The 72,089-nt window shown below is 42.6% G+C and overlaps 1 protein-coding gene across 2 annotated transcripts; it reads right to left on the bottom strand.

Moving 5' to 3' along the window:
• Positions 1-33,186: 33,186 nt before the first annotated feature.
• ELOVL4 (ELOVL fatty acid elongase 4) lies at positions 33,187-68,208 on the bottom strand. 2 transcript variants are annotated; one of them, XM_035321150.1, is made up of 6 exons: positions 67,913-68,208; positions 50,962-51,149; positions 47,810-47,890; positions 40,920-41,091; positions 39,067-39,194; positions 33,187-38,098 (listed from the first exon to the last, which is right to left on the bottom strand). In XM_035321150.1, the coding sequence occupies exons 1-6, from the start codon at positions 68,010-68,012 to the stop codon at positions 37,823-37,825; spliced, it is 945 nt and encodes a 314-aa protein (XP_035177041.1). In that variant the 5' UTR covers positions 68,013-68,208; the 3' UTR covers positions 33,187-37,822. The 2 variants fall into 2 exon arrangements, with proteins under 2 accessions (XP_035177041.1, XP_035177042.1); XM_035321151.1 differs by lacking the exon at positions 67,913-68,208 and adding an exon at positions 56,480-56,501.
• Positions 68,209-72,089: the final 3,881 nt, after the last annotated feature.

The raw sequence follows: 72,089 nt of genomic DNA, 5'->3' as shown, positions 1-72,089 counted from the left end.
TATTAGTTCTCTTCCAGTCCTCAGGAAACTGTCCGATTGCCACAGCCTTCCAAAGATAATCACGAGTGGCATTGCCATGACATTGGCCAATGTCCTCAGCACTGGTGGGTACATCCCTTCAGGTCCTACGGAGCTGTGCATGCCCAGTCTGTTGAAATGTTCTCTAGCCTGATTCTCCTCCACAGAGGTCTGCTCCAGACTTTCCCTCTGGTCTCGGGGACATGGGACTGCTAGAGGTTGGTTTTACCCATAAAGACCAAGGAAAGAAGGCATTGACATCAGCTTTTTCCATGCCCTTTGTCACCATCTCTATTGTCCCACTCATCAGAAGGCCTGCATTTACCCTTGTATTGCTTTTGCTGTTGATACACTTAAAAATCCATTTATGGCTTTTTTTATGTCCCTCACCAGTATCAGATCTGAAGGGGTTCAGTTGACCACTTCTCTTTCCATCTGGATTGTAGATCCCTCCCACAGAGACCACCTGCATTTAATATTATCAAAATCTTATACTTGTTTTCAGTAATTCTGCATAATTTTCTATAATCATTTTTCTGTTACTGACATCCTCCACATTACATTTTAAGTCGGCACCGCACTGTGGGCAGATACTTGTATGTGACTGCTTGGGATGCTTCTTCACTCATTTAGAAGATCTTGCAGAAGAAGCAAGCTGTTGCAAGTTTAAAGGCTCCAAGTTCATGTTATCATCATTTATGCCTAATACATTTTTATTTTTTATTATTATTTTTTTTCACTAGGGGAAAAGAAAGGGAAGATGAGAAAAGCTGGAATTTCTTCCTTCATGTGTACCCTAATTTTTTATGAAGTTGCTCAAAATGGATTGGAAGTACTCAGCAAAATATATTTTTTTTTAAATTTAAAAAATATATTTTTTTTCTGGATTTGAAGTGCAGTTTTGTTTTGTTTTGTTGCTTTTTTGTTTGTTTGTTTTCCCTGTGAAAATGTAAATATAAATATATTCTTGCAGTTATCTTTGTTATACATTTTCTATGTGGACACACATTAATAAGGAGGCATGAGCTTCACACTTGAGGGAGATCAGTAGAATAAAACCCTCAGATATGTTTGTGTCCCTGTGTTGCCCTGACCGTGTGACGATGACCTCCACATTGCAGTGGCTCTTGAAGGGACTTTTAGAGTTTTTTGCTGTCACACAGAGTTTTGTACAAGATGCATTTCTTTTTGCTGTGATGCTAGCTTGAGAAATTCCCCCCCGAATGCCTTTGCCTGAGGCCATTTGTTCACCTTCTTGGTTTATTCATCCAGCCCCCAGGCACTACAGCCGTTGCCACTTCAGCAGTGTTGATATAAGGCTTATTTCTAGCTCTCCCTCATCTCACATTTACAGTTTGGACCTCATTGAATAATGGAAGAACTGGGGACAGAACGTGAATTGGAAAAGGGGAATATTGGCAGAGACAAGTAGTTTTAGGCTCGAGCAAGACTGACTTAATCCAGCTTTGCATAAAGACAGTCTATTATGCAGTTATGACTTTGAAGGTCAGTTCCTTCTTCAGAGGGTTATGAAGTAGCCACAAAACTCATATTTTGAAAGATTTTTGCTAAGTCTTTACCCTACCAAATCTCTCAGTTTATCTTAAGAAAAAAAAGTAATGCTCCTGTGAAATAAAATCATACTCCATTTCTCATCTCACTGAGAAATAAGAAATCAGCACACGTGGGAAGTGGAGAACAAGGAGAGAGTTCCATATGTTGGGACCCAGGAATGCCTGAATTTCTGTTTGTTTTTAAGCAGGTTTTGGTAAAGATTTGGGCAAGATTTATTCACTGTTTTTCAAGAATTTCACTCCATTCCCAATTTAAAAACATTCCTATGTCTTATCCGTTCACCTTTGGAAATAGATTGAATTATTTATGCCAGTAGCAAACTTCATCCATTCCCTCTCTGATGACTTGCCCAGACATTGACACAGAGCACAGCTCCTTGCAGGTCTCCCTGGAGAAAAACTACACATGCATCCATCAAAGAGGTTCAATACATCTCAGTACATGGGAACAGCCATCTGCTATGATTTCTGATGTTTAAACAGACCTCTGGCCATTCCAAAATTGTGTTCCTTTCATTGAGCTCTATTCTTTCAATGGCTTCTCAAGAGAAACACAGAAAGCTTTTGAGAAGCAAAGTAGAGAAGATAGTCTTGCTGCCCTTTGAGACACCCCCTTTTTAAAATCACTTCCTGGGTTTTCTCCAAATAAATCCTCATTTCTCTGAAACTACAGATTTTTATTTTTCTCCTCAAGCTTGTGGTATTCTGGCTTGATAGGACAGCTTGGCCTTGGCTTGGTTGCTCACACAGAGATATCCTGTGTGATAGGATGCTCCAGGCACCCACCTGACTATGTCCTGGGCCACTGCCAACAGCACCACCCCACAACATCTCAGAGAGCCTACAACATCTTGAGTGACACAAAGCACTGCCATGTGGGCAAACAAATCGTGCAATCACTATTCTTTGGGCACTGAGAGATGGCACATAGTTCTTTGGTACTTCTCTGGTGAGAGGCCTGTGATGGACCAAACACCACAAGTGTGTACTCCATGCAGTCCCCAGAGGGTCCTCATTAAGACTTGTCAATCTCTGATTTCACCAGCTGTATGCTGACCCGGAGTTAGTCTAAGATTCACACTTGAACAGAAGCATATGGATTAGTTCTTTTTAGTCATTTATTTTTATCTCTAGAGGTTCCAGTATTCTGATATGCTGGTTTCTAAGTCCTGATGTGGTAAGTATGCCTTAGCATGCAGACAGCCCACAGTTTTGGCTTGTTTAGTGATGTTCTTCCTAAATATCCACTGAGAAGAAAGCATTGTCTGACTATGACTCTAGTTCATTTGAATTCTGCTAAGAGCTTCATTTCAATGTTTTTTTCTGCTCCAAAAAAATGTACATGGATGTTTATTTTTGTAATAATTTCTCCAGTATTTTCACTTCTTTTCTAGACTCTGTGCGACTATCAAACTTACATTTCCAGCTTGATTTTACTAATCTTGCCCCATATAAACCTTGTGAAATTAAACAAGGCCAAGCGCAAAGTGCTTCACCTGGGTCAGGGCAATCCAAAATGCCAATACAGTCTGAGGGATGAATACACGGACAACAGCGGTGTGAAGTACTTGGGGATATTGGAGGATGAAAAATTGGACACGAGCCAGCAATGTGCTTTTGCAGCCTAGAAGGCCAACCGTACCTTGGGCTGCATCAAAAGAAGTGTGGCCAGCAGGGCGAGGGAGGTGATTGTCCCCCTTTACTCTGCTCTTGTGAGACCTCACCTGGAGTGCTGCATTCAGCCCTAGGGCCCCAGAACAAACAGTTCTGTTACAAGATGACCAGAGGGCTGGTGCATCTCTGCCATGAAGAGATGCTGAGGGAGTTGGGGTTGTTTAACCTGGAGAAGAGAAGGCTCTCGGGAGACCTTACAGCGGCCTTCCAGTGCTTAAAGGGGGCCTACAGGAAAGCTGGGGAGGGACTCTTTGTCAGGGGGTGTAGTGACAGAATAAGGGGCAACAGTATTAAACTTGAAAAGATAGGTTTAGATCAAATACTAGGAATAAATTCTCCATTATGAGGGTGGTGGAACAAGTTGCCCAGAGAAGCTGTGGCTGCCCCATCCCCGGAGGTGTTCAAGGCCAGGCTGGATGGGGCTTTGGTCAACCTGGTCTGGTGGGGGGTGTTCCTGCCCATGGCAGGGGGATTGGAACTAAGTGGGCCCTAAGGTCCCTTCCAACCCAAAACATTCTGTGGCTCTATGATTCATACACTTGTGCTTCACTTCCCTGGCACCAGGAAGAAATGACATTCAACATGGGTTTGTTTGTTTTGTTTTGTTTGTTTTTATTGTTTATTAAAGCCAAAAGTGAGTGCCGCTGATTGCGTTTCAAAACAGAGAATGCTGCAGAAAAGTAGGTCTGTCTGACACCTTTTCTCAAAACATTATATATATACATATATATTCTAAAAAACGATTGTTCACTTTAAGTTCTAAATTAAACAAACTTTACTTTAGAGTAGGATTGATTTTCTGTATCAAGATAAGAATTAACTGCTAATAGCACAGTGTGGAAGACTAATTACTTCAAAGTAGATACAGGATAATCAATCTGGAGATCTTTAAAGAATGTTGAAATTTATTTAGCCTTGGCCAATTTATTCAATTAGCTAAGAAAATACAGCAATTTAATACAAAATGTAAAATAGTGAAAATTCCATAAAATGTTTTACATCCTAAGATCTCATTTTCTGAAGAAAAATGTCACTCAAAGCTGAATGGTAGATGAAAGTTGATGGTGAAATGGTTTACCAGAGGGGATTGGCCAAGAACATGCACTGCAGTAAGAGATACATGAAGTCAGATGCCCAAATTATATATTTTAGAGAGTTGCAGCAGAAATTTAAATCAGTGGGCACACAAGAGCAGAAATACTGTCTAATGAGAGCTCATATTATTACATTTACCCTTGCATTTCTTCTAATCCTCTGTCTCCTCTCTGTCATGTGTCCTCCATAACCATTGTTATATCACCTAAAAAAATGATACTGTGCTTTATATCTTACATCTTGTAAGCAAGATATCTTTATATCTTACTTTATATCGCCTTAAAAAAAACATACTGTGGAGGGAGTTTAGGCATCTAATTCCTTCCTTCAGGTGATAATGGCTGGATGGGAAAGAGAATTGTGAGTTCTGGCCCTCAACAGCACAGGAAAGATACTTCATGCTTAACGCAGTGTGTAGCAGGAGATCCATGTTTAAGAATTATGTTTCAATATTACTCACAATTTATATTTGACCACCTTATATCCGAAAAGCACAGAGGTGAAATGACTGGCCTACACTCTGTGTGCAGGTATGATATGGCCGCGTCCCGGGCAATACTGCACAGGCTGATCTCCAGGACCTCTGCTGCTTCTACTGTGAGACTCTTGCAAGGAAAAAAAGTCTTGGTTCAGTCCCGTCTCTCACAAACAAAGATGCCTAAATGATCAGGTACCAGATCCTAGGTGGCTAAATTAAATTATATTTTGTTACTTTTTATTTCCAGTGACATATTAAGATTTATTGTAATTGAGGAAGATTATGAATATACAGCTACAAAAGTTTTGGAGGACCAATTAACCCACCCTCCAGCATTCCTAATCCACCCTTGTCTCAGTAACCTGTAGACCTGCCTGTGGCACAGACCCCTCCTACTCCCCTTGCGACCCACTTTCCTAAGGGCATTCATCTTTTATAATTGCAGCTTTGAAATCTTAAATCCAATTGTTTTTTACAGTTTCTTCAATCTTCCATTTCTTGGCAAGTAACTCAAAAAGTAACTTCTCATTTGGAACCTGTGCCATTCTTCTAATCCATTTTGCATGATTTTTAGTTGACTGCCACAGATAAAGCAGCATGAAAGTAAGCTGCGTGATTGAAAGGTATCTTTCATAGAACCGGAGGATACAACCTGTGCTCAGCGTTTCACTGAAAGCTCTGCTCTATTAGCACATGTTATCTCTGCTGGAAAACAGTTACCTTGCTTCTCCGGGTGATTTGCTCCTGTGAGGAATTCTTAGTGCAGTCACAAAGAAATGGCAACGCTGGAGCCTGCTTTTCCTTGAAAGACAACGTAAAAGTATGTTTTTTCAAGTAAAGTATCTTAGCTCTGAGGAAGGTACAAAAAAAAAAAAAAAAAAAAAAAAAAAAAAGAAGTTTATGCCATAGTGCCTTCATTCCCATCTTCATTCCCATTCCAAATGCTTTTATTTCAGCTATTTCCTATGATCAGCCCTAGAGGAAATCTGTATCCCATTTCATTGTGATTTTAGATGCACTTCTGAGTTCTCCTGTTTTCTTTTCTAGTCAGGGAAGTAAAACTAAGATCAGAGAATTGTAGAGAACACGTAGCCTTCTTTAGACATGTACCCAAACCTTGCTGCACTTACCAATGAATTTAGAATTAGAATAGCTCAGTTGGCAGGGACCTACAAAGATCACCAAGTCCAACTGCCCGACCACTTTGGGGCTAACCAAAGGTTAAAGAATATTAGTGAGGGCATTATTTGAACAGCTCTTGAACACTGACAAGCACAGGGCATCAACTACCTCTCTATGAAGGCTTTTCCAGTGTTTGACCACCCTCATGGTAAAGATTTTTTTTCCTAATGCCCAGTGTGAACCTGCCCTGGTGCATCTTTGTGCCATTTCTGCACTTCCCATCATAGGTGAATGAATTGGTGAAGATTCTTTCCACTTCAGTTATAATAATGCTACGTCCTCTGTGCATAGCATTTTTTCTCTTTCTTTTGGATACGTTCCATATCTCAGCTCTAGTTTTCAAATTACAGGGAAGCAGAATTAATCAAAATACCTATAAGAGCAGATTTGGAAAGCAGTGTAATAGCATGTGCAATTTTGTTTGCACGATAAACATTAGCTGTTTGCTTCTTCCATGAAGACTAGAAAGTCTTTTCTAGCTAAGGAGGAGAAATAAGGCATGATACCTTAGCTGAGTGGCTGAGATGCTGAGGATCCATGTTTCACATCCCACTTAAACTACTGTTGGAGATGCTGCTGGAGATAGCACTGGAAGCTGTCACCCTGTGTGCAATATTCAGCTAGGACGATAGCTTTGGGCAGTCCAGTTTGGAATAACCTCCAGGTCTGAGCATCTGCCAAGGAGTGAACTCACCGCTGTGGGTTCAAGTCCTCTTTGGACAGCAATGGGAACAGAGCTCAGGAAGGGTGGTCTCCTACAGGACAGTGGGCACTCCTGCAGCGTTATCTTTCAGGGGCTCGGAGCATTTGGTGTGCTCTGAAATGCCTCTGGGTGAAATAGTGAACAATTTCTCCATTTGCCAAGGTGGTGAACACCCGAGGTGGTGCTAGGTGTTATTAGCATAGATGATACTACAGAAATCAGTGTGTCCCAAAAGCAGGTGGTAGAGGTGTGATCATCGTCTGAAGGGCCAATATCTGTAATTAACCTGCATTTACTTGTAGTTAGGCAGTGCTTATGTGAGCCCTTGTTAGGAGCAAGTTTATGTGCCAAATCAAAAAATATTTTTTTTGTACCAAATTGATTCATGCTGAGTTGAAAATCATATCCCGTATGCCTGTGCTTGCAGGAACATGGGAATAGGGGTCTTGGGCTGTCTTCATGCCCCTTTCTCTCCCTCATTTGTAAGTTTATTCTGACAGACTATACTGATAAGAAAAGCCTATCCAGGAACATTCATACCTGAACCTTCTAATACTCAAAACCTTCTTTTTCCAGCCCCCTCAACTACAGTACTTGTTACAGGCACAGGTGCCTATCGGGTGCAGAAGAAATCCCTGGCCATGGGAGGGCAATCCTTCTAGTACTTCCACAGGTCACAACAACAAAATAGCCAATACTTTCTACCCAATAGGTTAGAGGGAACGATCTGTTTCTGGATAACAGAGAGGTTTGGAAAAGTAAGACTTTGGCTATACATCCCCATACTCCTGAAAAACACTGGCAGTCACAGTGCCGTCCTCCTGAAAGACTGAAATGTATTTTTATTGCTTTCTTTCAGCAGTTTTTTCAGACATGGTTTCAGAAATGGAGCTCTTTGCATATAGACATTTTATAAAAGCTCTTCTTTAAGTATGTTTTTAGTACAACAAACATAATGTAAAATGAATAACTGGGATTAACCCAATCCATCCTTCTGCTTATGAAAAATGAGAAGTGTTGGATGACCTGGCTGCATGAAACAGGCCTGGAACTATTTTTGTTTCCATAATGGTGAACCACATTATAAGGTAACTTTTAAAATTTTGGGGGTTGGGAATTACAGGACAGTTGTGTCCCTTCCAGGGTCCTCTGGTCTTCCTACACCAATGTGGGGGCTGATGCAGCAGAGGGAGGCCTCCATGGTCCCATCCTCTCTTCAGGGATGCGTTGGCAGAGCAAGGCACAACCTTGAGCTACCTGGAGGGCAGCCCTGTGTTTGGGGGCTCAGCACAACCCTATGGCTGTAATGTGAGGTGCTACATATTTTAGCTGCAGGTGTGGTGCCTGGTAGGTATCCTTCCTTTTCTGAAACCCAAACAGGGGAACAGGGAGTGCTGGAAATAAGAGTAGGCGATGCTTGCTGCTATTTTTACTTATATCCTTACCAGCCTGCCTTATTTGTCCTGCTGAGCCCTTTGAATTAGCAGGAGGCTTGGTGATGCAAAAGGCAGAACTGCAAGTCACAGCAGTTCTTATGAGCCAGCGCCCCTAAGCTTCACTGTCGAGTAGGTTAAGGATGGTCCCGCTTCCCACAGCCAGCTGCCAGGGCAGCACAGCGGCATTAAAGGCTGTTTATTTCTGACATAAATTTTGGAACAACAGTGTGCTGTTGCTGAATATTATTTAAATAATACCCAGTGATTTGTGTGAGCAATGTGGGCTCGTGTGATACTCCAGGTCTCTGCCACCCCCTGATCGGAATCATTAGTTAACATGGGGGAAAAAAGAGCCTCTGACTGAGCTGACTTTATTTTCCCATCTACAGCTTCAAAGTCCCACTTAGGCCCTGCCATCTGCTGCCTACTTTGCGGTAATATTTCTGTCCAGAAATGTGCATATGAAAATGTAGATGACACCTTCAGACTATCCTCCCAGCTACCCAATGGACCACCTCTGCCAGATACCTCCTCTGGACCAGGACATTGGCAGCTTCCAGGGGTAAGGGCTAAGCCCACGGGGAGGTGCACATGTCCCCTGGCACCCTGTCCTTCAGGGGCATGCTGCGCCCACTGTGTGCATGGACTCCTCGGGGGGAAACAGCCCCAAGAGCATCCCAGCACACAGCTGCTTGCAAAGCAGAATGTAAGCAGTAAGCGAGAGGGATGAGATGAGGTAAGTACCTAAGCTGCCTTACTTGCAAGGACGTACACAGTATAATTTATCTCTCATGGGATAGTCTGGATGATGGTGACGGGGGCATGGAGCTGGCTCCCCCATCAGACACCTCCTGTGCCCGTGGTCACTTGGGCATGGCAGAGCACCCCTGGACTGGGATCAGCACCCCAGCGAGTGACCCGGGGGACCGGGTATTTTTCAAGGACAAGATTTTCAGATTGACGTGGGTTTTTAAAAGATACTTGTGTACTTTGGGTGAGCACCTGGGCCTTCTGCTTGGCTCAGCAGGCAGGCTCTGAAAAAAGCTCTCGGGTCAGTAGGACCTTGCTGGCACGGCAGGGCAGGAGATGCTGGGTTTGAAAATCCTCCTGTGGATGAGTCAGGAGATAAAGCTCTGAGCAGCTTAGTGGTGCCAGGCTCCCCTGGGAGTGGGGAAGGGGGAAACAGGGGTGGGTGAGGGCTTCCCCCTCCCTTGGGGCAGGGTCTTGGGGTGCTTGGGTCTCCCCGTGGCCTGTAGTCACTGGGCCATGGACACTGACAGTGCTAACACCTGCAGTGCAGGTACTGCTTGTTCCCTCTCTTCCATTCATCAGGTGGATAAGGCAGAACTGTGTTTCTTTGCGTGCTCTTAATGGCACTAATCCCTGCAGGAATAAAAATAAATTGTTTGGTAGATTAATGCAAACACTTCATTATACAACCTTAGTATTTATGTTTGGACCTAAATAGTTGTTTCCCATCAGTGGGAAAATACATAACACCTTCCTGCCTATTATTAATCATCTTTATGTTAAGAAAGCCTTTCCTTTATGGATATCGTGCACAGATTGTGTGATTAGGCTATTTTGAAATGTGATGAATGGAAATTTTACCTCCATTCTGCCAAGGAGCTGATTTTTATACCCAGGTGTTATTTATTTTCCATCATGGATAGCAGGAGCTGGCTGCATGGACACTGATGGGATTGTGTTATTACTCTCAGCTCTCCTCGTGCACATTGATCTGTTGCATTTAAGTCCAGCTGGAGCTGATAGAGAAGCTCTCTTTGTCACAGAAATATATTCCTACACTGAAATTTCTACACTGACTTTCTACCATCGACCTGTTCAGCAAGTGATAGGAGAAGGATGAGGTCTGAAATTTCCCCCTCTCATTTCAGCAGTCTGCATCATGGCCCTAGTGTGACAGGGAATGCAGAAAATCCCAGTGCTGGACCTCGCTGTGCTCCTCCAGCACCACCTCCTCATCAAATGTGTTGCCCCAGGCTTTGTTTACTTCATGCTAGTCAAACACTCTGCCAAAATACTAATTTCCTAGTATTTTTTCTTCCGTGACAGTTATTATCCCATAACGTGGCTGCAGCACAATCACTAATTAATGTATCTCCAAGACATGCTTGTGGCAGTGTAGAGTTGCCCCTGTCCTTGTTTCTGGCCCTCCTGGGGCCCAGCAAGACCAAGGCAAACAGGCACCCACCAGCGGCCAGCCCTGGGCACGGTCACAGGGCAGGGAGGAGGAGGAGCGAGGAGGAAGCTCTGGTGGACTTTGATCAGGCAAAAGTAGGCCATGGACCACCCTGAACCTCTCTTTTGGCAAGATCCTGTGCTAACACAAGTCTGGAGAAGATGCTCTAGGTGGGTGTTCTCCATCCTTTCTGACACACCGATGCACTGGTCTGGGAGCACAGGTTTTGGTACCATGGGGCTCAGCACCATAACGAAACCCATGGGGACATCTTCATCCTCCTCGTAGCTCCTGCAGCGCTCAGCTGGAACCATCTCAAACTTCAGAGCAGTGAATTAGATTGCTGGTGGCAGGAGATGACATCTGCTTCATCCCAGACAAAATGCTTCTTGTTTTATTCACTAGCAGAGCTGACCTCCACCGCTCTGTCAGTGCAGTACACATGAGGTGCAGCTGGAAGGACACTGCAAATGGGCAGCAGCAACCCTGAAATCAGCAAAACCGCAGTGCCCCGTAAAGCTCTGCTTATCAGAATCATGCCCACATTCTCATTTTATGGATCCTTGCACATTTGGACTCCAGCCACTGCATTTCTTTAAAATACTTAGTTTTATGTGTATAGATGCTCAGTTGCAGTCAGATTCTAATTAGATGGCATTATTTAGAAATGCAATATTTCCCAAAAGATGGCATATGAAGTGTCTTGCTATGGTAATTGGTGTTTTTGCTCATCCCTAGATTACAGACATTATAATTATTTCACATCATCCTCCTGCTAGTTGGAAAAATCTGTTTACATTTTTTTGGGGGGGAGGGAAGGAGTATGGGGGGGGGGGTCAGCAGCTGCTTATTTATATATGGGTTTGTTATGCTGGAAGAAAGAGCAATAGAACAGCACAGCATCTCATTTCACTTTTTTTGTCTTCTTGTCTTCTCTCAGGATATGCATTAGCTGCCCCAACAATAATTACATCTTTGTCCCTTCCAGGTGTTTCAAATTTTCTCCCTTAATATAGTTTATATACAAACAACTTCCTTTGCATAATCAATGCCTTGACAATGTTTTATTTTTTTATTATTATTTTTTTTTCTGAACATATATTGCCACTATTTTAACACCGAGTCAAGCTGGTTGGCTTTTGAGGTGATATCACTAACCTGGCTTGTCCAGCTGCTGAAGTGAACTTGGAGAATTACAGTTGCAACTTCTCCAAGATCTTTCATGGTGTTCTGGGGGGGGGGGGGGGGGGGATCCATTAGAATAACAGTAACAAAATACCCTTTAAGATGTTACCTCTGTTCTCTAAATTGTGGTTTTCAATGGAGTTAAAGGTTCAGTAAAATGGAGTTCTTGGACCATTACTCTGTGGCATGTTAGATCGCTTTGGGGATAAGCTCTGAGCAATGAAACTTCAAATAAATAAAACACATCCTACAAAATCCTCTCATTCTCCTAACATGTCATTCTCTTCCAAATCATCAGCTTGATTTCATGGTCACAACTCCAGGATGTCTCCAAGTCCCAAGTTTACACCATTTGCAGCCACAAAACACGGCTTCTCCTTTTTTTGTCACTTCAAGCTGTCTCACATTCACCTTCAGCTCCCACATGTCCCTAGTTTTTCCTAAGGACAGGGATCTTTTGTCCAATGTGTACAGCAACTCTTACAAATCCGGTGTCCCTAAACACTCCTGTCCCCTGTGTCCTTATTAATAAAATAGCTGTGCATACAGATAGGCTCTGACAGAGATTTTTGGCAAGGCTGTTGGAGGTTGCAAGTATTTCTTTGTAGCAAAACCTTGCCATATAAGTAGAAATGCAGCACTTTGCTGAAATCCATGAATTTTAAATTAAGCATCAACCTTCTCATCTGTCATCAAAATTGTAGTTCATAGAAACGCATCTGACCAAATATTTCAGCTGTGGTTATATTCTCCTCTTTATCACTGCTAAGCAAGCATAACAAGCTTTGGAAGCTTAAAAAATGAGATTCCCCAAGAATCTTTTGGGACTAGAGATGGGTAAATCTTGAGAAAAGACCTAAGCAACTGTTTTGAAAGTGTCATTTGTTTTCCCTGGAAGAGCTCATTTCAGTGTAGCGACATGTTTTGATGGCTGCATTCTGGAGCCGAGGTGTGTGGATATTCAAAAGAAGCAAAGAGGTAAAATACAGCACCACAGCCTTAAAAGAGGCCTCCCTTACCTGCAGCACTGATGTTAGATGAGGAGGGAGCTCCTGCCCAAGGAGTAAAGAGGGCAGAGCTCTGCTCCTGGGCCCAAAGTGTCCAGGTCATAGAATCATAAAATCATAGAATCGCAGTATGGTTTGGGTTGGAAGGGATCTTAAAGACCACCCAGTTCCAACCCCTTGCCATGGGCAGGGACACCTCCCACCAGACCAGGTTGCTCAAAGCCCCATCCAGCCTGGCCTTGAACACCTCCAGGGATGGGGTCCCAGAGTGCTGCTGCAGTGCAGGCATGCTACTGGAAGAGATCAGGTGTTTCAAGGTCACTCCTTCAGTGGAAAAGAGGGAGAGTTTCCCAGATCTGTCTCATCTCCATCAGCTCCACAGGGATGTGTGGCTCTCTCCAATTAGCAGTAGCAGAGTGTGCTGACCTCAGTCAGAAGAAGCTGGCTCAAAGCTTGCTCCTTGCTACAGACACACCCCAAATATCCTTTCTAGAGTTGCTCTAAATCGGGCTTGAAGTTACAGCTGTGAAAACCTTCAGCAGGGACTCTTGTGGGCAGGACTCTCAAGGATCACTTGAACAATGTGGAAGAGGCCGAAGTGCTCAAGAGCCAACAGTGAGGACCAGCCCAAAATCGCTAATGTAAAAGGGAGGGTGTCACAGAGACCACCTCGCCAGGACCCCAGGTGACAGATCAGGCATCCTTAGAAATGGGTCTGGACTCCTTCTAGAGCTTGTGTTATTCCACCAGCAAACCATTTTGCATTTTTGCATTAATCAAGGTGATTGCAATACTCCCATCTTGTGGCTTAGACCTCAGTTATACTTTCAGTCTTCCTATCAATCCTTTAATTACTTTCTTATTTATTTCACTCAGAAATTCAATGGACATGTCTATAGTGGTAGAAAAAAAAACCAAACAACGCAGCAGGGTATTGGACCAAATGCTAGCAGGTGATCGCCCACCACATTTAAATGTGGGCACATTCCCTGGCAGGGATTCAGAAATTGCCAAATAGCAGCATCCCAGGGTGTTATAGGTAACTCTGTAATCATTGCCTGAATAAATAATAAACTGTTGAGGCAGAACTGAGGAGGTGACATGGGGCTGGGAGTGCTGAGAGACCGGACAGGATGGGAGCCATCAAAGGGAACTTTGTCAAATGGTAACTTGGCGGGTAGTATATCTTGTGTCTTCATTAAGCCAGCTGATAAATTATGGGTAATTGCTGCCCTAAAATGTGCTTTAGGCAAGCCTATGCATTTATTTACTATAGGCTCAAACAACTTAACCGTACCCCATGTCAGTATTTGACTGACACAACCAAGTCTGCCCAGGCACACACTTCACTAGGAGTTTATTCTGGGTTTGGGATGACACGTTACTGAGCTAAGAGGCAATATGTGAAAGGGAAATTAATATTTATTCAGATCCATCTTTAATTTGTTCAAAATAGCACGGGTTTTAAGTTCTTAGGGCTCCCAGGGTGTTTAATACATTTTAAATGCATGATAATGAATTAAACATCCCAAGATTTTCCCTTTCTCATATTGATGTGGGTCTGAGGGGAGAAAAAAAGTTGGTTTCATTGTTGTTGTTACGTAAGTAGACTTGTCTGGACTTTTACTGCCAATGCAATTGCTCCCTTGGACCTATCCATGTAGAGTGATTTGTAATTCAGCACAGAATAGACTTCCTTGGCTTCACATAATTGCTCAACTTTTTATTTGTCAACTGCTGTAGATCACAAGCATTTTCAGTGCTGCATAGACAGACAAATGCTGCTTAAAATAACCCGTATCCTGCAATTCTTCCCTCAGGAGCTTATCCATGAACATTTTCCGTGTACCAATTAATGAGACCAAGTTTCCCCCTCCCACTCATCTAATTAAAATATTTAAAAGAATACTAGGCAAATGTAGACTGACGAGTAAGTGACCAGATATGCTCTTCTCTGTACTAGCCAACTCTTGTTCATCTTGGTTAAAAAGAGGGAGAGGAAATCTCAATAAATCAGAAGTCTGCTGCTGTCTAAATCAGGAGTGCTGTCCTCCACTGAAGAAGATAAGCTTTGATGTTTGACACAGGTGTCAGATTGTACCAAATATTATGAAACAAGTGATGAAATAGGCAGCAAAGTTATTGTGCAGTGTAAGTTAAAGAAGCATCTGTTGCTATTGGATTTTTAAAAAATTAATAATCGTGTCTGCCAAAATGGTAATACTTGATAGTTCAGCCAGAAATGAGAAGTCCCAGAGTGAGAATTTCAGGGTCTTGGCATGAAATCTACTACCCTCACAGCTCATATGTGATAAGCATGTCTGACGTTCAGTAATGGGATGTTACGGCAGGCATCAAACGCAGCCCATTTCAGCTGCTCACATGTGAATAATGCAGACTCTTCTTGTCAAAGTCAATGGTCTCTCTTCATCTGCTCATAGGTTTTTGATACCAGCTGCACTCTTAAACACAAGACTAATCTATATATTCCTTGGAGTAGTATAAAATTTATGAGAGAGCAGAGTGAACTGCATCCAAATAGGCCACTCTGAGGCTAACACTGAACAAAGAAAAACATCTCCTCTAAAATGATAATTTAAGAACTCTAATTTTCATATATATGGTCGTGATATCAATGGGCAGATGTGTGCTACACTCGGCACATGTAAGAAGGTATGTTTGGGAAGGTATGAATATGAATACAGAGCAAGAAACAATGGCTTCTGCTGCAAGTACAGCTCCTGCAAATACAGGCACACACACTGACTTGAAACTACCTTTGAATGCACGTGTTCCTGCATCTTCTACAGCCTTCAGAAACAGGATGCAGCGTAAGTGCCTTACCTCTCTGTCAAGAGAAAGCCCGGGTGCTGACTGAGGAGGTAAGGTCAGATAAATGCAGAGTGGGAACGAGACAAGCAGGTGGGCAGGGGGTCTCACTGGAAGAGAGTGTGTGACATGACCACAACATCCAAGGACCATCGGTCATCTCCCTGCAGAGGTGGCACACCGGGTGAGGATGAGAGAAGGGAGAAAGGACGGTGGGAAAAAACAGCCAGGAGAGTCTGTGTGGGAGGAGGAGAAGGCCATGTGGTGTAGTGATGCGAACTGGATCAAGCCTGCTGTGCACTCTAGTGCCACCAGCACGAGGGACAGGGGCTGAAGAACTTTCTCCTTAATTCACAAGCAAGCCACAGATTCTGATGGAAAATGATATTAAAATTGTTGATTTTGTACAGAAAAAAAACTAAAACCCATTAATCAAGCAAATGGCACTCTCGGGAACTGGGCAGTGTGGGAGAACAAACTGATTGCAGGAGCTGTCTGTTCCCCCTATGAGTCTCAGCATTTCAAAGTGTACATAATACCCAGCTTTGTTATTTGTAGGCCTTTTAAGTTGGAATTGAAATACAATTAAAATAACACTTGAGAGAGCCATACATTTTAATTAACGGCCTGCATTGCTGAGAAGTTGGAAAACAAAGAGAGTATTGCCCACTCATAATGAGTAAATCAAGACAGATGCGTTCCCGGCTGTTCATACATCAATATGACGACATAATCTAGTAAACCGAGAAACCCATCCCTGCTGTAATATCACTTGTTTTGCTTCAGAAATTCAGCCCAAAGGGTGCGTATGATAAGTTGAGTGCCATTTGAGCAGGCTTCATTTTTTAACAATGGGACAAAATGCATCTGAGGGAATGGGATTCTCCCGCTGCTCTCCAAAACCAAAAGGTTTTGCTGTGAGATGCAGCCCTTCAGGCTTTCTCCTCGCCCTGCCGTCTCTCCTGCTGGTTTCCAAATCCAGCAGCAGCTTTGCACCAGGACATGGGTGGAGAAGGGCTGCTCTTAGACCTGCTCTGAGTGCACGGGACACTCAGGGAAGCCACCATCCTGAAGAAGACATGCTGGTAACACCCACACCTCTCAGAAGTCTTGCCTTGAGGTGCTGAATTGTTGGCTCAGACATGTCCATCATGGACTGGGGTGGTGCCTAAGAGTGATGCAAGAAAGGCTTATGACATCTTTTACCTGAATATTGAGGATGGACCTGCAGTAAATGCAAGCAAGGTGACCCAAATTCATTGTAAGATGGAAGAGAGATGTGTGAGCCCTGACAAGTGAAGGCTGGAGTTTGCTCCAGCTCAACAGGCTTGCCTGGGCCAGGTAGCGTGGACGCTGCTTGGGAAAGGACCTGACTAATCCCTGCTGCTATCAGAGGATAGCTTGGATACAGCATCCCTCTTCCAGAGGGTAGCTGGGTTATACGATACGTATCTGTATGTCAAAGCCAGGTACCAGGCAGGTTTGCAAGCACAGATGTAGCCTTTTGTTTATCCTCAAAAGAGCAACTGAACTAGGCTGTAGGCAGTTGTCCTGTGTCATGGTGGCTGCGAGTCCCAAATGGACCTGCCAACCCCATTGCAGAGGTACGTCCTCCCCCTAGAAGTCTGCACAGAGCTGCCATTGCCAGGGACAGCAAGGCTCTGCTTCCAGCTTTTGGTAGAAATCAGCTCAGAGAAGAAACTGCAGTGCCCTGGATGCAAGAAAATGGCCAAAAGCTACCAAGGACACCTACATAGTCCTTGTTTCATAGCCACCAGTTGAGATGCATAAATTCAGAGACAGAGATCTATGTGTCTAAATCAAGGAAGTCCTCAGCACATGTATTTGCAGGAAGAGATCTGCATGGTGGTGGAGGTCGGATATGGCAAAGAAAAAGAAATTTGCAGCCTGGATCCTATCACATTTGCCTTTTCATTAAATATGTCTGCAAAATATTTCTCATCTGGAAAATAATCATTTACCTATTTTATTTTATTTTATTTTCAACATTTAATAGCTCTTTTTAAATGCATCAACCAAGGTTTTCCAGTAAATGGCAGCCATAGTAACACGCGCCCACTTCAGGGTGCATGATTTATTCTGGAGAGCAGAAAAAGGTGGGTGGCCTTCAATCCACACCTGTCTATTCACTGGGGAACAAGCAAAGCTAAAGTACTTCATCTTCTGGGAAGTCCATTTTAGAGTGCAGGTCTCCTCCTGGTTTCATCTCAGCAGAAGCTGGCATGTTGTATTGTCACTCATGCAGTAAAGCCCAAGCAGACCCGTTCCCGGTTTGTTTTCTGAAGCAACTGAAAGCTGGGATGCAGGAGGTGCACATGAAAGGTTAGAAGTGGCTGGATCAAAGGCACCTAATTAGAGGCCTAGATAAGTGTGCTGAAGTGAGGGCAGGGGATTTGGTTGAAACAAAAAGACACTGTGCAGTTATTAAAATAACCAACATGCTGTTTCATAAACCATGAAGAACCATGTATTTGCAGTTATGTTGTGTTCTGAACTTTGATTTACTTACTCAGTTGTGGTTTAATTGGGACCTTTATAGCAAGGCAAAGCAAATACAGTCAATCTAGCCCCCACATCTATGTGCTATCCTTGATGCCAAGGAGAAAATCCCCTTCTCTAAAGATCAAAGACAGAAGGTGAACTTAAACTTTCCACGAACCTGAGATGGGACTTGAGTAAGAATTCTGGATGAAAATAGCTTGAGCTTTTGGATCAGGTACATAAGGTAACACACTAAACATATAAATAAATAAATAAATAAAATCTCCCCATCTTTTGTCATGTCTCCATACCACTGTGGACACTCAGACCTGACTGCTTCCCACCTCAGAGCACCATCCCAAGGGCCACCTTCAGCACATGAGCTGCATTTGTTCGCCTGTTCTATAGGTGAAAAACATGAAAAGGAGACAGTGGTGAAACTGGTGAAGGAATGGCAAATTCACCCAGCTGGCATGTTAGAGAAGTGGGAAAACTGCATCATCCCAAACTGAAAGGGGATAAATCCTTTTCACATGCGGTTACCCTTGATCAAACCTGTTCTTTAGCCTTTATTTTTGAATCCAGTCTGCAGGAGTACTTGAGGAGGGCATTTGTAATGGGACATGACTTGGAACAAGCTAAACACAGAAAAAATAAAAAGTCTTCCCAGAGAAGCTACTGGAGGATCTCCACTATCAGTGTTTTCAGATTTGAAAACTCTCCTTAAGATCCACACCACATCTTCTAGCAGCAACTACTTACAGTGCTCCCTTGTCCGAGCTCATAATCTCGGACAGTTATTTTTGCCACCATTATCTCCAGGCCTCTGACATGTTCTCCCACAGATTCCTGATGTGTCTGCAGGGCTGCTGCAGACATCCTGTCCCTCCCACACCATGGGGACTCGCTGCCAGCCCCGGTGGCCACTCACTGCAAACCCAACTGCTGCTGGAGAAGCCTCTGGCAGTGGGACCAAGTCTCTGGTCAGGCTGAGTTTGGCCATACCTGGATACCTGGTGGTCTGCAAAGGCTACCAGAGCCAACAGGATGTATTATGCCAAAAGCCTCAGTAAAGTGCCAGAGATTAAAAGGAGACGTTTGGGATCTAGTACAAGATAAAAAGTCAAAGCTAGACTCAAATGGGAGGGTAGCCACCCAAAATATCTGCTTGCCTCCCCAGTGCAGTTTGGGTCCTGAGGTCTTTAGCTGAATAAATGGTCTTGCACTTAAAAGACACTGTGGACCAGGTCCAGCCTCAGGAATTCTCCACCCTACTGACTGATTTCTGGAGGGAGAGGAAGGATACCCTGTGCATTGGGTTTATGTGGCAAAGTTTTGGTAGCAGGGGCTGCATGGGTAGCCCCTATGAGAAGAATCCAGCAGCTGCCCCATATCAGATAAGGGCCAGTTTCAGCCATCTCCAAAGTGACCTGCTGCTGCCCAGAGCCAAGACAATGAGCAAGGTTGTTTGCACCTCTGTGAGAGCAAATTTAAGAAAGGGAAAAAGACAAAACAACAAACAAACAAACACACAAACAAAAAAACGCTGCACAACAGCATCTGGGAGAGTAAGGAGTGAGAACCTGCCCTGCAGACCCCAAGGCCAGTGCAGCAGGAGGGCAGGAGGTGCTCCAGGCAGGCAGCAGCAGTTCCCCTGCGGCCTGTGGAGAGGCCCCTGGTGGAGCAGGCTGTCCCCCTGCAGCCCATGGGTCCCACACGGAGCAGATCTCCACGCTGCAGCCCATGGAGGAGCCCCCGGTGGAGCAGGTGGATGTGGCCTGGAGGAGGCTGCAGCCCATGGAGAGTCCCCGCAGGAGCAGGCCCTGGGCCAGAGCTGCAGCCCGTGGAGAGGAGCCCACATGGAGCAGGGACAGAGAGTGACGTGAAGGAGCAGCAGAGGTGAAGCATCAGGGACTGACTGCAGCCCCCATTCCCTGTTCCCCTGCACCGCTCCGGGGGAAGAAGTGGAAGAGGGTGGATGGGGGGAAGTTGTTCTCTTTATTTATTTATTTATTTATTATTTTATTTTATTTTATTTTATTTTATTTTATTTATCACTGCTCTAGCTTGTTAGTAATAGGTAATACATTTCTCAAATCTCCCTATGCTGTCTGTTTTGCAAGTGATGACAGTTGTTGAGTGATCTCCCTGCCCTTATGTCAACCCTTGAGCCCTTTCCATTGTATTTTCTTCCCCTTTTCCATTAAGGAGGGGGATTGAGAAAGCAGTTATGGTAGAGCTCGGCTGCTCATCTGGGTAAAAGCACCACACCTCAGCATGCCCTCTTTTGATACACCTTCCCTACAGAGGAACTGTCTCCAGGGCTCTCAGCTAGCTGGGCCTTCCTCTGGTCTTTCCTGGAGTACCCTGTGGTGTGGCGGTTCCTGTGTTGCTGCAATAACCCTTACAGTTTCTTCTTGCTGTCTCCAGATATGACACCTCTTTTCCTAGAAGTTGCATGTCAGTCTGTGTTTATCTCACTTTTGTCATCTTCTTTAGTTCTTGTTAAAAAGGATTTTGGGGTGCCAGTAGGCTTCCTGCCATCCACCAGGAGCTTTGGTCATAGTGCCCACTGTTCTGTCTTGGGCAGATGTGATCACACACCTCTGCACGCTGTGGATTAATGGCTAGGACAACAAGGCTCAGGCTGCTCCAGGGAAATGGGGACCTCCAGGAAAAGGAACTCCAGGATGGCTACAGTGCAAGCCTGGCCCACTGGTCCTTTTGCGGGACCATGAACAGCACTGATAACACCCGAGGTTTCCTCGTTGTGGGGCAGCTCAGGGAGGGTCTGTCAGCCCAGGTGGCAAATCACTGCCCCCAAAGGCTGTTCGGGACCCCACAACAGACCCTAACGTGAGACCTGACTTCAAGGCATTGGACAGAACAGGTTAAGTGAGAAAAATGCCATTAGATCTTTAAAAACAGCATTGGTGATCAGCCCTGAGCTGTGCAACAGAAAGAAAACCCAGCACACGGCTCCGATAACCCTGTGATATTTTGAAGAAATCGTGCCCCCTGCTGATTTAATTAGGTTTTTTGTAGCTTCGGCTCTAAACCTGGTGAGAACGTTCAAACATACTGATTAGCGTTCAAGGTCAATAACTCAGATGTCCTGCTGGATAGTAAAAATCTTCTCTTTCAACCCTGAAATAAGATGCTTATTATTGATTTTTTGAAAGTAAAAGGCAAAAGATGAATGGCATATCCTTTCAGGGACAGCGTTTTCGAGACCATTCCTAGCATTTTACATGCCCTTTGTAGCATTTAATGGGGAAATAAAAGCCTGGAATAATAATAAGAACAGAAATTCTTAACTAGGGAATTCTTCAGGTTTATAAAGCCTCCGTGGATGTGTGTGACTTAGCTGCATGTTAAAATCACCTCACTTTCTAGCCTGCCTACAAAGGACATTCATCAGCCACCCATTTAAAATAATCACAAGTGATTAGCACAATAAAAATAGATTGCCCATGGAACAGCGATCACTGTTGTTTTACGAGAGGGTTGCTTATACTCCAACATCAACTGTCTCAGTGGCCAGCAGTATGAAAAATGCATGTTTTTAGAAAACCTTAGCTGTGTCAAACCAGCTGCCACCAAGGTCACCCCCAAAGCTTCTCTTCTTGAAGGTCAGACAGTGGAAGTGGGAAACAAAGGGAAAAGAAAACAGTGGTGTACTGTCTGTCATGAGTGACTTGGGGCCCCCAGCCCGGCCAGCCCTGGCATGCAGTGGGACTGGACGCCAGCTCCTGCTCTGGGGAAGGGGACACCAAAACCCACCGGGAATATAAATGGTCCCGTTTCCATCTGGCGGCTTGGAGAGGTGGTGCAGAGATGTTCGTGCTAGATTTGAGACAGTCCAACACTTCTGTCACCTCCAATCCTGCCTGCGGGTACCGTGCTGTTCCCTGCTATTGTTAATGCAACTGTCAGTGACATTTTCTTTCGGCTCTCCTCCTGCAGACGCTGGAATACAAACCTCCCTTCACTGGAAGGTCATTGAGTACCCTCTAGTGGATATTTTTGGAAAATATATCTCAGCCCTTTATTGATCTCTCGAGTGTTAGCAGCAGCTCTCTGGAAAACCGTGTATTTATAGTTAAGATACGCAGGGGATGGATTACAGTAAGTACAGCACATACTGAAAGTTGCAAAGACAAGAGCTCCTTCTCTTTACTGAAATCAAATATGGAGGGCAAACAAGATTAAAAATCAATACTTCAGAGGGAAACTGCTTGGTTTTTGAACTGGTAGATATGGTAACACACAAGGGGGAAATATCTGTAAGGCAAGATCAATCTGTCAGTACCATCCATCTTCAGGTTTTGGTAGCTTGGGCTGGCACTGGGCCCCTGACTTACAGTCACCAAGGACAGGATGGAAATCATGGCTCCTGGGAGGAGCAGGGACACATCCTCCTCACTCTTTATAAATTAGTGTTATTAATCACCCCTTTTTCTAATTAGCTAATGCATTCAGGCTCTTTGCCTCCCACAAACTGTACGTGGGAGCCTTCACAAACAGCCCAGCTCCCTCCCAGCCGCTCCCTCGCTTCCCCTCCTCAGCAAGGCAGGGGGTGAAAATGGGATGAAAAAACACTTGTGTCAAGAGGAAGACAGGGCGATAAGGCAACTTACTAGTTACCATCACAGGCAAAACTGACTTGACCCGGAGAAAAATAATTTCTTACCACCTACAATAGTTTTAGAAAGTGAGAAACCGATGTTAAAATGTCAATTTTCCATTCCCCCATTTTCCAGGCTCAGTTTCACTCCCTTCCCAAGTGCTCACGGGGAATGGGGGCTGTGGTCAGTCCCTTTGTCTCCAATGCCCCTTCATGGTCACTCTCTGCCCCTTCTCCACGTGGGTTCCCTCCCACGGGATGCTGTCCTTTGGGATAACCCTGGGCACATGGTATCTGCAGCACCCAGTGTGCCTCTTCCTTCTGGTGTCCTCCTCCTCCTCTGTGCCATGGGTCAGCAGCAATTCCAGATTTCCTCCCAGGCCACAGAAGGAAACAGTGACCGGCAGGGACTAGCAGCCACCCAAGGAGGAGCCTTGCACCAGTGACACCTCTCCAGCCACAGCCACTTCTTCAGCTCGACCAGCTGCTGGCCCGTTAAGGCGTCCGTCTCTGATACGCCTCACTGATAATGTTTTTGCTGAAGTGTTGCACGGTGCTCAGCCAGCAGACTTGTGGAAGAACAAATATCTGTCTACACCGAGTGCAGACCTGCAGTCAAGAATCCCATGCCTTGCTCCTCTCCATCCCATCGAGCAGCATTCATTCCTGTTCCTGCCATTTATCAGCTGAATCCCCCTATCAGCAGTCTCATCGTTTTGCCTCGGGTTGATGTCAGACTACGTGTCTCACAATTACCAGGCTCATCTTTATGGCCTTTTAACATGGACCTGATATTAATACTCTGTAAGGCTTCAGGAATTTTCCTTGTACACCTGGATGTATTCTCAATGAAGATAAGTGGGCCAATTATCTCCTAGGCAGACCTTCCAGATCGCCTGAGTATGTAGCAAGAATTAAACATGTTTATGTGATAAATATTTTTAATATCTTCACTTACAATTTCTCTCATGTCACTTACATGATTTTTCTTTCATTTTGCTTGAATTGAATATACCATCCTGCTTCCTTCTAAATATATTACAGAAACATTTAAACATTTACCTTTTTTTACATCTTCTCCTCCATCTCCTTCATAGGGAGTTGATGTGGCTGCTGCCCACTGATTTTTGGGGAAGTCCATCAGATTTTGACCTTTTACGAATCCTCATTTCTCTCCTGGAGCACAGGATCCTCGGTGTCCCGCTGGATATTTTGTAATGGTACAGTGCCTCTGACGGTTTAAGGGGTTTCTGGATCCCTCCTGGTCATATGCCACCAGTTCACCTCCCTTTTTAATGATGTCTTTGTCGGGGAGGTTTTGGCCGTGGTTTCTGAGGCTGGACCTCTGACGTTATTCTTATGCCAATCGCTGGTCACCTCTGAAGCTTCAGTTTCTGAATCACACGGTGGTTTTGCTTTCACTGGGAATCACCAATGTTTCCTGCCAGCAGCTGACTGTCCATTCGTCATGATTTAACGCTGGATGTATAATATAGGTACAAGGGCCAGTTTAGCCCCAGATCCTCTGCATAACCTCCTACCTCTGCTCCTCTGCAGCCTGCCCTGTCTAACAGGAGCTGGCACACCTCCCACCTCTCCGGCCCTGCTTTGCCCAGGCTCCACAGCAGCGAGCATTAGGTGAGGACACATCTTCAGAAATGGGCAGAGGTTATCTGAGGAGATTTGCTTTCATATGGAGTTGGCCCCCATCTGAGCAGAAGGCTCCAGAAGGACCTCCTGAGCCAAATCGTCCCTGACCCTGTGCAAAAATTGGGTATATTAAGTGGGGAGATAGGTGAAAGTACAAAAAAGAGGCTATAGAATGGGCTACAGGATTAGATACAAGACATAATTATATTATTGCAAAAAATAATGTTTTGTTTTGTTTTGTTTTTTTCCTTTGTTGCAAGAGCCCAGGCGGGTGGTGTCGTGGCTTGCTCTCCCCAGTCCCGACTCAGGGTGATGCACTTGCTCCCAGGGCAGGGCACACAGGCAAGTGTCACTTTAGAAAACACAGGGACTTAAAAAGAAAATGCTGGAAGATGAGTGCAAGAGAGGATATGTGATAAAAGTTATTCTTGCAAGGAACAGATTTAATTTCCCAAAGTAAAATTCTCCAGAAAGTGTGTGACCAGATTTAGTTTTATATTCCCTAATCCGTGGATTTTCTAACTGCTTTGAAGCTTCTCCATTAATGTCACGCTGCAGTACTACTGCCCAAGGAGTAGCCCGATGACTTTCCTTCTTAGCCCCTTTGATACAAAGGATCTTGAGCTCCCCAGTGAAGTAAGCAGCGATAATACTGCTATTTTAAAAGCAATGAGCCACCTCAGTTTAATAATAATGCGTTCAAAATGTGGATCATTTCTGGCTGGTTTTTGGCCAGGGCTCGGCGACACCTACAAGGCAGCGTGGGACTGCAGGAAGCCTTTTCCTAACCATCAGCAAATGCTGAAAGTGGTTTCCTAGTGAGCCAATTCACACATAGCCGTGGCTCTTCAGACACCCTCTAGGAGTATTTATCTACACTATAGGATTCTTGCATGGCCTCTCCAGAGAGCAAGCAGGCCCCTGGTTTTGGTGGATAAGGGGAAAAAAACCTTTTCTTACTCAAGTCTTCAGCAAGGTTCCCATGGCATCAGCTAACAGGGATGCGCCAGCTGCAGTGACGGACGGGCCGTCTGCTTTACAGAACAAGCAGAAATGTTCATTTCTGCATGATCTCAAGCAGAAGCAACTATAGCAAAAATAAAATAAAATAAAATAAAATAAAAATTGGCTTAGCCAGCACTTCAAAGAGAGCAAGCTGCCACCCAAGGTCGTTTTCATGAGATACCTACCGCCTTCTTTTGCAAAAGGCTGCTCGAGTGACTCACGTTCTCGTCTACTGACATGCCGGACTCGTTAATAGCATGTCGCTTGCTCTTTGCCCTTGGATCCACAGCTTTAAAAGGGCTTTTAAAAGGGCTTTTTTTTTTTCTTTTTTTTTTCTTTTTTCTTTTTTTTCTTTTTTTTTGGTGAGGATGGTGGGGAGTCTGTGGAGCCTTCTTTCGAAAGAGAGGCGTTGCCGCCCCATGTCCCGAGCAGCCGGGCTGGCAGCGGGACGTCGCCCTCCTCCCCGGCGTTACTCATCGCGCTCGGGCTGGCTTTTCCTGGTGCCTGCTCCCTGCGGAGGGCTGGAGTCACGTCCTCCCTCCCCACGGGCGAGAGGTGAGACGCCCAGCCCTCGGCAAGCTGTCGGCTTTCCCGGGCGTTTTTGCTGTTTTCTGGTTAGGATGCAAAGATTTCGTGCTGCTCTAAGGTAGGCTGCAGATTTACCACCCTGGCCATGGAGGACCTCCAGGCGTGGGCACCCATTTCGTGGCCATGCAGGGAGCTGCAGAAGCACCCATCTTCCATGCCCTCTGCCTTCCTGCTCTGCTTCCTTGCTGCCAAATCAGTCGCTCACTCTTCGAAGAGCCTTCAGGCTCTTCTCCAAAGAGCATTACCTTTTTTTTTTTTTTTTAAGGTTAGTGCAGATGCCTCGAGCCACCAATGCACTCAGCAAAGCCGCTCTGCTGGTTAAGTTCACGTCACGGCTTTCATTCCTTTTCCTCTCTTTCCAGAAGTGACAACTTTTCTGTTCGTACTTCCATTGCGACACCCCCCCTCTCCACATCTGCCCTGCATTTTTTTGCCTAACAGCATGTAATTAGTCACCTCAGGTTTGTAATAAAATATGACGCCCATTTAATAGACTGAGTCACCAGCGGAGCAACGCAAAATTAGAACATGGGAAGGATGGTGGAGGAGATAAGGCTCGTCTGTCAGCAGGCCGGGGGCCGGCCTGGGTTGCACGATGCCCTCCAGAGGGAACCTGTGCGACACCAAGACCGGATCTGTTTGTGTTTCCTCGTCGCTTGGTGATGCTTTGTCTGGTCTTCCTGCAGGAGCCAGGTTGGTCAAGCCCTTCCATAAGCAATGGGAGCAAGTGGAGGACGAAGATGGGATCTGGGAATCAAGTAAACAACCCCCCTGTAAAACCAGCTGATGGCCAGCGCTGGACTTGACGTGCCTCGAAGTTGCACAGCAGTGTAAACATTTCCCTTGCATGGCTTAGAGATGGTCAAAGCTAACCAGGAGTCATCCTTGTGTGGCCAACAAAGGCTTCACAGGCTACATGCCAATAACTGAAGTGATGTGTCTGGGAACGCTCCTTGGTAAGACCAGGAAGATTTTGGATTCCATACAATGCAGGAGTTGCAGAACAATGCAGGAACAGCTACGACAGCAGATTAGGTTCATTTGAACACCAGAAATACATAAAATAGCCTCTACGTATGCACTCCAAGGTGTGGTATCTTTCAAAACAAGAGGACTGGCAAAATGAAAAGTGCAGTGTAATAGTTTCAATAATATGAGTGTCTGGGTGTGTATATATAGATACACATAATGAAAGTAAACACTTCTCATGTAAAGGTTAACCCAACTGCAATGTAAATTAAAAGCTTTTGGGGTAAAATCATTTTAGCATTATTTTGTGCAGTTCTGGATATTTCCACGTGACTGCTCTTCAGCTGCTTGTTAGAAAAAGCTTACCAAGAAACTTTTATGATGCAACCTAATTACATCCCAAATTAAAAAAGCTTTTATTTATTTATTTATTTATTTTTCCCTGTAAGATGTTATTAATAATGAACAAGATGGCAGGCTCTGGGGGTTTCCAATCAGTTACATTCCTGTTTCATGCTGCAGCAAGTGATTAGGTCTCTTGTTGAAGAGCAGAACCTGCGAAAGCCTTAACGGTGCAAGCCATGGAGGCTCACAGGCATGCTGTGCTGGGTTTGTTCTCTGTGGCTGCAGAAGGAACAAGATCAAAAGGCAGAGTCATCGCTACCCAAGTTCTTGCAATTCTTATTCCTGGTTGCTCATTGAGTATTTCAACCACTTTGTAAATGGTTGGTGTTTTTTTTTTTTTTTTTTTTTTTTTTTTTTTTTTTTTAAATTATAATAAAATTTAACGAAGAGCTAACACAAATTACCTACCGCACTTTTTATTGTTTAATAAATCTCCTCACTTTATAGAGCTGCCAGGAGGGATAACATTATTGTTAAGACATGACACTACGCTGCAGAGAGGGTGTCTGCTCAGAACTTGTTCAGTCCGCTCATCCTTGCCTGTAGCTGCTGGAAAACACGCACAGCTCCTGCTGCTACGCAGCACGATAGCCACCCCAGATAAACTATAGGGCTTCTGTTTCAATCTTCTTTCACGTAAGGTAAAAACAAAGAAAAACAAAACAACAAACTAAACCAAACACTCGAAGGAGGTCTTCAACTGGCGTAGAGAAGCTTTTTGTGATAGGTGGGCACTAGAAAAGTCACTTTAAGGTTGCCCATCAGTTAAATTTTTAAAGCCACGGAGGTGGAGCTGCAGAAACGCCCTGCCTGTTGATGCCAGAACATTATTTAGCTCTTCCTTAGAAAACACCAGCAGCTGGGAAAGGCTCCAAATTTTCCTAAGAAAACACTGCAGTGATATTCATCATCAAGCTGGGTGTACCTCCACTAAGACGTGTCTGTCCCCACACGGTGTAATCTGTTAATAGTTCACAGACCGTACAAAACCTGCCACCTAGAAAATATTTTGCAAGTCAATTGAGTCTCCAGCTGTTGGGATTTTCTCTTTCCCTACGAAATCATCCATAATGGAAATTCAGCACCTGTTATTCTTATTTATTTACTTATTTAAAATTGTTTTTCAGTCATTCCAATAAGACTAAAAGTAAGCTAGACCTAAGGATGAGACCACTGGTGAGGATGTCACCATTTTATAAAGGGGTCAAGGTCAAAGACTTTCATGATGTTTAATTATTTTACCTTCTGCTGGACACAAAGACAACTCTGCTGGGTATTTTATCTAAACAATAAAGAGAAACAAGTGCCATCTGGGTCTTTAAAACCTGACACACTGTTTTTCTTAGAATTAAAAGTATTAGTAAGCAATAGTAAAGAGATTTCTTAATTTGGCCATTTCTGCTACTAAAATAGCAGAGGGCACAAAGGAAACAGTAAGCATCAAGCTCAGTGAGCACAATGCATGGATTTACCTTGTTCCTCAATACTAAAGAAAAGGATGACACAGTTGTGTTGAGTGTAATGATATTATGCCTTTCATGATTATTACTTTTAAATCAAGAATTTTGGCCACAGAAAGGAGCTGTGTTTTATCCTGAATTCAGATCCAGAATGCACTGTTTATCAGGGCATAATTTTTTCCAGGTAACTTTTGTGTCGAGCACCCTGCTTACAAATGGAGCTTTTCTCACCAGGGAAGGCACTGTGCAACACTGTGCGTGTTGCGCCTCCTAACAAACTAACAAACAAAATAAGAATCCCATTGCCTCAAGGTGCTGTGCTGCCAGAACTACTACACCAAAATTTAAATTGAGATCAGAGCCCTAAGTCATCGATCAGGCCAAACCAATACATTATTTTCAGCATCCTTGCTTTGTGCATCTGTTCACAGCTCAGCATAAGTTCCTGCCCTCCACGGATAGTATGCATCAAGATATGATGTGAAGCAAAGAGAAGCAATATTTTCACCAGATTAAAATACCTATGTGGGCCCCAGACAGCTGTTAAAATACCAGACAGAACACCTTACAAGCAAGTAAACAAATTCCTTTCATTTGATGCATATTGAGCAATGACATGTTGATATTTGCAATGAAAGTGGAGATCCCAGTGCTGCTCCCTGGTAGCTGATGAACAGACCACACGCTCAAAAGGCCAAGGACTCAAGGTGTTGAGAGGATGAGAAATTGTCTGAAGTAGGTGCTAAAAATGATCTAACCCTGCTGTTTCAAGGAAATGTAGGTCTAAATCTAAAAAATACAAGCTTGCATCATTTAGCATTCAAATTGTTGTCCAAGTGGTTCAGTTACTGACAGCACAAGGGTTTTCATACATCAAGACCTCTCCAACACTCAATGGGCTTTAGACGAGGCCTTCCAGATCCAGAAGAGCTGCAGGCCTGTGAGACAGGTGATTTATGCCAGCTGCTTCTCCTCGCTGAACTGCTGTTGTATGCTGTAGGTCTGGTGCAGCCGCAGCCACTGAAGAGAGTCTGAGCTACAAGTCATGCACATACAACCTCTTACGTGAGCCCTTATCAAAACCATACTTAATAAAATGGTAGAAAGTGAGAAAAAAAAATATCTTTGCAGTCATTGCAGCACAAAGCAGGTTTTTCCTCACAGTAAGTGAACTGTTAAGGACTCTGAAACACCAGGAAGTGTCCTTAGCTAGTGAAAATTCTCTCTGAACTAAGGGAAAACGTGCCTAGAAAAAAAACTGTTGCTTGTGCAATAAAACATTTATACTTGTTACCTGAATTTGAAATAAAAAGAATAAAAACAAGATTTATATAAAAAACATTTTTTTTTTTTTTTAAAAAAATGTTTATTAAACTCTGGTCATAGAAGAGAGTAGCTCAGTATAAAACCTAACAAAGTGATTTTACAATACAGTGAATTCTCCATCTCTCACAGCCACAAGCTCTGGTTAGGCGTGCACACAGTACACATTGCATAATAAAATACAGAACTGGAGTTTCTCCTTGTATTTTTATTATTAAGCTGTAGGAAAAAGTTAACGAGAGCTAATCCTTTCAGCACACTGAAAACAACTTCTACATCTTGCTGTAACCAGAACATCCAGTTTTGCAGTGATGCTTTGAGAGCATGATATGTGAAGTATTGCCACTGCTGAGCCTGCTAAGCGTTATTAGGCTGCTATTAGGCCTGTCAGACTGTAAGATAAATCAATTCAAATGCCCCAGTGACACCTCACAGCAGGAAATTATTTCCTGAATACATGCAGCATTCTTCATTCAGCGAGAGTCATGTAGCAGCAGCACAGAGGCATGCAAGGGGGGGAAAGGGAAGCCTTCAGTACAGCAACTACCTGCTGCATGAAGCCTCGCTTTCTGAAGAAATTCAACGAGAAGAGTTTTGTTTGTTTGTTTAACTGGAGTATTTCCAATGCTCTTGGTTTATCTAAATAACCAAGAAATGAAATAAATAAATAAATAAATAAATAAATAATAAACCCTTTACAAGTACTGAATCCAGATCTGCATTTCCTTCAAACTATCTTAAGTTGCCAGAGGAAAATATTCAAACGCCCCCTGTCAAAGTTGGTGTCTTGAGAGAAGGCAGAACTGCAAAATTTCCTCTTTGGCCCAAAGACCCCTGCTGTCCCTTCTGACCAGGTTTCCTGGCGGGCCGGATGGACCCAGGCGCTGTGCCCCTCGCCCAAGTGATGGAGGCAGTGCACGAAGTGAGGCTGGGGACTTGAAACCCTTGGCTGTACAACACCCTGGAACCTATGCTAACATTTTACTCACTTGCAACTATCACAAGATCTTTCTGTGAAGTACACCCCGCTTTGGAATAACTCAAGACATTTACAGAAAAGCAAGCAAGCCATAACAGGAGCTCTGCAAGACTGTTCTTCAGCAGTTACACTGAAATTTTCAACGTCAGAGAGCTTTGTGTTGTCTTAAGGTCTTCAGAAGCTCTGAAAATACTATTGATCAGAGAATTCAGAGTAATACTTATTATTTGTCATGACTTCCACTACAAGCATTTGTGGTTAAAGACTGCAGAGTCCCTTATTTTTATTTATTTATTTTTTTATTGCAATTTGAGAGAGAAAACATGTTTGAAGTACTTCAGGATGTACTTATGAATAAGTACACTACTTGCATACTGTTACAGCATCCATAAATAATAAATATGTAGCAGTAAGAGCTAGACAGTAGTCATCATACTCCTGCAGTACCTAGAGGCAAGGTCACGGATCAGAGGAGCCACCACTCCACATCCCCTGGCTTTTGTCCCAAGTTAGTTCTTGTACTTGTCAGGTTTTTTCTTACAAGTACACTTCAAAGGATACCAGCATTAAAAAAAAAAAAAAAAAAAAAAGTTTGCTGATGAAACAAATGTACGAGGACACCATCACCCATCACAGACATAGCAGTTCTCAATCTAAAGGTAAGGACGGGCAGCATTTATCTTTGACTCACTCAAAGAACCAAAGCTTTCCTCTCATTTAGCAGACTGAAACCTATCTGATAGGGATTTGGCAGGGAGCAGTGAATCCATACCAGCTTGTATTGAAAGGTAAATAGCTTTTTACCTCAAATATCCTCTCTATCTGTCAGTAATTGCTGGCAGTGTTTTAAAGCCACCAGGTCAGCACGCACAGACCAGGCTCTGCACAAGAGGTACTGCAGCAGTCAGGGCAGCCGTGATCGTGCCCATCAATAAGCAACTTGGTCATCAAGTAAAACAGGACATCACACCAGGCAAAACTGGGCACACCTGGAAAGTACCAGAGGCTGCTTGAAATCTTAAGCCTAAAAAGACATGGAAAGGCACTAGTCCACAGAGAGAAAGTCCTGCCGTGGAGTAAATACCTCACTGGCATTTAAATCTCCAGCATGTGCTCACCCAGCGTCTGTTGTGATGGCGCCGATGACTGGAGCTGAGCAAGCAAGCAATAAAGCCCTTCCCCTAAACCCACATTTCCTGGAAGAAGCAAATGACACAGTAAAGAAAGCCTAACATGAAAAACGAAAGGTCCAGTCTATCCTATTGAATCACCCGATGAATCTAACTTAATCACACAGGCTTATTTTCAATTACTGGTACGGAACAAGTATCATGGAAAAGATGCCTGGGCAGAGTGCCCACCGCCAGCGCGTTAATCATCTGATGAGCAAGCCCTGCTCTGTACGTTTTGTACATTTGCTGGGAGGATGCCACCACAGAATTGAAGCAACAGTTGCAAATGATGTAAGGAATAATTGACCACACCACATCTTGCTATGATGGCAGACTTGCTCCTCTACTACCTGACATGCAGTGTCTGTTTGCACTTGGGTGCTAGGAGCGCAACATGGGTGCAGCTCGCTACAAACCTGATTACAGAGATGATAGTTTATGGACTGGCTATGAAGGAACATCGTACACAGCAACACGTAATTGTGAATTCCACCTCCAGTCAAAAGCATTTATAGGTTCCCTGGGATGAGAAGAGGGATGGAATTCTTTGTGCCCATAAGTGTCAATACTTCAGTGGCCTTAAATACAGGGTGCAGCTTCACTTACCACCACCATCACCTTCTTAAAACAGGAGATGGAAGACTGACTGCGGTTTCACAGCCAGAACCACAATATATACAGGCACTATGTCCACCTTGCACTTTGCTGCCCCTTCCCTCCCTCTCCTGCAAATCTAGAGCAGGAGCCCCAGCGATGTGTTGTGCTAGGAGAGCAGTTGAGGTCCATTCCAGCCATAACCTCCCAGACTGGAGATGGCATATGGACCAAAGCTGAAGCAGATAGATGCACCAGAACATTTCCCAGGAAGTTCTTGGTTAGTCAGACAGATCCCATATTCAGTTAGTCCTGCAAGGCTACTTCAAAGCCACTACACTGATTTTGGGGCAATATCCAAAATCACAAAGTCCCCCAAACCTGAAACCAGGAGGACGTACCAGAAAAACGTCTCAAACTTTTGGGCTACATGACAGATTACTCCAACACAGCCTGAGCGATGTTGTAAAATGAGCAAGTAATTCAAAGACGGGACATTCCATGGGATGCACAAAACCAAACTCAAAACAGCATGAAAAAAGTAATGTTTATTTTCGTTGTTTACAAAAGCATTAACACCTTATGCAAAAGAAGCATCCTGACCCATACATTTCCCTCATCCTCACGGGATGTTGGCAGAAAGCAAGATTTTTTCTGTTCTTTAGGGTTAAACATACTCTGCTCATGTAAATTGGAACCAACCACCCCACTGACTGCCGTGGAGCTCTGACTGCTTACATTAGCAGAGGCCACCTCGTCAGAACACAACACAACAAGACGTCCCACAGAGACTTGCTCCAAGTACCAAATTGTCATAATCTGTGCTGCCACGATGAATACACCATCCAGACACTTCATAATCGCCCCACTCTCCAATTTCAGCTGAAACAGATCTGATTTTAAATACTTCACACATTATGACCAAACCCATGCTAACATGATGCAAGGCTCAATTTTATGCACCATGAACAATTTTACTCAAAATTTTATTTTATTTTTTTTTTTTAAAGACAGCAAGTGTGCTCAGAAGCTGGTTTAGGAATGAGATCTTTCAGCACAGTAGCTATTTGTTCCTTTCTTACCTGTCTCCCCAGCATCTGAATGTCAAATGCTTACTCTAAAGAAACAAGGTCAACCTGAAAAAAAACATGCAGTATTTTTATTTTGCCTTCATCTTTTTGTCCTGTTCTGGAGCTGGAAGTAGGTAATGATCATATAATGCGATAGGCCATGCTTTTGAACCTACAGAGAAACTTATTTATCTATTTTTAAAGAAATGTTCTCTTAAAGTATGTGATTGCAATGACTTCAAAGACTTACCTGGAGCAGATTAGTCACTCTGTTTCCCCAAAATGATCCCTACTTGACCACAGCATCATTCCTCAGCTCCTCTGAGTTGAGCCTCCTCCCCTCAGAATCTACACCTGACACCTCAAAATATTTATCACAGTGGTAGAAATAGCTGTGGCTTGTCCATCATCCTATGCCTAAAATGACTGACAAATACTATTACTGTGTGCAAGACCGATACTGAATCTATGGATCAATGAAAACGGCTTCGTCCTGCTGTTCGAGCTGTAGGAACTACGCTATTAGCTCCGGCCAACTTCACATCAAGGAAATATCATTTACCTCACACACTGAGAGAGCCAGCTAAGAACCCGTGTGTGTGTATATATACACACAGACACATAAACACACATACAATGTATGTGTGCATGTATGTGTATATATACAGAATTTCTATTTATTTATTTTACTCTGAGCAAAGTGCTAAAAGACTCCAACAACTGCCACTGCTAGAGAAGAGGCTAAATGAAATGGTATCATTTACGTGGCATCAAATGATTGTATGACTGGTCCAAGAGCTTCAGAACTGTTAGCAAATAACTATTTTTCAACAGCAAAATCCCAAAAGTTCCCAATGGATTGGATTTAACTTTTAAATAATTTTGAAGCATTTAGAAAAAAAAATCACTCTGAAAAAATATTTTTATATATATATATATATAATTTAAATCTCAATTCTGTGTACAGCAAAAACGTTTTTACACATACACTCTTACTTTTGTGGCAAAATTCTGAAGAGCTTTGGACTAAATGACGACTTTAATGAATCTGGCAGCATCTCACATATGCATCATTACCTCAAATTTTGAAAAAGAAAAAGCTGCATAGTCATAAACAGAAGTATTGCACTCTTGACCATGCCTATAAAAATGCACATTTAGTAAGGCCATTATATGCAAGATCAGAACGGGACTCGAGTCATGAACAATCCAATATATTATAAATAGACCTAGGAAAGCCATATAGCAGAAGATCGACTCAAAAGAGCAGCACTGCAGCAACTGAATACGTGATTTCTTTTTCCCATTAAACTGCTAATCTCAAGCTGGTTTTATCCACATGTCCAGACAACATGATGTGTATCTATGGATGCATTCTCACAATGCATTGTTTAATATTTCTTCTTAATTTTCTTTAAAAGGTACAATTTTTTAAAAAGGTATCCAGAATCTGGGGATAGGATTCTACTCAAGTTCTGCCAATAAAGTTCAAGTTTTATCAACTTTAAGCAGCCTCCATGCACGCTAAGGGGGAGAGAAGATTTGACTTCCAATTCTTTTAAATATTTGCCAACATGCAAGATATAATTCTTACTTTACAAAGTGTAGCAAAGGATATAGTTGAACAAGTACTAGAATACTTCTCGGTATGCTCTTTTGGAGCGAGATCACATTAAGAATATCGCTTTATCCAATCTGGCTTACAGAAATAAAGACAGAGCAAACAACCAATTTAAACACAAAACAAGGAATGATACAGATTTACAAGTTAGCTGCCCACATCCCATGGCAAACAGAATGAAGCTACCCTTTGGTCACAGTGGGGTAAGCTACCCTGAATTAACAAAAGGGTAAGAATATCCACACCAGACATTACCTTGGAGTAGCGGGTGTGCTGTAAATCTGCTGTCTAACTTGCTTTGTAGTTATTTGCTCCTTTAGCCTTTCCAGAGTAACACAGCCAGCCAACATTTTGGCTTGGTTAAATGCAATGGCATCTGTCCAAGAAAGAAGGATAGTCCATGTTCCCTCTTCCCCATGCCACATTAAATAAACAGAGTTATACAAATGCAAAAAAGCATCATTACAAAGGCTGCAAGAATCACAAGACACAACAGATAGGAAAATTAATGGTCACATGCATTACAGTTCGGCAGAGACATTCTCTAACAATCTTATATCCTGCCATAAAATCCACGTTCATGGATATTATCGATGAACTACTCTTGTAGTTGAATCACCTCCAACAAAAGGAATTATTTCCCAGTAGAACAGATCATAACCAACCTTTTTCCCTATGACCTGCGGTTTTAGGTTTAGATAGTTTTCATTACAGTGACAGGAGACAAACCCGAGACACAAAAGATGTTTATAATGTGCAAAAACAGGTCACAAGCGGTGAATGAATATTTGAGATGCAAAAACTTAGATGTGCCACACACTTTAATCTCTGTACCTAGAGCTCCACGTACATTTTTCCTGCAGAAATGGTATCACTTGCTAGTGATGCACTTGCATTGAGCAGGGAATGTTTCTGACCAGACCTGGGAAGAACACATTTCCACAGCAACAATGCAGCTCTTACACTGATGAGCAAGGACCCTGGGAGCTCAGGACATGGTTTCTAATTCAACCCATCTTCCTCATTGCATCCTCAGCAACTCAAAACTTCTCTTAGTAAGATCACATTTCCCTTTCATAAAACTCTTTTTATGTTTTCTTCACAGAAGGAGTTAGTCCATTAACGTACCAAGTAAGATGAAAAGCTGTCTGAAAGAGGCTTCTACTTTGTGTAGCAGTAATGACTGAAAAATGATTAGCAGAATCGCTTTGTCCATTAGGTTGAGAAGAGCCAAGAATATTTTGGAACTAGAGTTCCAGCAGCTCATCTCTGATATTCACATTAAAATGGTGGCCTATTAGCGATACTTTGCCTGCAAGTGTCTAAACAAATGGAGTATTGATGGGCATCAAGTAGTAGCAGCATTTTCAGCATTTTGTTTGCTGTATTTTGTTCTGTATTACTAAATTCTCTCTCCCCCAGTAAAGTGACTGTCCTGTTAGTATGACTACCCATACACACTGCACTTCTAAACAGAATTACACGTTGTTTTCTCCCCACCATAATGTCATCTGACAATTTTCAGCATCAGCACTACAGGTTTAATGCAGGTCACAGACAACAAGCAACAGGCCTACTTTAATTGCTTGCTTCACACAACGTATTGTTTCATATTTATAAAATCTTAGTGTCGTCTTCACTTAGCCATACTAGAAATACCACTCCAAAATTTAAGTTTATTTAAGTTTACATTAAATTAGAATATTGATGATTTGACCAAAAAATACCTGAAAAAAAGTCCCTTTTACTCCCACAGGAAATGAATTTTTCTGCTAAATTATTATTAACAGATATGTATATTAGAGGACTCCGTATTTCAGAAATCAGTTATTTAATGCTCAATATTCTTTTCAGCAGATGAAGAGGTAGGTATATTTCCACACAAAGAAAAAAAAAAAAAAAAAAAAAAAAATTGAAAAACTGTAACAGACACTAAATTAAATCAAGTAATGTCTGAAAAGTCAAACACTGTTCTGACAGCACATAAACATGATGTGTCTGAAGATACTTTCCACGGAAGACAAGAAAAGTTGCACATTCTGATTAGATAATACATCATAATTTGAAATTTAATAATTTTCTGGAAAGAAAACACAAGTATCCAAATGCTACTTCCTCTCTCCCTCCCACCCTCCCCCAAAGGAACATGGGTGCCAACAAAATTGGTTGTGTCAATGATTGTTTTGACTTTTGGACTGCTAAACATGGAATTATCTGCAATTCTTCCTTACTTTCACCAACACCAGCAGTCTACAAGTTTACACAGAGACCATGTGTGTGATAATTACATAATTACAATAGAAATTCAACTTTAGGTTTTGTTCTTAAAACAATCTTCATAAATAATGAAAATATCTGTGTTCTAGCTCTTCAGTAACCTAAGGTTAATTGGTACAGATAGTGTTTTTTTCTTCCTTTTATAAACCAAACTGTAGGTTCCTCACTGCCAACAACGGTTAAGGCCTGGATCGAGTTACTCTCCTTTTGCTTTTCCCTTTTTCTGCTTTTTTCCATTTTCCACCACTGGATTATTTTCCGCTTTGCTTACTCCATTTGCAACAGCACCATTTGCTATTTTGCCATTCTTTACAGGTTCCTTGGGCAGCTTATATGTCCGATAGTAGAAGTTACCAAACAGGAAAATGAAGGTGACAGCATAGAAAATGACACCCCAGTGCATCCATTTAGGGAAAGGACAATCAATATAAATAGACAAGGCTGTGTGGCCAATAGTCACATGGAACTGCACCTGAAAGACAGAAAATACACAATCAAAAAGGGTTGGATGCATTTTGTGGCTCTGGCTGCACTGATGTATACCAGTGTGTTAAGTTATGAAAACTGATGAATAGGGAGGTGGAGGAAAACTGTATTTGGCTGTCCTGTCATGCATCCCCAACACATGCCCAGGAGCATCAACCTTACTGTATTATCTGGCACGAGTTTTCAGAATGAGAAAAATGAGAAGCCATGAAGAGATCTGGATTTTCTCTCTTTTGAACTTTTTTTTTAAATTCAGTTGAAACAACCCATAAAGCAGTATCAGTAAACTCACAGAATTCTTATCCATGCTGTGCAGTTTCTGAGAAATCAAATAAATACTTCCATACCTCTACCTCCAGTTCTGTTTTACTAGCACTAAAGTAGATTTGAAATCTAAAAAATAAATAAATAGACAGAGACTCTTTCAATTGCAACTAGATTTTCCTATATCAGGTTACTGCTGTACAACAAAGCAGATCTCAAGCTTGTCCTTTAAAATACGGCAGCAATTTCATGGGATTTAGAATAGGATAGCCAGATGTAGTATTACTGCCTGGTAACTGACTGCTTCCATATGTGGGTGTGGAGGAATGGAGTCAATGCCAGCCTAAGGTTGAGCTGAAGTCAACTTTAGCACTTTTCCAGTGCAATAATAATTTCTATTATATCACTAAATAACAGTTATTGTTTTGTGAAAATACAAATCTTTTAAAATTTACAAATGTCACTGTGCAGTAATAAGAATTTAAGAACTTTTCCCACAACAATGGTTGTATAATTAGGCAATTATTTTAACTGCTTAATTGCATTTAAGAATATACTAATTTTAACTTGAGCTGTGAGTATCAGACAACTAAGAACTCTTGAAAAGGACAACATCTGTTCCAAAGCTCTGCAGAAAGAAATCTACATAGAGATAATAATTTCTGGGATAAATGGAGAAATTCTACTTACCAATTGCAATATGGTCAAGTATCGTTTCCACCACAGGTATTTCTGAAATTTAGGGCCACAGGCAGCTAATCCATAATACATGTACATAATGACATGAATAAATGCATTCATCTGAGCTCCAAAAAAAGCTGTCCAGAAACAGAAGGAATATTTTCATGTAATTTCAAAAAAATAAAAGAAAAAATATCTATTATAGTATTTGTGTGATAGCAAACATTATAAAGCACAGGGCATGTCTGGCTTCCATCCTTGAAATATTCAATTGTAGAGCATAGTCCTGATAGCTGACATGTACTGACACAAACAGCTGTTCGTGCAATTAGTGCGTCACTACTTTCATGGAACTTCTTATGCAAAAGCTTTTCATAAGATTTTGTTGAACAGACGTAAATCACATGGATTACACATTAGTTATTGTAGTATAAGTACGATGACTTTGCTAAGGGAGTATTTGACAGTGTAAAGTATAAAGCAGTTTCAGGTTCTGAACTTAAATCTGCTAAGCTGTAATTAGATGTGTAAGGTTCACAACTCAGCAAGAAATCAAGAAACTCACGTGGCAGTCTGATTAAAGAGGCCAAAAAAATAATACAAAGCAATACTTCACTTACGGTTGTAAGATGTTTAAGGGCATTGCAAAATTAGTTTGTCTCCGTAGCTCATCTTTAGTTTCTTTATTTATGACTTACAATATCCAGCATTCTTAAATCAATGTATAGCACTTTACCAGAATGATCGATGCTGGAAACAAAGGCATTTGTTCTCCTTCACATTAAGATTTCTTTGCTCTGTCAAGATTAGCAACCATTTAACAGGAATAAACTATATCATTTTAAGGTTTTCCTTTTACTACCAGAGAGGCTCAAAAGGGCAGTGACGCATATAATATTAGGACAAGGCAGACATTAGCTGCTGAAATCATACAACTCAAGATTCCCATGTGGTAAACTATGTGTAGAGTCTATCAGTTGATTTGTAATAGATCTGCCTATGTAACCAATATGCACCTACTAGTACAAGCTATCTATAGTAACAGAGCATAAAACCCACATACGTTAAGTATCAGCGTGGCTTGACAAAAAACGTTCGGTGTCTACTGTATGTTATTTTCAGTGCTGTAAGCCTACAAAACATGCAACGAACAGAACAGGGTACTTTCCCTTTTTTTTTTTTTGGTGATAAAACAGGGCAAAAGGTACAATGCAGGAAAGGGAGGATGTAGCAAGAACAGTGAAATTAAGTTCTTTAATGCTGGTCTTAGAAATGAAACAGGAAAAAATAGACTGATAATGAATTAGAGACTGATGTCATTAATAAGTTTTAAAAGTTAATTGACATATTTATTGGCTCACTTCAAAGGAAGATTTCAGAATTTATATATGCCTTTTTACACAAAAAAATAAAGCAAACCCCAACCTCAGATATAATGGCAAAATAGTATCTCCGTTCACTTCATTACATTTGCACACAGATCGTTGCCCATAATTAGATTTTGCAGTTCTCTGTATCTGCCAAAATTGAAGTTAGGCAAGACACATTCATCTGTTTCATACAGAACAAGGATAATTTTGAATACAGAACTTCAGGCTTGCAATTGATGCCCATGAGGAAAAAAAAAAAAAAAGTTTTGCAACTCATTAGACTATGGGCCCTGGTATCTATCTTTTCCTCCCCCACATTTCTCACAGAGGAAGATTATACATGTTAAAGCCACTGCACTGCTTCAGTGCTATTTAAACAAGCTTCTGTATAATAATGTTACATCTACCAAAACTTTTTTCCATCGATCCTAAACTATTATAATAAATGTGCCTTACGTCCACTCAAAAGGGTATGGGAGGAAGGGAACTCACCTTGTCCACCTGCAACCCACTTAATACCAATCCACCACAAAGTGAACATGGTGAAATGGTGATAGACATGAAGGAAACTAATTTGGTTAAACTTCTTCCTCAGGATGAAGAATACTGTATCCAAGTATTCAATTCCTTTGGAGACATAATACCACCATAAAGCAGCAGCTATCTGTAATTAAAGAAGAAAAAAAGGTTTTAGTGATTCCAATTTGAATTGAATAAAATTATCTCCGTTTAGCTGCTGCAAGAGAAGAACATCTCTTCCTTCCCCAAATCCTGGTAAATGTTGAGATGGAGTCAAACATTTGATGGTATCAGAGTAGCAACTAAAACAATACTTCATTCATCTGCCCTGAATGTAGTAGTAGTAGTATTCTGAGTATACTGCTCACAAATTGCTGCTATAAAAGAGAGTTAACGGAACTAAAAGCTTTATTATCTCTGAACAGTTTACTCATTAAACATGAGGAATTTGTGTCTTCATTCTGTATCTAAGCTTTGTGGCAGCAGACTACCACAGGGCTTCCCATACTAATGAAGCAATGCTTTGATGTGGTCAGAACAATGAGGCAGAAACATTACCATAAAATTAAAATGTAAAGGCTGAAACTTTACATAAAATTCTTTCACTATCACAGGCATATTGGTAGAAAGATAACAAATGAGTCTATAAGCTAGGTAAGGTAAAGGTTTCACATCCGTTAGGGCAATATTTGGCCTGGAGAAGGCTCCAGGGAGACCTCATTGTGGCTTTTTGGTACTTAAAGAACACCTGCAGGAAAGATGGGGAGGGACTTGATCAGGGAGTGTAGTAACAGAACAATGGGTAATGGATTTAAGCTAAAAGATGGTGGGTTTAGATTAGATATAACGAGGAAATTTTTTACTCTGAGGGTGGAGAGGCACAGGTTGCCCAGAGAAAGCTGTGGATGCCCCATCCCTGGAGGTGCTCAAGGCCAGCCTGGATGGGGCTTTGGGCAGCCTGGTCTGGTGAGAGGTGTTCCTGCCCATGGCAGGGGGTTGGGACTGAATGGTCTGTAACATCTCTTCCAACTCAAGCCATTTTGTGATTCATGAATATTCCATGCAGCTTCCAGTCTACCCAGTCACCCTCTCTGGAAACCAGTACTACCCCAGCGGCTATGCTCCATTCAGGGAACAGAAGAAGTGAGATCAAGGGAACCAGACAAGCTGCAGATATAACCCACCTATCCAACAAAGCAGTGCTACACACCCAAACATTTTTTCCCTAATCCACCAATTACAGTAGATCTTGCCCAAGATGCAATGTGAACAAGGCTTCCTGCTGAAACCAGAATATTGTAGCAGGTTAAGCTCAGAAGCTCTGTGCAGTAATTTGCTAATACTGTGTTGTGGGGATAGGTTGTTAGTGGGGATTCCCTTCCAGATCCCAAAGCACAGCAATGAATGTAGTTGCTGGCATTGTAAGTCAACTAGCTTGTTATGCAGGGTGGGACCAGGACATATCCCAGATGGTGACTCACATGTGGAATAAATAAAAACAAAAGGTAGGGGGAATGAAAACAGCATCACCAGCAAGGAAAGCAGGCAATGTCACAACACATTCCTATCTGTAAGTTGTTCACTTCATCTTTCAGGACTCATCTGAAGGCAAATCAGACGTTCTTACCTTAACATTATGTGAAGTAACTCTACCACCCCCATGGTCCCCAGGGAAGACAGAAGAGAAAAAATAAGAGAGCAGCAGCTTCCCTTCCCAATATACATATACTGTGAGATTTATGAGTATGGGTGAGCGAGAGAAAGGGGGACCAGACCAAGCAGTGCAGAGCAATGCTATAGCCCTGCAGGGAGTTGTTCTCCGTATCTCCAAAATAGCTAGAAAGGAAGGTGTCTCTCCTCAGAGTAAACTTGTCACAGCCATAATTGGAGTGGTGGAAGTTTTAAATAGAGATTACAGTAGAAGAAGAAGAAAAAAAAACAAAAAACAGCAGCACAGGAGCAGAAGAGTGCCGCAGCTCTGCATTGCAGACTCTGCGGTTTCCCAAAGGGACTGCACAACTTACTGATGCCAAACTGCAGACTTCTGTATACCCATTACTCAGTACCCTCCTCCCTCAATAGACATAACATAGCCTACTTCACATCTCAGGGAGAAGAGGCTAACGTTGTCAACTTTATAGAAAAAAAAGATACTGAATATCTGCCAAAGTAGGAGAGATGCTTGACGAAAGAGAAGGGACCCCCACAGACCTCGGAGCTCGGAGCTCCCAGGCACGCAGCGCAAGCTGCAGGGGCTTGTACACGAGTTACCCAATACCCAGTGCAGTTCTGCTCCTGGGAGAGGGAGCCCTGTGTGCAACACCCACACCAAGGCTTCGCCTCACACCCATGGATTAGCATAACAGTTCGGCATCTTTCACAGATCTCTGCTAAAGCTGCATCTTTTAAATAAATTAAGATAAGCATCTCTTCAGCTCATGAGTTGACAGTAGACACTTTGGACCACGTCCATAAAATGACAGGCCAGCTACAACACTCAGGTTCTCTGGAGGTCCTGCCTGCCGAGAAACGTGCAAAGAATCAACAGGTCAGTTACAAGCAAACTGCCAGAGAAGCTCTAACCAAGCTGCCGGGTATTTTGTTAGAGGAACAGTGGGACAATAAACTGTACTTGCAAATTTATGGTATGACAGAGCAAAATGTAAGTGGAGAAAAATCCAACAGAACACTTAGATATTATGCCCAGGATGCCACAGGTTCACTGTACACTTCCAGAAAGTCATTTAATGCACTTTATTCCTCCTCTTTTGAGTTCTACCTGACTTGCAGAAAAAACAATCAGAGTCCATGACACAATCAACCAAAATTTTGATCAAAATGCTTCCTGTCACTTAAGAAGAAAAATAGCCTCTTTTTTTTTTTTTTTTTTTTTTCCCCTTTCAGGATTATACCTGCCAATTTTTGTGTTTATATAGATTTTTTGCCTAAAAGCTCTTTGGCCTTCCTCCTTCCTACCTATCATGAAGTTTTACTACCATTTATTCTCACAACTGATGGATTTCAGGTACTGAACTATCTCAGAGCTCCCAATGACTTATGCAACATTTTGATCATTAGCTTACAGATGCAGAAAAAAATGAAGCAGATACTACATCCTTTGCCCCAAGCCATGCATGCAATCAGTGATAGGGGCAGAACGAAAGCAGAACAATGCACAGACTTCACTAAAGCATCAGAAGTTATGACCTAACCTGTGGTCTTTCATGGGACGCAGTGTGAAAGAGAGATGTAGCTTAAATGAAAATGTGCATTAAAACAGGTGGATTCCTGAAATGAATAACTCTAGTCATGCTCATACCATTCCTGGCAGTTTTCATGTCCACCAGCCTAAGTCTGTTAAAACACCAGATGGCACAGAAAGATTACATTACAGCCTAGGATTAAGGGGGTCAACAAGAGGTCCAATCCCATGACCTCTGCCTGCTGCAGGGTCTTTAAACAGAAGGCTGCTTTAACATGGGGCTCTGTTTCTGCACCCTCCTTCCTCATTTGAGGTTGAGGGATGGTTATCCATTAAGGAGTTTGAAGAGACAGGTGCCTTTTAGCAGTTAACAATAACATGAAAAGTTAGCGTGTTTTTTTTTTTTTGTTTTTGTTTTTGTTTTTTTTTTAAGATAACTCATTTCCCCCCCTCCCACTTCACTTACAGAATTTTGTTTATAGGACAGTATATAGGTTTATTTTATTAAGTCAAGTTCCTTTTTCATAGGGATTTGTTATTTTCATAGTAAGTTGTCATTATTTCATCTGAGGAAACTATTCAAGCTATAGACATACATACAAACAATGCGAGTAGAAGCAGAGCGTAACTACAACCATAGCTCAGCTTAGCAATTACAACTGGTACACTTAAAACTGGGAATTAGTTCACCCCAACACCTAATTCTCAGCTCTCCAGAAGTGCTAATAAAATAGATGAACTTTGTTCCGGGAAACAAGGACACATAAACATAAGCAGAGGGTGAAAGTGACTATTTATGGATGATATCATGTCTTAATTTGGACAAGGATGGGAAAGTGCTCACCCTAAATACTGGAGCTTCCAAAGGAGCACTCCAGAGCATGGATTTAAACCTCACCTCTGTACCTGTATTATTTTGGCTCTCAAATCGTAACTTTAAAACTTCCCCCAAAATGCAGCTCCAGTTCCTTCAAAATCTCTCGTTGGGGATTTTTCCCCATTTTTCTTTCTTCTCTAGTATGAACACTTATTTTATTTTTTTTTAAATAATCAATTACAGAACAAACTCCTTGATGTCCTGCCAGCAGCCAGTAAGGCTACCTACTACACCCAAAAGATAAGCCCATTTGAAAGGAGTAAGCTCTTTTTGCAATTGCAGAATCTCATTTCTGTCGCTTGCTCCAGTTGTCCATTGCCTATTGTAAGGGAAAGCTTGATGGGATTAACAGCTGTAGGTAGGTTCAGAACCTGCCAACTACCAACCTTCAAAACCTACCAGCTACCTAAGAGGACCAAGTTCTTCACACTGTGTATTTATTAACTGTCGGTGAATGCCAGAAGCTTGATGGAGTTAAAGAAAACATACAGACAAACTCATGGAAGGATGTCCCCTTTAGAACCAGCACAACAAGGAGACTGTCTCCGACTCAAGAGCTCTGTGAGCTGCAGATTGCTGGTGTTGCACTATACAAGGGAAGCGCCAACACGTGCCCAGTCTTAACACTGCTCCCTTGAAATCATTTGACTAAGGTCCAGAGACAAGATCTGGGTTGGAGAGGAAAGACTTGGTGCCGCCCAGGATAGCCAAGCCTTTGCTTTGGGACTGTTTATCAGGTCTTTGTACTGCCTTCAGGAAAAGAGGGTGGTTTCTTGCCCCTCGTTTTGAGCAGGACCTTTGGTCAAATGTTGCCACTACATGGCATTTGTAGTTGCAGTTTCTGCATAACAGGAAAAGATACAAATGGAGGTTTTGCCAGAACTTCTAAATCTCCATTCAGATCACCATATACTATTAGTTTTTGCAATTTTCAGTATTTGCTCCAGCTTTCCAACCCCTGAAATGAAGCCATATATGAAGCTGCTGATCTCCAGATCATTCTCTACAATGCTTTCTGGGCTCAGTGCTGTTTACAGTTTCCTTTATCTGACTAATACAGGGCTCATTTACTCACTTGCTACCAAATAAAGTGACTGCATCTGCAAGTAAGTTTGTTAGTCCATTATGGCAGCATTCCCCTTCTGAGAAACCCTGGTGCCAATAAATACTAGACATTTAGTATCTGTATCTATTAAAAGAGTATTCAGGGATGTGATACAAGGTTTATCAGTAAACTTGAAACTGCAGGAAGTCACCCACACCTCGCTATTTTAAAATTATTTTTGCAGGTTTATATTAAGAAGAAAACATTGCAAAAGGTATCTTGATTTTTTGTTTGCTGACAACATATAACAAGCAACACTACCACACCATCTAAATGCAAAACACGATACACTGTAAAGCAGGCCAAAAACTTATCCTGGACTCCTCAAAGCACACTTGTAGTACTTTTATTTTTCTAGAGTGAGAATTTACTAAGAGCTACCAGGTAATAATGATCAAGATATGGGTCTTGAATGACAATGTACTAAACAATTACTGCAACACTTGAGAGAACTCAATTCTCCCTGCTTTCCTAACTCTATCAGTTGCAAATTGAGTGTTACAAGTCAGAACTTTAGAAATAAAGATTATTCAGCTCCATAAGTGTGCAAAATCTTTAAAAGCTGGGAAGCACAAAGAACATATATTAATAGAGCAACCTATCTTTTCCAGAAAAAAAAAAAGAATGCAAAAACCCCACAACCACAAAGCATTTGTTATACTTTAATATTTTTTGTTTAAAAAACATCATTAACAGAAGTATTCTAGTGAATGACACAGCAGGTGCACAGTATTGTGAAAGAAGAAAGACAAGTGACTACCACTGGGTCAATAAAAATCTACACAGCTGTTCTGCAACATCAGCCATCATACAGAAGTTGTAAAAATCAAACCTGCTCTTCTCACTACCAGCCCTGACACTTCCACAGGCTTTTGAGTACCTGTGAACAGCCCCCTTGTTGAGATGTGTTTTTCAAAAATGCATTATACACATTTGATGCATTTAGACCATAATATGCTTTCACTGCATTTTCAGGAACGTGTCCTAATCTGTCGAGGATGAAACTTGCAAGGACAGCTGCAAGATTCTCAAATGTCAGCTCTGCCATAAGATAAGGTTTAGCACACGAGCCAGTCAACAGCATTACAGAAGTTAACAAGCATCCGCACTTTGATTTTAACTTGAATGCTTTCCAAAAAACACACATTTGAAATCCAAGCTTCTGCAATGAAGTATACTGATAATATATTTGCCAGAAGCCAGCAAGAGTTCATGAAGCCAAACGGGTAAAGGATACAAGAAGTTGCCTCACCAGTGTGAGTGAAGCGCAACTTCAGTACCTGCTGACAAGCCTTGCCGCTTTGATCTAGAACTACACCTTTTCTGCGGTTACGCTGTATCATCAACTGCAGCATAGGCTCCCAGCCTAAGTATGTGTATAAAGTTTATCCGGGATCATACAACCATGGATGAAGTCAAGGATGGTATCTTCAAGACTATCCTCATTTGTAGCAGTCGAATGAAGGTTAATGCAGATATGCTGATGCGTTGTGATTAACTCTGCCATGTGCAAAGCAGTCAAGCCTGAAGCGGTCTGAGAGAACGTAACGGGATACTGCCATGGCAGACAGCACAGCTTTGGGAACATCATTTTCAGACAAGACTTTAAACATCATGTAGTGTTACATATTACATCCACCCACACACAAATACAACAACAACAAAAAAGAAATACTCACCCTAACTTCATATACATTATCTGAATAATCCACAGTCTGGCAGACATAGCTGTATCCTCGAGCTCTTGATGACAAAAACAGCTGAAAATATTAAAGTCACACATGAGGGGGAAGGAACTATATAAACCATGTTCAAAGCAGTTATCAGCAAGCTTCTTGCTACTTCAAACTTACCTGAACAGAAATACTTAAGTGTCCTTATTAGTCCTGAGAATACTACTGAAGAAAGCCAATATTTAGCTTTATCAACCTGTTAACACAGTGCTCATTTTCTTGTATAGTAAAAAGAGTACCCAGGTTTCCTTGCATACCTTTGACCTGATAATTAGAGCCCTCTACAAATTAGTAAGATTTCCAACATGACCTTAAACTATTCAAACATGAATCTTCCCTTAGAGGGCTTTAGATTCAGAGGCAGAAAATACCTAATTGCTTACACTATGAATGATAGAGATGCAAAAGCCATGGTGGATTAGAGTAGAAAGAACTCTCTCCAATAGACAGGGATTAGATAATTTGGGTCTACTGTTCTTAGAACAATATATCTATCAAAATCCAGAAAGGAAAAAAATAAAATCAGAAAACCTGAGCAAACAATGCTGAGCACCCATAAAACATACTGAGAGACACTGCATGAAGAGAAGAGCCCCAGTTTGTGCCAACAGGAATGTCCTGAAGCACACCACGTGCTCCTGTAGGGACGCTCCAAACAAGGCGTGGTGCAAAAACCTGAACAGAAGATAAACTTGACATTTAAGCAAGCTCCCATTGGAAAAAAGAACTCATGCTTACAGCTGTACAAGGTTCAAGTAATACTTTTAATCTGGACATTCATAAATGTTATGATCCAAGATTGTTTAAAGCCAGGTAACCCACCCTGTTAAGGATCAAAAAGATAGCAGCGGAGCAGGCAGAACTCAAAAACTGGGAACTGTAAAAGTAAAGAAGGGTGACACAAGATTTCCAAAATAAACATGGGCAGCCACTGACTATTCTTATCCCTAACCTAACTTCCATCTCATTTAGACTGAACTTGAAACTAACACAGAAGCTAATAGATTTCTACTGCAGTCTACTGGGTAATTTCACCAAGGTTTGCTTGGCAAAGACAGTAAATTGACTTCAGGCTGAAGCTACTCCTTCAAAATGAAGGAATACAAGATTTTGTGACAAAACAGGGGCTATATGCATCTGGGACTTCTGCATGTTCTGAGATAAGTTTGTTCCTCATCTGAAGTTGAGTCCAATATGTGGGTGTCTTGGACTAAACAACCTGGCAGTGCTCTATGCATCTTGTTGTTGTAGTTTTTTAAGTTTTAATGCATGTTATCAAAGATGACCAACACAGTTTGCAATCGGGATGAATATTTAAATATCATTTAAATTTAAAACAAGACCTATGGATCTTATCAAAAGCATTTCAAGTCCAACTTCTGTTCTCAGCAATACCTGGAGATTCTAGACATGCACAAAAACAAAACGGTATCATTTTACTCATACCAACCACATTACTCATGGGAATTACAACAGTGGCACGTGGGTATTGTAAACCTCATATAGACTGAAGTAGAATTTCCCTGGCTTAAAGACAACAATCGAACAGTTTCACCAGTGTCGAGGAGACAAGACAATTTCTATTACAAGTGTCATATCAATAGTCTGGTTCAAAATCCATTGGACAGGATACGAGGAAATTAGAACCTGTCTGTACCTAAAATCAGGAGCTTTCAGACTATCAGCAACAAACACATTCAAACCCACATTCATTGCTTTTATGAGAACTCAGTAGTTTGAAAATGCTATGCAAGTTCATGTATTATCTGACATGCAACAGAGCTATGAACACAAACTGACCACAAGCCTGGTGTAATTCAGCTTATGGATAATGCATACTGATTTAAATTAAAAAAAAAAAAAAAAAGAAAAAAAAAGAAAAAGAAAAAGACAGAAATGGCAAAACAAGTGCAGAACCCATTTCAGAAGAGTTTCAATTTTAATCTGCCAAGATTTTATCCATTTCCACAATTATCCTTGGGTGTAGGCATTATATTGTTTTATCTGTAGTGTTTTATTACTTAGTTGATTAGCACAAGGAGATAGCTTAGGGAAAATGATGATTTAAGGTGTGGTGGCTAGGATTAGTTTTACTGAACTATGTCTTAAAAACAGCATGAAACCTGTTAATGATTTTATCACAGCTCTGGGAAGGGTTAATATATAGAAGATTTCCAGTTTCCCAGCAAAATACAGCACAGACCACCCAGAAAAGAGTTTTGTGATGCTGTAATTCAAACTGTGTTATCTGTTTGCTTACTCCTGGAAACAGATCTTGCAAATTCATGATCTGAGGCCTTCCAGGAAGAAGACCTTAAACCCAGGTGAGCAAAGTCACAGTAACATAAACTACTCCTTATGATCAGCTACATTCTGAACAACTGTCCTTGAATAATGATTTCCAAACTGCTAAGTAATCTCACTTAGCTTCTGCTAACAAGAAGTTTCCACTGCATCTAACCACTTCTGTATAGAAAATTTAACAGCAGAGAAATGCAGCAACACTGCACTTTATTAGAAGTAACATATTCAGAACTCTGCAAACAAAATATTAAAAGACTCAATACTTTTGTTTTTATATAACGATACAAATCATTTTATTTTTATTCTAAAAATCTACCTTACAAACAAGATACTTTTCTTCAGTACAATATACATCTGGGTTTTTAAAAGAGATCAACACATTCAAGAAGCCAACGGAGAGCGTGACTTCTAATAAAAGTCTGACACCTTTTAAGATTATTAAAAAGAACAGAAAAAAAAAAAAAAAAAAAAAAAAAAAAAAAAACAGTTATAAATGTCAAATCCCTATGGATTTCGGTTAGTCTCTCTGGTACTAACACTAATATAAATCTAAAAAAAATATACTATCCAGGACTAGACAGTGCACAAGTTCTTTACATACACCCATCCAGTACATTTATTCAAACACGTTGTACCTAACTACAGAAATACATGTCAGAGGCAAACAGATTTTCAAAAATCTGGGCCAAAGCTTCTTCAACAGACACCATAAACACACAAGATTATTTTCCTCTTGCAACCTACAGACACTCAGACTGTATTAGGAATTCCCTCCTGTGAGAGTGCATACACACCTCTTTGAAAATGAAGAAGTTGAGCAGAACCATTCCAAAGTTGTAAACAACCAACAGGAAACGTAACTGGAAGGGCTCTCTTGTCTTCATCCATTTGGGGCCCAGCCAAACAGTGAGGAGATAAATAGTGCTTATAGTCAGTGTTGGAAATGGAGACTGCATCAAGGGCCAATCATCAACACGCTTGTCTGGGGAGGGTGAAGCAAACAGAAGGAGTCAAAAGTCTGAACAAAATAAATTTCATCATCATTTTAGGCATTGCATTTGTAAAATATTCTTTTCTCCCAGAATAGCTGCATCAACTATTCATATCAGCTACATAACGAAAACACAACGTGCTCATTCTTTCTAAGAAAATAAAAGAAAAACAGTTAAAAAGAAAAAAAAATAAAACACATTACCTCAGAGAGAGATTCACTATGTCAAGTAAGTTCTACTGTCCAGTTCTACAATCCAAAACAATAAAAAAACTGAATCAAGTGAGCCCAAACCCAGCCATACCCCCAAAAACCATTTTGCTTGCAACAGTCAGAGACTGCAGCAGCAACATAACCAAATATTCAACACCACTGCAAATGGAAGAAACATAGATTTGGCAAAATACTGATAAAATTAAAAGCTTTTGTTAATTTAAAATCAGGCATTAAAAAGCCTTCATTAGTTTAGTTTAATACAGGCTGTACGATGTGATCAAACACCAAATACCTTTGCTGTTTGATGCATGTCAGTCTGACGTGTTTCAGACAAAACAGCAGCGATGTTACCAAAGAACTACGAGGTAAAACAGTTCAGAGGGATGCTACCAGTTAGAGTATCCTAAGCTACTACACTTGAGACAAAGTTTTTTTGTTTGTTTTTGTTTGTTTGTTTGTTTTTAGACAGTCTTCTCAAGCCACTCATTGGATCTAGAGTTACACATACTCTAGAGTCCAGAATTTGCTATATTAAGTCCTGGATCTATAACAAGAAAGCACTCCTAGCATGAGGAACTAGTGATGTATAGAATTAGAAGATGGCTCTGCTACACTGGAAGGATGGAAAAGACTATAGTGACGTTTACTTACTCAGTGTATCATTCTGCCCATGGTACGAAGGCTTTACCTATTGCTATAACTAGAGATTAAAGTAGCTATTCCATAACTAGCAAGCCTGCAGCCCCCAGGCCAGTGCAGCAGGAGGGCAGGAGGTGCTCCAGGCAGGCAGCAGCAGTTCCCCTGCGGCCTGTGGAGAGGTCCCTGGTGGAGCAGGCTGTCCCCCTGCAGCCCATGGGTCCCACACGGAGCAGATCTCCACGCTGCAGCCCGTGGAGGAGCCCCCGGTGGAGCAGGTGGATGTGGCCTGGAGGAGGCTGCAGCCCATGGAGAGCCCCTGCAGGAGCAGGCCCCGGGCCGGAGCTGCAGCCCGTGGAGAGGAGCCCACGCAGGAGCAGGGGTCTGGGGGGAGCTGCTGCCCATGGGGGACCCGTGCTGGGGCAGTTTGCTCCTGGGGGATGGAGTCCATGGTACAGAGCCGTGTGGGAGCAGTTCCTGAAGAGCTGCTGCCTGTGGGCAGCCCCCCATGCTCAGTTTGGGAAGGACGGCATCCTGTGGGAGGGACCCCCCTGGAGCAGGGGCACGAGGTAAACCATGAGGTAAGCACAGAACAGCACTGCCATTCCTCCTTCCCTACCTCTCTCTCATTGTCCTGGCTGCTGTTAAGATTGTTAATTAGAACCTTATTTTAGGAGCAGATTTCACGAGACCTCAAGTGTTTCTAATAAATCTCACGTACTGTGTTCTACAGAAAGACAGCATGGGTGATACTGACTCATCTTGCTTCCTGTTAATTTTACAATACTTATCTTAACCTGCAAACAAGATGCCATCAAGCCTCAAAAGAAGTGGAAAAGAAATAGAAAATGGTCTAGATGTTTCCATTATGACTTAACAGCAGAGGCAAAAAAAAAAAGAGGCAGTGTCCTCTTCACGTGTGGAAACCTGACTGAGGAAATGCAGGCCGTGAAACAGAACTGAAGGAAATGAGAAAAGTCACCTTTTACTCTTCAGCAAGTCCCTGAGACAGGTATTTCCATTACAATATAACGCACTGTGCATAAAACATGAGAACAGCTGCTGTACAGTACAGCACAGAGTATTGAGACACAGAAGAGCTGTCCCATTTTCCATACCTCATGGAATACTACTTACAGAAATTGAAATCATACTGCGGCACCGCAATTAGTACACAGCCCTCTCCCTTATGCTTTAGTTTCCACTTGCTTGTCCAATCGCTCAACAAATCTCAACTTAAAAATAACAGGTAGCACCACTTAAAAGACAAAAGCAAAGGAAGAGATCCTTGTCTTCCACTCGGTGTAAAAGAGTGGGCAGAGATTCATCGCTGCCGAGCAAGAACAAAGGCGTCACTTCTTAATTAAGAGGCAGCTCTGGGAAAAGCCAGCGTATGACATGCTTTAATCAAACCTGCATCTCACGTCAGACACTGCAGTGCACTAAGTGTTAAGGGCAAGGGAAGCAAGAGGCCCGGTTGCTTTCCTGGCCTCTTTGCACTGCGTAAGCAATATAAAAAGGTAGGGACACATTCATGAACGTGGCTTCTGTTTTCTAACCCAGTACTTCATGGGATCCGAAGTACTAAAAGCAACAATAATAGAGATGTGAAACTGGAAGGAGATTTAAATCCTACCCAGGAGATGAATGGTACCACCCACCGCTGAGAATGGGAAAGCATGACCTATTTCAGATGTCTTTGTGTGTCAGGAGACAAAGATTTCACTTATAGGTGAAAGGACAGTGAAGAGAATGATTCAATTTTTGTTTTTGTTTTCTTTTTTTAAATGAAAGCTCTCTTGCAAGTGGGCTTCTCCTGGTACTTCATCAGAACTGTCAGCAGTTATTTCACCCATTTTCCTGGAGAATGCCAGAAGAAATATTTAATTATCTCTCTCAACATCAGATCAGCTGACACTACACTTCTGTACCTGTTTCAGCCTGTTCCCTTCCCTCTGCAAAGGGTTTGACCTACTACAGCTCAGACACTAGCCTTTTCCATGTACCTGCATGAAGAGTACAGCTTACTGATACAGACTGCATGCCTCACTGCCCAGAAAATCCACGATTGGCATTTTGGTGACTATAATAACTAATAAGGATAATTAATAATTAATAACATTTTGAACATAAAACACCTGTGTGACTACCGTAGGCTTGAGCATTCCCTCTGAATTCAGTTCTGGAGTGTAACCTGAACAATCAAAACAGAAGCGTCACATTTATTTTAAGGACATTTAGGAGACCCTGTGTCTGATTACCTTTCACTAATACTTTGAAATCAGAATACATGGAAGTATTCATCCTGGAGGCTGCTAGATTTGGAAAAAAAAAAAAAAAAATACACAAAAAAACACAACCACAAAAACCAAGCAACCAAAAAAAATGTTTATTATAAGATCCTGCCTGGACAATACAAAGTAGCTTACTAAGTTTTAGATCAGCTGGGTACATCATTCCTGCAGCATACAGGGTATTACAAAAATTGACTTACTTTCAGTTACTGGGTAAGCCTGCTGTTCCACACAGAAAACACACAGTTACACGTGCATCCTTGTTCCAATATTCTTTTCAGGTAAGCAAGATAGACTCTTTCAAACCATTAATTAAATTAAGGCAACCATTTAAGTGACAAGCTTTCAAAGCAACTCAAAAGAATAACTAAAAACAAAACAAAACAAAAAAACAAACAAACAAAAACAAACAAACAAAAACGTGTTTTCACAAAAACAGTGGAATTTTGTGTACTATTATTCACTGGTGCTGATGGCCGCAAATGATTTCTGCAAGCAACAGGAGAATTGAGATAGCTTAAGGGGATGTATAAGTGTATTAAATCCTGCATTACTTTACCAACCATCGGTGTATTATTATCTGAGAAACAAAATAAGCATGAAATAAAAAGGCCATCTCCCCAAATTAAAAGAATCCCTCCAACTGCTTTGAAGCAAAATGACCAATGCAATGCCTTCACCTGATTAGAATTGACAGAGAGTGACTGAATCTTTCAGGGGATTAATGCGTTTGTCTTTCAAATCCTAAGACCCAGATTCTAATTCGCTCACAAAATGATTGTTGTCATGGCACAGCCTGTAGTACGGTGCTTTTCTGTAAGGTGGCACACGTCTTGGACCAAACATATAAAGCAGCACCCAATTGTAATGTGGATTCAAAGTAAATTAAAGCGTCTTTTTGTGGCTGAGTCCCAGCAAGAACACTTTATATAAGGCAAGAACATGAAATCTTTGCACACACAAGATTTGCCTGTCATTTTGTGTATCTACATTTTTGAGTCTCGCATTGCAAAGCCGAGACAAGAAGTAGAGGAACATATAAATTTGAAATTGCCCTGAGGCACCCGATCTTGCAGGATTTTTTTTTTTTTTTTTTTTAAATGTGGGGCAATTAATGGGAAATATATGCAGGAAGTGCTCCAATTTCTTCCTCCAATGCAAGGACAAGAATATAGAACCAGTAAAAAGGACTGAATATCCTTGGTAATGTCCAAAAAGAACATGATGAAACCCTATTAAAATATGGAAGGCAAAAAGATGATGATCTTCAATAAGTAAGACTGCACTGATAGTGATCTAGAATGAAAATCATTAAAAACTTCTTTGAAACTCATTGTGTTTTTATATGCAAATGCTTCTGTTATACGTGATTCAGCATTTCCTTGCCAACAGACAGGATGGTTACATTCTCTGTTTATTACTGAGCCTACAATCTGTTTTGTTTTTTTTCTTTTTTATTTTTTCTTTTTTTTTCTTTTATCAAGAAGTACAAATTTTAAAAATAAGCAAAACAAATGCATTGGACATTCATCAGGAGTAATCCTGAACTGGTGCAATGACTACTATCTCTGCATTTAATATTAGCTTTAAAAGAAATTAATAGAAATACATGAATTTGAAATTCCATGCATTCACATTTTATTTACAAAAATAATTTAAAAAATCCATGCAAGTTTTTAGCCTAACAACACACATACTCATTAGCTATAAGGTCGCTACTCACTAATTTATCTGGAGAGCCTTTCAAAGTTATTAATAGCTATTGATACTATTCTCAGCGCAAAGACACTTAGAGTGCCAATCCAGCACACCCATCTGTCCAATTACACTTCTAAGGACACTGCAGAAGTGACGGTGACAGTTTAAAAGTGGTTCTCAGCAGTGAGAGTTCTCTGCAGATCACGCTGTTTATTTTAAACAAGCCCTACCAAAGCCCAGTTGCAACTTGGAGAGAGATTTCCTTAAATAAGTGAAATTTAAATTCTGCAGTATAAGGAAGGCAAACCAGTAGTATCTAATTATTGTCCTACAAACCACACCATTTTATTAATCTATTTCACTTATCTTGTTAGCTCCAGCAGCACTACGTTTGAGAGGTATTACAAAATGAAGACATGCATCAAGTAAGAAAACATGCGAGAAACAACTCCGTGCATCTGGTAACAAAACACTTACACAGCTTTTACATTTCTTCACAGTGTTGTAATGTTCCTCCGCATTTTTTCTTTCTGGCTAACAGTTAATATTCTATACAGCTTATTTCTCTTTATGCATTTGTGCTACACATCCTGGCTTGGTCCTGCGAATACTTACAAGTAAATAGAACTTCGCTGCGGCTCTGCAGCCACTGCAGACTAGTTCAGTTGAAACTCAAGCATCTACATGGTTCGACCCTAAGCTTTTAAATTAAATGGAGTAAGGTGTCTGAATCACTTTGCAGTACATTTACTGTTACTGGCTCTAGAGATTCCAAGAGGAGGAGGAGGAGAACAAAAAACAAAACCAAACCCACACACCTCAGTCTGCCACTAACCAAAGCCTCAGAGCATACAAATATGATCTTGCAGGTCTTTTCCAGCCGGAACAGTTCTATGATATGATGCACAGAACAGCCAAAGCTGTAGATGTAAGCTTTAAAATGCCACACAGCTAGCTACCCGGGCTGCACAACCTCGGACTGCAGGCTCTCAGAGAAGTACCCCTGCAGCGTCAAAATGAGAAGTGAATCTAATACCAACAGAACTAAATGTCTCCTCTTAATTTATTACAACTTAAATAGAGCACCTGTGTGGCTTGAAATTAATTATTCTTTTAAAAGTTCTCCAGCACTTGAATTAACTTGCCTGTTTTGATATTGATTATTCATTGCACGTATTGCACTCTAGTTCTCAACCTTCCTTATGGGAAATCCCACGATAAAGGATTGAAGCCAGTGCCCAAACAGTACTCCTGTCTGAATCAGCAAAGAGTCTGTATGGGCTCCAAGGAGGGATAGTGCAGGAAAGCAGAAGGACTGGGACATGAGGAATGTCCAGTCCGTGCTTATTTTTCACCTTTACCTCATTCACCCATTATACTTGGCAATATCTGCAGTCTTTGGGCACTACAAGTATTTCTAATGAGTCTGGCATCGTCAAAGATACCTGTCCTTAACACAGCAACCTCGTATAATCTACAGAACAGCGGCCAATACCCCTCCCTTAACTCACTCGTGTTTTAGGCAAGTTACCTTCCTCAGAAGTTTCTCCCTTTACTACCCAGGATGTACTTCCAGAAGCAGTGAATCCAGCAGGACACTTATGCTGTAAAACGTTAATTACACCCACTGTATAAATGGGCTCCCTAAGTCCAAAGGCATTGGAATTAAATGTTAAGCAATCAATTAATCATACTTTTCTCTGGTAGGCTGATGACTCATCTTTTACCATTTCCCCCCCCTCTCCCCCTCATTTTGGTGCTTACAAGCAGCTGTCACTCACTTTTTTTGTTCACTTCAAGGTGTATCTTGCAATCCTTTAATCATTTGCATGGTTCACCTCCGGATCGCCTCCAAACATTTAAGTTTGCCTTGCACCTGTTTGACAGGGGAAACTACAAACTACAGCCTGCACCAGCCAAGCGCCTGCCGCTACCCTGCTCAGAAGAATGCAGTATTACGGCTACTGGCAAAGCTACGGATCACACGTGCACGATGCTGTACGGACCACGGTTCCAACAGGGCAGCAGAACCCTATTTAAGTTGCTTTATAGTACAGAACAGCATGAAATTGTTGTATTCACTTTGATCTTTGAGAATGTACAGGAGTATTTGAGTCGAGTATTCTGTCTACACTCAAGCTGTAACCAGCAAGGAACAGACTAATTTGTTCGAGCTGAGAAACAAAATGCATCAAAATTTTATGGCAAAGCGTTACTGTTCTAGTTTGTTGTTTCACAGCTTATTAAGATGCAAGAATAAATAACAATAATGAAGTGAAATTCTCACACACAACAAATAATGAAAGCACTTACTATGAGACAAAACAAAGACAAGGGCCCCCCCCCCCCCCCCCCCCAAAAAAAAAAAAAAAAAAAAAAAAAACACAACCAAAAAGTTTGCAGACGAAGCTGTGCAAATCCTGGTCCATCTAGAAATAAGAGGTGCCTGCCCCAAACCAGAAGGGCTACAGACAGGACTGACAGGTACTGCCTACAACCGGCTGTGGCTTTGCCTTTACTTTTGTGGCTTTGTAATTGACTATTTAGCCTTATATAAAGCTATATACAGCAACATGTGAACCTAACATAAAATCAAAGTACCACACAGCTATGAAGAACATCTCCTGCAGCTATTAAACGCCTGTGTAATGTGTGTGTACTTCATAAACTCCCATTAAATAACAAATGCCTAATCCCAATTTATTGTTAAAAGGTCAGGTGCATTGTAACAAGCATTGCAGCCTTCTTGGGACTCCCATAATTCAGCCACTAATATCATATTATCTTTCAAGCCTGTACACAGCAATTACAGACAAGGATAATAATGAAATCAAGCTCAGCAATACCAATTCATTATCAACTCGCACAATTTTAAACTTTAAGAGACTGCCCTGTTCAAACTATTTTTGACTTACCTCCTCTGTTCATCATGGTTATTTGTGGGGAGAGCACAAACACTCTGCTTCAAGGAATAATATAAACATAAACCTTGCTGAAGCTTACACAAGATGTGCAAGATTATAAACCCTCAAGGCACGGTGTATTCTTTTGTTTGTCAAATCCGACTTTTCCAAACATCACAAAAGCCAGATGGGTGCCCAACAGAATGATACCTGCGTGCCTTTTCTTAAATGTTGCAAGTTACAGAGCAAGCAGATGCAAAGAGAAAAAACCAACCAACCAAAAACCGCAGGCTGCAGTTTTATGAAGTAGGTCCAGAGCCCTATGACCAAGCCTGTCTCCGCACTCCTACGGAAATAAATGTGCTGAGTGAAACTCACTTGGAGTTTTTCTTCTGCGGTGTTTTCGTCATTGAAACTTCTACTCAAGCTTCAAGTCTTAGCCAGAACTGTATTTCTGGGAGCTCATACTGAAAATGTCATTAATTCACAAGAAAATGGTGTCTTTTTGTACCACGAGTATACCTTTAGGAGTAACAGTAAGCAGTAATACAAACACAAGACACGTGCAGGTTCAATGTCACAATAACAAATTAGAGTATTGGCCCTTCTAGTACGATTCATGACTTTTATAATGTCAAAGGGGATGACCACAGAGTAGGTTTTGTCCATAGACAGATTTTATCAAATTCCCTCAGTTAGAAGCTAGCATCCTTGTGAAATGTCAAGGATTATTAATAGCCGTTTATTAAAATCTCTGCAAGGCCTTATCCACCGCAGAGAGATGTTACACACTCAGCACTCACAGGACACGGAGTGCAGCACTGAAATACCTTGCCAAGGTGCTAACACAGCAGAAGGATACCAGTGCTTAACTGCACAGCGAATGTAAACAACTGACGTTGCTGCTCTCGAAATACAGAATGATTTGGGACTGCAAATGAATATTTAGAGACACCTAGATGCACTGACCAGAGAGGTATGAAAATCAGCAGTGGCAACCTAAATCTACCCCCCAAAAAAATAATACTAGAAAGATACCAGAGAATATTTGCAAGGAGCTGCACATAAATCCCTCTGATAAACTGCCTTTTTTTTTTTTTTTTTTTTTTTCCCCTATTTGCACCAGCACGAGGATGCTGCTCACCAACTTGTTATACAGAAGGATGAACAAGGTCAAAAGCTTGTTTTGAATAAACCTCCAAGGAGTTATTGAAATGGATTAGCTCTTATCTTCCAAGTTGAAGGGCAGAAGCAAAGTTTACAGTAGTGAGGTATGTTAGGTTTTCTGTTGGCCTAAGACAAGTACATCAGCCTCCAAAGAAAAATAACACTGCAAACCATTTAGAACTTGCTTCCTCAACGTGCTTTCGATATCAACAAGAATGGCAAATCCAGGGAAAAAAAAAAGTTGTCAGATGTTGTTTTTCAAAACACTAATGGAAAGAAGAAGAGCTCTCATGTCCAAAGATGGCCAGGACAATCATGAACACCTGAATCTTTCACTAAGAATATGAGGAAGAAAATCAATTTAGGTGCTAGATAACGCCATATCCAAACAACCACCACAACTAAGCCTCTGCTTCTACAGTCGTGTTACCTTTCATGGCATCACACAGCCCCCAGACTTAGGCTCCCCTAATGGTTACTGAAATAGTTTCTCATTCTTGATCAAAAATTCATAGATGACAAACTGTGATTAGACAAAGTAAAAGAAAATCTGGACTTGGTATCAAAGCAATTTGGGACACTCTATGTTTAAGTATTTTTATTGAACACATCTGTTCCAGTAAACTACTAAATGTAGAATGCAAACCCAGGAAATACGGTTATGCAGCCTCCTATTTGCAGCCCAGATGTTCAACTTAGCACCTGTATTTCCTTTTTTTTTTTTTTTTTTCTTCTTTTCCCTCCCCTCTAGAGTGGTATCTTAAACCATTTAAAAAGAAGGTATTACAACACTAATACAGGAATACAAGGACATCAAACTGTGTGTAAAGGAGTAAGACTTACTGGCTCAACTGAGAGGTGAAAGGAACGGGCTGTAAGCACCCTCTTCCAGCAATATTCTATGAGCATTTAGAAAGCATTTGCTATAACTAGCAGAGGCAAATGATTTACAGCCACGGAAAATAATAAAGATAAGAAAATACCATGGTCAATCATGACATCTGAAGCAAAATATATACATGAGATAGTGAAAGACTTTTGAGAGACTGCAGAAAGAAGTGAGAGGAAAAGGAACATGAGATGGAAATAAACCAAGTCGTCAGAACACAAGGTGATGCTGACACGGAGAAGTGCGTGTGGGAGGTGGGTGGATGGAGAGGAACCAGGGAAGAGTCTCACGGCACAAGCAGACAACACCACGAAGCAGGGAACTCTCCAGGGCAGGAGTTATGGATCAAGTCAAGTACATGGAGAAAGGAGCTGAGTGGCAGGCATACAAGTGAGTTAATCTGACAAAACCAGGAGCAGTTAATGCCCCAGGTATACCGTTATCTTGCAACAAACAAGCTGAATTGAGGCAGCTTAATCCCCCTTGCCTTCCATAAAAGAAAGGTAAACTACCTCATGTTTATCTTGAAATTGAAGCACACTAAACGGGAACTAATACGAAGCACATGGTGCACGCAGTTTAACTCTGGGCTTGCCCTGCAGACATTTATTGCTTTACCTGCTGTGTTGGCGGCAGTCCTAAAAACCCCCACAGGGCTGCCACAAACCCTCAACAGGCCTGAACTTCACACCTGCCTTCATATACGTCCTGAAAATGCCACAAGACCTCGAAGGCCATATGCTCAGAAGCACCCCAGTCTTGACAAAGTTGAGCACAGCTGTACCTGTGTCACATCTAAGATACAACTACATACCCCCACCCACATCTTCCTAAAGGAGAAGTCAGCCAGCCCCACACACAAAACAGAAGCGAGTCCCTTATAAAATGCTGTGGTAGCTTCAACTTTGATTTAAAATACAGCCCCAACATCCTGCTTGCTGTTCAGAGCCCTCTCAAGCACACTGTCCCAACCTCTGCGCTCCAGGTACACTCTGTGCACACCAAGACCCTTTAAGAATCTAACCTCTCTATAGCCAGTTCTTTTTAGCTAAATGAACTGTTATTTAGCCCCCTTTTCTCAGGCCACTCATGTTTAACCCCATTTACCCCAGCCAAAAAGCTCTTCAGCACACGCCACCACCTTTCCCCCCTTATTCTTGCATCCTAGCAAGTTCTCCCCAAAGTTTTCTCAATGCCTGCTTGCAGCCTTTTCAGTCATCCACCTTTCATCTAAGTGCTCCCTTAATCCTTTCCATGTGAATCCAGTAACTCCAAAAACCTGTCTGGACTGGCAAAAAGTGGAGTCTTGCCCCACCCACGTCTCATGGCTCCTGGTCTACAAGCCCTTAAAAGGAACTGCAAACCACATTTCCCACCTCTTCCTCTACTGGTTGTCCTTAAGTTTCCTTTGCCAGCCTTTCGTGGTTACACAGGACAGTTTATCTGCCTTCAATACCAACCTCTTATGCACAGCATAAACCCGGAACAACTGCCACGATCAGCTCCTGCTCAAGTTTCTCCAGCTAGAGACAGCCACCTGCAAACAACAGTGTGACTACCAGGCTCAATCCATTGATGTAACCCCACAACGAATGGCTCTGCTTCGTGCTACAGATATTTCAACTGCTCAGGAGTTTTTCCCCTCCTGTTGCAGTATGTGGCTCCTGGACCACCTGCTCCTCACTAATGGCATGTAGCTTCAGCTGAGAAATACCATCTGTCAAGAACTCCACAACAGTAATTTATGGTGTGCTGCAATTTTATATATCTGGTCATTTGGACCAGCTGCAGCAGGTAGTACAGACACGCAATCAGCTTGGTTAGATTATGTATAAGGCAGTTTCCCCAGCCTTTTTTCAAGGAAACAGCATTACTAGTATCTGAAACATCTCACTTCCTTTAGAGATTTCAGGACGTAGGATCTACACATGCAAAGGGATCTTCTTCTCCTACCCAGTTTTCATGACAGGATCATCCCTTCCTTTTTCCATTTGTCCATGCCTTTCTTTTTGCTTCAAAAATATGCTAATGAACGTTCAAACAGAAGTCTGTATCACTCTTGCTGGTGCTGAAGACTTTTTTCTTGTTTCATCCCTTTGCTGAGAGTTGCAGGTTACCTACAACTCCTCCTTCCTCGTTCACGAAGGGGATGTCTGTCACTTGCACCTCAGCTTTGTGGTGGCTTTCACAGCAGCAGCTTTGCTTCTGGCTGTGTCCTCAGGCTCCAGCTCTTGAAGCTTGGTGATCCAAGATCTCTAAACAGAGGTTTCCGCTTCAGGAATGCACTTTTCTGAAATACATTTCCATTAGCTGTCTTTTGAGTCCTGCGATCTGGTATCTTCTGATGATGAAATGTGGGTAGAACATCCCTCAAACACCCAGCAAGTTATCTTTGATACCAATAGCTGTTTTTTTCTACACCAAGGAAATCCCTCCTCTGAGAGGCAGGGAAGTAGGATGCTTGAAGAAATACACTAAGCAAATCGGGATGCTCCTAGTCCTCGGTTTAGGTGGCAGTATGCTCACATTTTCTTGCCTTTAACGTTCTTTACTTCTGCAAGCTACTTCTGCAAGTGCTGCTTCTGCCACAAAACAGCCAAACCCAATTACACCAGCCTCTCCAGTTTCTGGTGTGGGTCTTGCTGTCTAATCCATATCTCTTACACATTCTCAGATCGAAAAAAAAGTTTTCAAGAGAATAATATCTGTAAATCAAGTATTGTGCTAAATCCCTGAGTCTGATGCTCAGCCAGCGCTCCAGAAAACTTAGGAGTGCATTCTGCTTTACAGACTTCAAAAGCTTTGATCTCACCCTCCATTCTCTCTCTCCATCTTCAGCTTCTGAAGATTTTCCATCAGGAAACTTCTTGCTTCCAGCTTTGGCACAAATCCTCCAATACAACATGGCAGTGCTTGCGCTCACATAATCCCACCGTCTGCCAACCACCCCAATCAACTTTCTTCAGGTACAAAAATTCAGGATTCTTTGACCGTATTCAGTTTCTTCATGTGGAAAAGAATGGAGGAAGATGAATAAATGCGTTTTCTTCCAGTTCTGTTCCCTGGACTGAAAAATAGAAACTAAGCCTGAGCTTCCTGAGCATTCATAACATAAAGAGGTAGTCCCAAGATTTGCCTGGCAAAGGTTATTACGGCAATTTGAGTTCCCATGGAAGCTGCTCCATCTGATCATCATTAATGCAAGCAGCTGTAAGTTTCCCCATTTCCCATCCTCATTGCCTTGCACTTCTGACCCAACCAACATGCTTGATACCACTCCTGCACAAACTGCTACTTAGAGGACTATTCTACCACTGAAGTGAAAGTTTGCTTCTTCTGCCTCTCCTTATTGATGGAAAAAAAGCCTGTAATCTTAATAACTGCAACAGCTGTAAAGAGCTGCTGTTCCAAAGCAGTCCCACATGGCCAAGGACAGCCCTGCCTGCTTTTAACTTTGAGCTCCAAGAACAATCATTCTCGCCCAAAGTCTATAAATCCTGTTCTTCAGCTCAGTTCACAGTAGTTCCTCTATCTTTTTGATAAAGGGTTTCGAACATCTCCCTTTCAGGCAGTCTCCTAAATGTCAGTGGTCTCTTCACCCACGTTTTGAAGATGTCCACATTCTGGACTTTGTCCTATTCACCTTAATAGTTCTTTTGGACTCAGCCTGGAACCTCCCTCTAAGTCATTTGCTCACTCATCTAATCATACCCGTAATCCTTCCTGCCCAGGTCTAACCCCAACCAGCGAGCTGAGCCAAAAGAAAGAAGATGCCCTGCCCTATCCATTACACGTTACTGGTCCCATGCCCTTACCTACAATGCTGTGGTATTTCCTAGATCATCTTTCCCAATAATAATTGTTCCCCCAACCACTTTTTTTGCCTCTTGATAACTGCCAAATTTATGGTTTTGCCCTTTCGACCTCTCTTTGAAGTTCATGGCTTCCCAACCCACCTTCAGCCTTCTCAGGCAAATATACAGTGACGATGGATTTTAGGCTTTCATGGCGGGGGTCTAAAAAGACCGTCAAGGAAGGAGAGAAGAGGGGAAAAAAAGTATTTCAAACAAATTAACAGGGAAAAACACATATTAAGCATTGCTAAGGCTGAAAATATATATTAATAATATATATGGGGAAAAAAGAATATCGTTAGCATTTCCAAATGCGCGACTGAAAAAACTGACCACAGAAAAACAAACAGCATCTTCCTTGGACAGCATGCTTAGTATTAAAAGTTGAGACACCGTTCAAAAAAAAAATAAATCAGTTAGGCTTATCATATGTAGTCAGTCTTTTGGGGTTCTTTTTGACCTCAGAAAGGCTTGGTTGCTTTTTAAATGTCATAAAGCAGGGGAGAGAGAGACCAAGGCTTTACTGCATAAAAATAAAGTGGCACAAGACTGAGTGGGGCACTCTGGCACAGTTACGTGCAGTCCCATCACAGGAATGAGGGGTAACAGACAAAAACACCTGCTGGCAGGGCAATCCAGCTGCACACTGACGACAGGGCTGAAGACAGACCTGGGCATCCAACAGAAAATGGAAGCAAAAACTGGAGAATAAATAACTTTGGTTTTATATGAATGAGAAGTTTTTGTGTAGGAGTAGTAGTGGGAATAAAGTTTCTTCACATTTTATTGTGTAATTTTGCTGTGTAGTAGTGTTTCAGTATGATTTATTGTGTAATGGTATTGCATGGCATCATTTGTTGAGCAACTTTGCTGCGTGGTATAGTTTTTTATTTAATGATATTGAAAGTTAGGCAATGGTCTTGCATGCCATAATTTGTGTTGTCTGTTGAGCAACATCACTGCTGTTCTTGACACAAAGGTGAATTGCATGAATTCACACAACAGTGCCGAATTCATGATTTTAACATACCTTCACTCAAAGATGACAAATAGAGACAATGTCTTGTTCTGAATGAAGACACATGCAGAACAGCGGCAAACTGAGCAAGTATTGAAGTGGAACTTTGGGCATTAAAATATGATTTTATTACACAGTAATGCAGCATTGCCTCATAATGGCTCTTTCTTATCTGGAGCTACATTGTAACTACGTTGTGTGGATACTGCCTTTCCTATATCCATACCTGACCATAAGAACTACAGGAGTACCTTGTTTCTACACAAGACTGGGTATAAACAAGAATGGTAACAAGAGTAGGATGTGACTTAGCCTCTGTCCAAAACTGTCCTTGCAGGGAGTCACTGAAATTCGGAACCTGAAACCCTCAACACCTTACGCAAAAGGTGATTGATGCACATCATAGCGGAACCCTACATTAACAGCAACACCACTGAACTTGGAGCAATAATTTACCACAGGATTAGCAAGGACTTGAGCATATTCTAGATGCCATCACAATGGCATCCTAACACTGCTTAAGGCTTTCCAAAGCAGTGGAAGACGAAACAAAAGTTCACTCGGTGTATAGTATTAATGTGAGTTATTTATCCTTACGTACATTTCCTTTTTCATCCCTCCTTCTTGCATTTTATTTTTTGTTATTTTTTTGGGGGGGGAGGGGTTAGCTTTTTTGGGGTGTTTTTTTTTTTTTTGGGGGGGGTCGTTTTTGCTGACAACAAATGCAGTCTATAGCTGAACTTAAACAACACATTAAAGCTCAGAAAATACATCAGAACTTGAAATCTTTTTTCAGACAAAGCAAGTAATCTACAGGGATGTCAACTTTGTACCCACGTCTATTTCTATACCCATCAAGAACTGCTACCGACTGGCCGAGCAGCCTCTCTCCCGCACTACCTGCGAGCCTCCGCACAGCCGTACGCAGCACGAGGCAGAGCGAGCAGGCGCTGGCAGATTACAGCCTGCTGCTGCTGCAAGCGTTTTCATTTCATCTTACAGCCTGGCAGGTTGCACACAGAGAAGGGAAGAGATGCACGTAGGCTCAGTAATTTTTAAAATACGACAAAACTCAGGGGATAGCTGGGAAAGCTTTTCATGAAAAAAAAAAAAGTGAGCCCCTCCATAAGATTAATTTCTTATCTGACAGATGGCAGAGCAGAGGGGGGTGGAAAGGCAAGGACTGCTGATGCAGAAGCGAGCTTCCAGCCTGAATCTAGGCCCCACGTTTTCGGTTATCAGACTGCCACAAGACACGTCCATAGCTGCATTCACTCCACCGTGCTCCACGTATGCCTAGGTTTAAATGAAACAGCCCTCATCGCTGCGTAGCCAGCTAGAAAGCGATGGAAACCTCCGGAGATGCGCTATTGTTCTTCTGTCAACTGCCCAGGCCTGCCCACAGCTGTGACTGTGAAAGCAAGAGGCTCTACCCCACTCGTTTTATCTGGCCAGCTAGGATAGCTGTTCGCCCACACGGATACTTCCAAGGCTACAGGTCGATGCAGCGGACTACCATCGCGTTTGCTGTCCCAGTCCCACCAGCCGCTTCTCACACCGCTCCACATCCCGAGACCATTTTCTCTTCCTTCAGCATCCTCCGTGTCGGGTGTCAGCGCAAAACCCGAGCGTATGGAGACCGGCAGACATCGGACCGAGCCCCGGCGCACTGAATATTTAACATTAACCCATCCGCATCGCCGCTAGCAGCCATCTCCTCGCGTAGCTCGCCGCACTCCACCATTTGCCAAACGCCACGCCGCTGCTAGCGGGCTCAGGGCCCGGCTCGCCCCTACCAGCCGGCTCCCCACCGGCTGTGGCGACCGAGGAGAGCCGGGCGAGGCTCCGGGAAGACGGCCGCGCAGGGGCGAGAAGCGGCGCCCTGCACCCCGGGGGTCTCCCGGTGCCCCCCACACGGCGAGGCGGGGGCGCCCCCCGCCCGCCCGCCCGGCGTCGCCCTGGCAACGGAGCCATTTTGAGCGCGGCGCGGCTGCCCCCGCGGCCGGGGGGCGCCGGGCGCGGTGATGGCGGCGGGGCTCGGGGGGGCGGCCGGTGGCCCGGGCCGCCCGGTGGCGTTACCTCGGATGCTCCAGGTCCAGCGGTAGAACTCGAGGGTGTCGTTCAGCACGCTGGACACGAGGCCGGCGGCGCGGGGGGGCTCGGCGGCGGCGGCACCCATGGCGAGCAGCGGAGCCGGCAGAACCTCTCTCGGTTGCGTGCGTCCGTGGCTCTGCGCCGGGGCTGCTGCGGCCGCTGCCCTTGTAGAGCCGGGGATGTGATTTAAATCTCTATCTCTCGGTATCTTCCCTCCAGACTCCGCCTCGCTCCCGTCAGCGGCTCCCGCGCCCCGCGGGCAGGGAGGAGGGCGAGGAGGCGGGCGGCGGGCGGGGGGGCTCGCGGCGGGCGGGCGCAGGCGCGGGGCCGGCTCCGGCGGCCTCCTGCTGACGGGAGCAGGTGCAGGCGCTGTGCGGGGCGAGAAGAAGCGCCCGAATTCCTCCTTTTGCCTTCCATTTTATCATACAAATACAATTTTTAACATAATGGGGAATAAATATTTCAGTCTCCTTTTATTTTCCCTCTCGTGGCTTTCCCGTGTTGCACTGTGCCCACAGACGGGCTGAGGCACTCACGTATTCGCTTCACCTCAGGTCGTGTATACTGAGGCCGGCTTCCCCGAGAAACCTCATCTCCCACTGCCTCCCCTCCCAGCACTGATAAAAGCAGACCTCGCCACCTTCCTGTCCCGCTGCGGGCAGTCTTTCCCTGACCAGCAGCGCACCACCCACTAATAATGTGTATCTCGCACCTGCACGCCCTCCTCCATCACATCAAGAGTTTTTATGGTAATTTCATGGCGCAGAGGGGTTTCCCCACCCAGGCTGTCACTGAAGGCTGCAGGAGAAGGAGCCTCCATGGCACAGGCAGCAATAGGCGAGGCTGCACGTGCTGTGGGTGAAATCCTGCTTCGTCGGGATCAACCCAAACAAGTCCTCTGCCTGATGTGGGTGCGCCAGCTGCTCCTGACGCCCTTTGCTTCTTTTCCCCTCCTCCCAGCTTGCCACTGTCTCCCCAGTGATCCACATAGCGTGGATGGCTGAAATAGACATTTGGGGATGGTTTCCTCACTGAGGGACAGGAGGGGAACCTGTCTGCCCGTGTCGCGAGGTTTCCTTCTGGCACACAGCAGATGAGATGGTATCCACCTCTCCCTCCCCCAGCACACTGGTGCCACGCATTACTTGTCACTTGGTCCTCATGAGCACAGCTAGCACTCCTCCTGCTGGGTTAGTCACCTGCCACTTGGCTCCTGGACTGCCTTGGCAGCGGTGATCCCAGCCCTACGGATGAGAGAGGCACACTGACCATTGCTGGTTGCTCCACGGCGAGCAGAGCCGCTGTACCTGCAGCTTGGAAACCAGCAGTTTGGGAGCAGGAATCACCAACACTGGGAAAAGAAGGAGCTGCCTCATCCTCTGGAGGTCTGGATGGAGAGGGTGGTCCAGTTTATCCCAGTGCTGCATGACGGTTGGAGTCGAAGCAAGGTTGCCATGTGCTAATGGATGGATGGCTACTTGTTCTCTCACGTGGAAAGAGTCAATCAAAACTCTGCATCAATCACACTGACTTCGACTGCATTCTGCTCTGATGACACTGATCATTGCAGAAGGTCTGGCAAGAGCCCTGCAGTGGATCTGTCACCAAGCAGGGCACAGTGAACACCAACCTGCTTCCCCAGTTACAGGCAGACAGCGCGGTGTTAGCTGTGGTACCTGTGCCTCCTTCAGGTGAAACCACTGCAGCGTATCGTTGTGCAGTTAGAAACTTCACGTGTGTGTTTGGCCTCATCTAAAGCAAGGGTTTTGATTTTTGTTAATCTTATCTCTTAAATTGAAAGGAAAACCAGAAGAGCAAGCTATACACTTCAGACTGGTGTGTAGCCAAATGTTTGAATCCAGAAAGGCTACTGAATGGTTGAACGTGACAAAAGATCACAGTCCCTTACCACCCCGATGTCAGGCAAGATGTGGAATAAGCAGAGCACCACTAATACTCAGAATAAAGATCCACAGCCTAACAAGGAGCAAAAAGGAATAAGACAGCAATAAAGATAAAACAAATAAGTTAAGCAATATTAATAGGTATTCGTAATATTTATTATTTATACTATAGCATAGACATGCTTAATTCTTGATTAGAATGATTATATACTTATTCCATGGAAGACTTTTTTGCACAATTAACACCAATAGTAATTATTGAATATGAAATATTTATAAGATCTATTTCAGTGTTTCATCTATTTCAGTTTAAATACCTTTTATTTGACCACAATAAATTCCTTTATATTGGTAATGCGATTGCATATACATAACTCTATAGAGCAATTAAGCCTTGAAAAGGCTTGAAAAGAGTAGCGGAGTTGCAGAGTACGAAAAACAGGGAGGAGATGAGCAGTCTAAGAGCAACTTCTCTTGTTCTTGAAGAATTGACATTGCCTTAAAAATGTGATTAAATTTATGACAAACTATTATTAATTGAACTGTCAACCTGCAAACAAACAGAAATGGTTTTAAAATTAGTTGTAGGTCTACAGGCTTCCAAACACATTCCAGCCAGTTTCCTGTCCTTGTGCATCCAGAAGGATGTGCTGGCTCTAAGAAAACTGAGAACCATGTCTTCTACTTAGAGAGAGGAGAAGGAGGAAGGCATCCAAAGTACAAACATCCAAAAGCATCCAAGGAAATCTGCTAAAAGGTAGTCAGAAAAAAGATGACTTTTTAATATCATTAATTAGCAAGATCTGACATCTTCTACTTGTTAACCTAGGTAATCCATGTGTTCCTAAAACATCACAACTCAGATGGGCATTTTTTTTTTCTCTCAGAAAAGGCAGGCCCATTGCAGGTAACCCCAGAGGAATGCAGGAAATCCCAGTTAAGCTCCGGCCACTTGTCCAGTGCTGCAGGGTGCTTGTGCTGGCAGCGGGTGAGCCAGAGTGCTTCAGGAAAGGTGCAAAAGGTAACAGGAAGTTGTGGGATATCTAGCCCCAAGGAAGGTCTCCTCCCAGCTCCTATTAGAGGTTTGCTTATACCCCAAGACACAAACAATTTGTCTTCTTTCCAGACCTGTTTGTAAAAAAACAAGGTGATATTTCTAACTTTCAAGCCATTTTCTCATTCTTCATGACTAAAATAAATAGCAGTATAAATGTTACCTGGGGAGAAAAACCAAGAACATCTGAGGAGGAACAACCCCAGACAGCAGTTCATGCTGAGGGCCACCCAGCTGGAAAGCAGCTCTGCAGAAAAAGACCTGGGTGTCCTGGTGGACACCAAGTTGAACATGAGCCACTTATGTGCCCTTGCCGCAAAGAAAGCTAATGGCATCCTGGGCTGAATTAGGGAAAGTATTTCCTGCAGGTTAAAGGAGGTGATACTCTCTGCTCATCACTGGTAAGGCCAGACCTGCAGTGCTGGATCCAGTTCTGCAATTCCCAGTATGAGAGAGACATGGGCAGACTGGAGAGAGCCCAGCAAAGGTCCACAAAGATGATGAAGGAACTGGAGCAGCTCCACTGTGAGGAGAGGCTGAGGGTTTGGATTGTTCAGCCTAGAGAACAGGAGGCTCAGGGGGAGCTTCCCTTCTTACATGAAAGGGGGGTGAGAAGAGAATGTGACAGGGAAAGGGCACAAACACAGGAGGTTCCCTCTGAACATCAGGCAGCACTTCTGTGCTATGCAGGTGATGGAGCACTGGCACAAGTTGCCCAGGGAGGCTGTGGTGCCTCCCTCCTTGGAGACCTTCAAAAGCCACCTGGATGTGGTCCTGCTCCAGCCTTCTGGATCAGGGGCTGGGGCAGGTGGCCTCCAGAGGGCCCTGCCAACCTCAGCCATTCTGCACACTGCCACTAGTGATCTCCTCTGGACAGCTCATCAAAAGACATAAATTGGAATAAAGGAACTTTGCTCACCTACAAAGAGCATTATGGCAACCAAGAACTTTCCTGGTGGGGAAGCCATAAGAGGACTTGAATCAATTTTGACAGAGCTACCCATCAGGCCATGTGGTAAGAGACAACCAACTCACTTATTAATAAAAAGGGGTACAAATTATTGTATGTGTTAAGCATGACCAAATTAAAATTGTTCAGAAGACCTTAATTTTAGAAAATGTATGTGTTTTTAATATTTTAGGTACTGAACTATCATATTTTTCATTTGATTTCATAAATGCTTTAAGAGGGGAAATGCTGAAA

Source organism: Oxyura jamaicensis, chromosome 3 (genome assembly GCF_011077185.1).
Source record: "Oxyura jamaicensis isolate SHBP4307 breed ruddy duck chromosome 3, BPBGC_Ojam_1.0, whole genome shotgun sequence".
NCBI lineage: Eukaryota > Metazoa > Chordata > Aves > Anseriformes > Anatidae > Oxyura > Oxyura jamaicensis.
The sequence above is the reverse complement of the archived record's forward strand: the minus strand, read 5'-3'. Positions and strand labels throughout refer to the sequence as shown.

Excerpts from the sequence above, each read along its gene's own strand:
- ELOVL4 (XM_035321150.1), bottom strand. The coding sequence starts at position 68,012 with ATGGGTGCCGCCGCCGCCGAGCCCCCCCGCGCCGCCGGCCTCGTGTCC. Across the intron at positions 47,891-50,961 it reads ACTTCTTCATTTTCAAAGAG|CTGTTTTTGTCATCAAGAGC; the intron begins GTGTGTATGCAC and ends TAATATTTTCAG. Across the intron at positions 41,092-47,809 it reads ATAATGTATATGAAGTTAGG|ATAGCTGCTGCTTTATGGTG; the intron begins GTGAGTATTTCT and ends CTTTAATTACAG.